The sequence below is a fragment of the Vidua macroura genome, chromosome 6 (genome assembly GCF_024509145.1).
Source record: "Vidua macroura isolate BioBank_ID:100142 chromosome 6, ASM2450914v1, whole genome shotgun sequence".
Taxonomy (NCBI): Eukaryota; Metazoa; Chordata; class Aves; order Passeriformes; family Viduidae; genus Vidua; species Vidua macroura.
The window spans coordinates 18459340-18531428 of NC_071576.1; the positions used below are offsets into that span (position 1 = coordinate 18459340).

General features: G+C 34.7%; 1 long non-coding RNA gene across 4 annotated transcripts; it reads left to right on the top strand.

Moving 5' to 3' along the window:
• The first annotated feature begins 5325 nt into the window (after window positions 1-5325).
• Window positions 5326-45255, top strand: LOC128809090 (uncharacterized). 4 transcript variants are annotated; one of them, XR_008437601.1, is made up of 8 exons: window positions 5326-5401; window positions 9787-9857; window positions 10039-10140; window positions 11153-11216; window positions 16681-16753; window positions 23019-23182; window positions 41537-41619; window positions 44814-45255. It is a non-coding gene; the product is annotated as an uncharacterized LOC128809090 (long non-coding RNA). The 4 variants fall into 4 exon arrangements; XR_008437604.1 differs by having other exon boundaries at window positions 16684-16753; XR_008437602.1 differs by lacking the exon at window positions 5326-5401 and adding an exon at window positions 9599-9667.
• Window positions 45256-72089: the final 26834 nt, after the last annotated feature.

Genomic DNA, 72089 nt, shown 5'->3' on the forward strand with positions numbered 1-72089 from the left:
GTGTATGCTTTCATCTTTATTATATTGATTTTCCAAGTCCACATAAAAACATTTTTGAAATTTTTCATCCTCTTGTTGTGAAATGAACATAATATTATAAAACAATGTCAGCAGCACTTAAAAAAATTCTGAACTGACTTGAATATAACCACTGCAATACCTCCATGCCCATATATAATTGTATGATATTATGAAGAAGACTGCTCAGGGAAATGTGGAGTATTAACATCAATTTGTTTTTAATAACTAAATTCTGTAAAAAAGATGTTAAAAATGTCATTTTCTGAAAAAAAAAAGACATAAGAAAAAATAAAAAGAAAAAATGATAAAAAATTTGATATTGTAAAAATGTCAGTAGAAAAAAATTATATCCAAATCCACTGGAGTATAAATAACTGAAAAAACCTAGTTTCATTGGCTTATTGTGAAAGAGAAGTACTCAGATAAGTACCTTTTTTCACAGTGGCATTCTGTCCCTCATATAGAACTTAAAACAAGATATTCTCTTAAGGGCCTTCCTGAAGGCCAAACTGGGCTACTACAGTGCAGAGCAATATACAGACACCTAATAAGGATGTTATGTGGACATAACAGAGTGCAAAATCTGGAAATAATAGCTCAAGCCCCAAAAGCATAATAGATATACTATTTCAATTTTTGGACCTCACTTACTTGAGAGATGCAGTGATCCAAGGACACCTCTATATGATTTAGGCATATTGTGAATATTATTCTGAACTGAGTCTGGAGAACAGGTTTAAGTTATTTTTCAGCATCTCAGCTTCCCCATCTGTTCAAATTGTGATAGTGATATTTATATATGACTCAAAAATTGTTGAGAGCCCTAGATCACTGAAGTGTAAAACACATTAAAAACTGTAGATAAGATTGCCATATAATTTTATTGTAATTCCAAGAAAAATGGATTTACTATTATAAAGTCTTAGACTAGTGAGGCAAACAAAGGTAGGCATATGAAAGTTGCTTTGATATTATTAGACAATTAAAAAAAAATTGAAAGCATCCATGCTTTGATAGTCAAGATCACTTCTACCTTAAAAATGTTTGCATCAGTTAAAAAGTTCAAGGCAATATTCAACTCCATTTGGATGTTTCCATCTCTTTAGATTTACTATCTCTATTTTCACAGTAGTTTGGACATTTGTAAAAATCACATTGTATTCAGCATCTTTGCGTGGAAAACTCATGGGAAGAGTGTTTTAGTGTTTTGAAAGAGAATACTTCAGGACAGCTTTTTTCAGCTGTCACCTATAACTTTTAAGTGATGTCTTTGGGGACTTGTTAATATTCACTGTGAAAATAGTCAAAGCAGATTGGAAAACCATACAGGAGTGAAGGGAACAAAGCCCATGAAGAAGTGCCACCTGTGAGTGAATAAGCATATGGTTTCAGACTGGGATCTGACTGAGATGGATCAACCAGCAGAAGAGGTGACAATCCAGAACTGCTCAGAATTGCAGAATTGTGCAGACACAGAGACATTGGGTATTGGCATCAATCAAGAACACAAACCATTATAAATGCTGGAGTTAAGCATTCTAACATTGCACAAATGCGTTAAGAGTAGAAGAATCAGGTAGGTCATTGCACTCAGTGCCCCACAATCAGTAAAAGTTTTTAGTTCAGGTAAGCCTAAAGAACTTTTGAGTCTTCTGAAGATCAGACACCTCTCTTGAGACCCTTGCTGTTGTATGACTAGGTTTTTGTATCTCTCAGCTACTAATTTTCAGTGAAGGGTTGCTTTTATTCCGATTAGTTCCCCAGCCTAGACAGGAGTCACCTACGGCTACTGTACTGATAAAAGGCATGGATGTAGCTAGAGACACCCTATCATAAAACTTATATTCCTGCAAGTTGATCCTTTAAGAGAGGTGATGGAACCTCTGACACTCGAGATATTTAAAACTGCACGGAGCAACATATAAAGGTGAATATTCAAAAGAACAGAATTATTCTAATAGTTAAATTGAGCAGGTGATCTATTACATCTCTTTAACCCTCACTGCCATTTGATAGATTTCTTAAAGAAAAAATTCTGTCCCTTCAGGTTCCAACTGGAAGAAACATTGTATTGGAAAAGGTCTCTTGTATTACTGAATCTAGTTCCCTGCTCCTACAGGCAACAAAGTGAAACCCATCAATTGCTCTCTAGCATAGGATAAATGTTAAGACATCTGGGAAGATTTGTCACATTTTCATCTTGCCTGAGACTAGTGATATTTATGAAAGAAATATTATGGAATAAGTTTGTCAAACCAATCTAACAAGTCTTAGATCTTGGAAACCTTCATAAAAAGCTTCATATACTATCAGTGTTCATTAGTGCCTACTTGTACTATGCTATATGGAGGAAGCAAAAATATGGCTGGAAAAAGACAGATCTGGATTAAAAATACAGAGCTGAAAAATACAGAAATGGATTCTGCTGAGATTTCACCATCCAAATTTCATCCATGGTGATAACAATCATTGGGTAACTATAGGCAAATTGCTTAAGTTCATGGAAGAACACATGCTTTCTTTCACACATGAAATATACCGAGCAGCACTTTGAAATGGCATCCAGGTTACTGAATTTTCTGCACTTGCTGAGATTGACCTTGCTAAGTAGATATTGGCACCTAACTCTCAGGGAGCATATTAGCAGCATATCACTAAATACTCAAACCTGAATGGTTATGCTGATTGTTTTAAATGTAGACATCATTATAACTTATTCTTTTCTACTTTAATGGAACCAAAACTCTCACTCTCTTTGAAGTCAAGAGAATGATGAGACAGAATTTAAACCCATGCTGCCTTCTCTTTGCTCACAGCCTATTAGAGGCCCCAGTGGGTCTCAAACAAAAATCAAATGCTTGCCACTTAATCTTGAATTTTGATCTCTCTACAGGCATACAAGGAGGTTATTATATGTAAGAAATCTGCATATTTCTTGTATCTTGTAAGTTAAAGTGTATTTCCTACTTATTAAAAAATGTTCTGACATTATTACTTTGATTAAATCTGAATATTTTCCACAAGCAAACCAATTTTAATTCATAAGACTGTAAGTAAAACTAGAAAACTTTATTGATTCCATGATTTTTCTTGCTTACTAAGGCATCTCTAGAAGTCAGTCTTTAGCAGTAAAATGAATGCTACCATTGACATTAACTTAATATTTCAGTGGTATCTACAGATAAAAAGCTATAAAACAATATTCCATGTATGTTGATTGTTTTCTTGTTTTTATGTTCTTAGCAACATGTGTTCAAACCAAAAAGTTGCCATCACAGTTTTGTTACCATCACACATTATTCATGCTCAATAGGCTAACTAAAAAAAAGTTTCTTTGCTTTTATTCTGGCAGCCACAGTACATGGACATACCTGCCTATATGTTCTAATCTGCTCCGTATCTCAAAATGCATATGACTTTTTTTTTTTTACAAAATAAAGCTCTATTTATTCTAATTTATTTGAAATCAAAATAATGAATAAATGTCAGTTGTGAAACTTTTCACTTTGACTGTGACCTAAGTCACAGACCAAGTCTATAAATATTTTAGTCCAAGTCTGATATGGTGACACTTAAAAAAAAAAAAAGGAAAATAGCTTGGCTTTATTGAGCTGGAAGTGTCTAAAAAAATATAGCCATTTCAATCATGTACTTTTATATTTTCTGATAAGAATAGCTTATTGAGAAAATCTAGCTTGAGACACCTTTACTGTTTCACTTGGTGGATTTATAGGATGAATAAATATGTTTTGGGTTTTTTTTTATAATGTCTCTTTATTTTAGTATGGCTTCTTTTTTTCTTATTTTTCTTTCACACTGTACTTATTATTTCTGTTTCCACTAGAGCCAAAAGCAACAGATATTCATGCATTAGTTATTACACTTATTAAAAAATAATGTCTCCTAAGCACATACATTTTGACAGATTTTCTTGTACACTCAACTCTTCATTATGGGATCATTTATGTCCTATGAATTTTGAATCTGCCCTTGGTGATTCTATCAGCAGATTTGAGTTTGTCATACTACTCCATAGGATAGAATTATTATGAATCAAATAAAAAAAATGAGGTGTTAAAATATATTGGGTTCTGAAACCTATTGAAAATACTATATGGATTTAACACATAGTTGGTGTTAAATGATGTAAAAAAAATACCTCAGCAATAATCTGGTTACTTTTTAGTATCTCATTATTGTCACACAGGAGACTGGGCTAAACAGTGAAGAAATGTAATGCCTAATAGATTTCAGAAAGATTTTCAATCCATTTTTTCTTGCTACAATTAGTGATGGTATTATTCTAACAAATACCACAAATTTCTTAAAATAATATGAAAAACATGGATAGTGAAAAGATGTATAAGGAGACAAGATGCAAATATTTTTCTATCCTTTTACCAGACTATAGTTCAGAAGTGAGATCATCATCTCTGAATCCTTTTTTTTTTTCTCTTAAAACTGCATCCAAACAGAGCACACAATCACTGAGAAATGCAGCCATAAAACAGGTTTTAAAGACAAATTTTAAATCTTACTTTGGGTAAGATGATGCAGGTGAGACTCGCTCTATGTCTTTTTCATGGGATTCGTATCTTTTCAGAGATTAAAAGAAAAACATTCTGGCCTGTTTACTGGTTCTTCAAAACTTCATAAAAAGTATTCAGAAGAAGGATTTACCTTACATTTTAATGAGACAAGGCTGAAGCAATATGAATTTTTGGAAAGCAAACCTATTTCTGTTGGTAACCTACAAGATGTGTCTTTTAGCCTGTTTAATTTGTGTGGAAAGTAGTGTCTAGGGAGAGAAGGGAATTATCTTGCCCTGCTAGTACCTTGGGTTTTTAAGTTCCCATAATTGTCTTTGTATTTATGCAGTTTTCATTCTGCTGTTCTTTATATGAAAAAAAAAAAAAAAAAGAAAATATAGAGAGATTGTCAAAGTTTTTATCATCTTTTCATGAGTTTTTCCATCATTGTGAATCAGCTTTCCTAAAAAGTGAATATAATGACATTTTTATGAAATTGCTTTAAAATTATGATTGATATTTTATGACCAGCATAAATCAAAACAACATTCTGTGAGGACGACTTGTTCTTTTCTTTACTTTATTGCTTAATTTGGATAGAAAGCACAATTTTATAAAGAAATTCAAAGTTGTATTACATGTGCATACTGAAATATGAAGAAAATGTAGAGTGAAAAATTAAGCATAAAGAGAGCAGATAAGAATAAAACTAGTGAATTTAAATAAAGCCATTTCAAGTCTTGGTGATTGCTGGTGTGTTCTTGCCATATCAGGACATCTGAAGAGCAATTGGTAGAATCAGAATAATCAAATAATTCCCCTGATATTTACGGTCAATTCAAAGACACCATGTAAGTAACTTCTTAGTTGCCCCACTTAATTTATTTGTGTTTCATCTTTATTGCTTGGATTTTTAGGCAATTTTGACAATTTTATTGAATTAAATACCTAAACTCTTATATTTATCTTGAATTAGTCTTATACAAGAGCACCTACCTGAGTCTGAGGAAGGGAGTAAATACCCTTTCAAGGTGCTTCAAGAACCTCAGTGATGGAATTTAGAAGCCTGAGTAATTTCTGGAATCTAACACTTGCATATGGATGGCCTGCTGTCAGCAATGATACCAGACATAGTGCAGGAGAATATTATACAAGACTACACACCACCACAAAAAACTTCTTAATCTATCTTGCCCATGCTCCAAGGTTGTGTTCATTCAAGGCTGCAAAACAAAACCTCTGAATTATGTCAGAATGATTTGCAGCTGACAGAGGCATGATCATTGCTGGCTGAAGGCACCAAATGAATTTTCTCTTCTATGAAAGTACATATTACACTGAGAAACTAAAACTCAGTACACTAGATCTCTGCATATTTGATGCCCTTTCTTTAGCTCTCAAGTGAATAGTTTATAAACATATAACAGAAACAAATTTTTAGGTTCAAAACTTACATTCAGCATTTGGTTTGAAAAAAATCCCCAAACAGCTAAAAGGTTGAACTGAGTGGTTTTGGTGTGCAGAGTTTTTAATTATTCAGCAAAACACCTGGAACGTAAATTCTGAATTGTCATTTCTAGTGGGGTTTCAAGAAATTTTCTGGATGGGCTATGAAGTCAGAAATGCAAAGACAGAGATCTAAAGATGCAGTTCTGTATACAAGCATAAGAAAAAAAAATCCTATTACATATTCCTTTTCCTGTGCCATTACATTAAACTTCTTATAGCCTGATATAATCATAGGTAGTTAATCACAGTTCAACACACAGAGGGGTGTATAAAAACATCATCTGGGTTTGTACACTCAGGTCTTAAGTATGAGTATAAAATAAAAAGAACATTCCATAGTTCTATTATGATCTATGATGGTAGCTCAGCTATTGTTGCTAATTGCAATAAATATTTTTTATGAGGCTTCCACAAATATTTAGAGAGAAGGATGAGTCCTCATGAGGAAAGAGTCAAACCCCTGACATAATTTTGGTTTGCAACTTTATGGTGCTTTCCCAGCTACTGGGTTTAATGTTTGTCTTCATTACTGTAACTGAAAACAAGAGCTGATTTTATTTCTACCTGCTTATACCCTGACAGAAATGTTAATAAAATGCTGGACTGCAGAAATGGCCTAGTTGTAGACATTCCAAATGGATGACCAGAGGAAGTCAGTAGAGACTGAGAATCCAGCTTTCTTAAACAGAAGTCATAGGGGTGAAATTTTGACCCCTATGAACATAAAAGTTCAATGAACTTCAATGAAACCAGGATTCTTGGGAAATCTCAAAAGTAGGTACCCAAGATGAAAAGTGCCCAAACTAAGAGGTCCCTTTGGAAAACTGGCATTTGAATGACATAGTCGAATTCACACAAGGAGTCATTGTCAGAACTGAGATGAACTCATGATTTCCTGGCTCTCTCTGATTGAAATTACTTCTTAGAACTGGCTAGCATAGCAATAAAAGCAAATTTTGCAATGCAATCATTTCTGATACTGTGCTCAACTTTATAAAATATGTTCCTTGGGGATGAAATTAATGGGCAACACATAAAGACTGGTTATTCACACCTTATGCAGCTGCACTTACAAGAAGATTGGGAAGGATGAAATCCAGGCTCAATACAAGGCCATGATGTGCTGTAGCCAAAATTCAGGGGGTTGTGGCTTTCATTTAACCTTATAGGCTGGAATATCTGCCAAATTTCTGTGTGTTCTTCATAAGGATTCTAAGTGACTTGATCTTGATCTGACATGTGCAGCTCTTTTCCAAACCTATTCCTAAATGCTTTGCCACAACTCATTTGATGCAAAACCAGGCCTTCTTCCCTGGCTTTCGTACATATGGAATACATTCCTTCTTCTCATAAATACTTTAACAACAGTGTCTGTGTAGGATTTACTTATTGCACTTCTGTGAGCTTAAGGATTCAGGGAAATTATGGGAAAGTCCACAGAAAATAGTTTAAAAAGATTCCTCTGGCATTATCTATATAGTACAGATACTAAAGAGCTTTCAAACAGTTGTATCCTATCACTGACAGACCAACCATTAGCATACCTAAGCATTATCAGATAAATGTGACCTGTGGAGAAAAATCAAGTACGAAGGAAGAGTAGTATACAGGTGTAGCTACAGACGTTGCCATCTTTCTTATGAAAGATACAAAAAAAATTCTATTAGTCAGGAGTCTTCTGTGGTCTAACTACCAATTTTATTGCATCAAAATTTCTTCTAAAAGTCAAAAGGATTTTGACTGCAGAAAGACTGGAAATTAACTAGAGAGCCTGGCAGTACACCAGAAAAATTGGATTGTGTGCTCACTAAGGTGCAATAGCACTGGTAAAAACCTGTTTTAAATTTAAATTTTGCTATGCTAATCTGAAATTAAGTACTTTCTTACTCACAAGTCACATTTTGTGTATTTCTAAGTAGTCTTCTCTGATCAAATCTGTGGCAGATTTCCTGTGGGGTGAGATAGCATTTACAACATATCTAAATGATATTTTACTGTTAGCTTGATGTCATATAAACAGGGATACCCCGTTTCTAAGACCAGGCAAAATATTTGTTAGCTTGTCTCCAACAGTACTACAACACTTCAGTACTATAGTAACTGCAGTAATTGCATGACTTGCAGTACAAGAGTATTTTGGATTGGAGAGCAGAATGTTATCAGTCAACACACCAGGGTAGACATGCCCAATGGTATTAATTAGGGTGGGAGATCCTATTCTTCTTAATGCTGTAGATGAAGATAAGGAAATATTTTTAACAGAGGAAGCTGAGAATCCCAAGCTTGTCAGAAGTAAGAACTATACATGATATGATTAATAAGAAATGATTATTAAGAAAATAGGTTTAATGTATTGATCTTGAAGATAATTGCACCATACTTTCTTATTATCCTATTGCAGACTCCTTATGTGAATTCCTAATAATATCTAAAGGTAATAGAAACATATCTTGAGTGTCGTTTTATTCCAAAGAAAGACATCTTGATGATGACAGATGTAGAAATATAGTTCTAGAAAAATATTTGCTTCAACTCACAAATGGGGATGGCTTTTTTAAAAATCCCTCTTGAACTACCCCACCGACTGAGTTTATCAGTAGGCTCTTATGGTAATAGAAAAAAGACAAACTATTTAGGACTTCCTATTTTATCTATATGACAAAATAATCATTGTTCAGTTAAGCATGTACCCTCATTGCTTCATTAGAAAGATTAATTTGTGGTTTCTGTGTATTTTCATTACTTATTTGTAGCAAACATAAACAACTCTCCTCAAAAGTTGTTAAAGGTAGCCTTTTAAAAATTACCAAAATAGAATAGACCACCAGACCAAAAAATGAAATGCCTGAAAACCTAGAAGACACCTGCTTTGAAGAGATGGTTTAGAGCTTTTCTAATTGTCAAATCCTGTAAAAAATAGGTGAAATAATTTTCCTTCTTTTTTGACAATTCTTTTGTAATACATAGCCATTTAAGTTTTATTCAGCAGGTATATTCAGCTTTGGACCACCACGGCCTATGTCATGGCATTAGTTTTGGAATGTATATTTCCTATACAGGTGAAAAGGAATCAAAATAATTTACTATAATTTTTATACAATTTTAGTGTATCTAGAAACTTCTGTAGGTATGAATTCTTTTGGTAACTGTTCTTTTTTATCAATACTTAATTTAATGAAAAATTAAATCATTCATCTTAACATGTCAGATTTTGTTGCAGATCTGAGCTCTTGCTAGAATAGAATAAAATTGACATGCTCCTTTGAATAATTTTCTTGTTTGAAATGGTGACTCTCTTCTCTATTTTGAAGATATGAAAAGGATCAGTTCTTTTGATTACTTCTGAACATAATTATGTTTTCTTCCTGGCAACATGCATATAGTGAACAAAAATAAGAAAGCTTAAAACTAATTTCTTGTTTTCACAGGAGAAGGACAACTCTTTCAAGAGGTTGCTATACTATGTGACCTTTTTGCATCCTACAAGTTTTCAATTATATTTTGACTCTGAGCAGATCTTAAAGAGAATGATTGATTAAAAAAGGTCTTGTAAGCAGAGAAATAAGGCTGAGGTCTCACATGGTCTCATATCCAAAGGTTTTATTCATGTAAGTACATAAAGAAAATAGATTTGAAAATGTTTGTGATTGAAAAACAGAGAACAATTTATCTAATGGTGTTGTACTTTTATATATTCATTGATTATATTGATTTTTTTTGTCATCAGCTGTGAAACAAACCATGTTCATGAATCAGCTTCCTCAGCAATAATACATGCAAAATAAGACTTGCATTAAAGTAAGTATTCCCAACAAAGAGAATTCTTGTACCGTACTCTATTTCTATTAGCCCCAGTTTGGAGATGACTATGTATTGTATTTCTCCTGACAGTGAAAATTGTCTAATGATAATAATTCAAGATATTAAAAAGAAGTGGAATATTAATGTTTTTTTCTTTTCTTCCCTGCCTTCCTAGTAGACAGAAAAGAAGATATCTCAAGCTGTTGAGATCCAATCTTTTTTTTGCTGACTGTAAAGACTTCTACCTTCTGAAGAGTCAATTGGACTTGACAGAGTACAAGTATGAAACAGATTTAGATTTGAGATTATAAATTCTCTTCATAAGGACTCCTAATGTACAAATTTCACAAGTGGACCCACATCACAGCAGAGACTGTTACAGCACTGATGGTATTCTGAACAGCTGCAAGCACAATGGGTTATTATTTTTGTTTGTAACATACCAGTACAACTTGATGGCTTTGATGCCTTTAGACCTCAAATATCTGCAATTCTAACTTGCTGATTCCCATAATAATCAAATACAGTAAGAATGGCCATCCTTTTCTTCATATTCATTTTTGTGGGTGTCTATTTAGCTATTTTTCCAGGCATTTCCTAGGTTATTTTTCCAAAATAGTTTCTGGTTTCTGCAGAACTTCTGTGTTGCTTGGACAACTGTCATGTCATGCCCAAGCAGACTATAATATGAATTCAGAAGATTGTTTATAGGAATCTCTTTAAGGTTTAAAATCTCCTATGGTTGCTCTTAATGTAAGAATGTAGGCTGTTCTTAAGAAATGTCTTTTAGATAATTATTGCTAGTCAAAACTACCACACTTAAATAAGTCTATTTCTATTATACATTTGAATTTACTGGGGTTACCAAATACATGTTTATACTCTGTGCTGCAAAAAAAACCCCTTAACATTCCAAAACATGAGACTTCTTTATCCATATGGCTTCAAAATTAATATTTGAATTTACGAATCAGACACATTTTACACAACACTATTATGCTTTTTACATCCTTTTGCTAAAGAGGTTTTCTTTGCAATTTTATTTTTCTTTATATAAACATAAATTAGAGGTGACAGGGAATCTATAAAAAGAATATGCCATTTATCATGATAGTCTATATTTTATCAAAATAAATGTCTTATGAAAGTTCATGCATTATTATCAGATATTATGAATACACTAAATTTGGTATATTTTCAATTAAATAGAAATATTTTGGTATTTAAAATATATACTCTAAGATCTTTAGTGACTTTTTCAGATAAAATTGAATATTTTTCATTTCAATCAGTCTCAAGAGGATAAGCAATTATTCGGTGCCTTTTGTGTTTCTGCTCTTCAAATGCTTACACAAGGTAATTATATATCCATGGTTATTATTGTTCCAAGGTTATCATATACCAACTGTTTTGTTTAGGTTGCACAAGCCCAACTTCAGTTCTTTTTCAGAAGTGTTCTTTTGTCAGAAGCCTGCTTTCTCATCATCTTACTCATTCTTCATGCTCTAATCTTAGTTGTTTCTAATCTTTTTCTTACTCTTTAAGATAGTTGAAATTGAACATAGAATGAAAGATACAATTTAACAGAAATATATAGAAATTTACTATAAACCTTCAGAATATGTAATCAGGAGGGGACTGTTGTAGATGTCGGCGAACCTAATGGGAAGAATGATGATGTCTGATTCCATTTCAGAAGGCTGAATGATTGTTTTATTATAATTATGTTATAATACATTGATATGCTATATAAAAAAGGTTACTAAATACTACATGCTACTTTCTCTAACTATCATATCTAACTAACTCACAACTCGTGACCCTGTTCTCCAGAGCCTAGACACAGGTGGATCCGATTGGCTCTCAGGCCCAAACAATCCACCATGATCTAACCAAGAGCTCACTCTAGGTAAACAATTCTCCAAATACATTCCACAAGAGAAAAACATGGAGCAGAAATAGAAATTGTTTTCTCTTTCATTTCTCTCTGTGCACTTCAATAAAAAATCCTGAGAGAGAGAGAAATGTGCTTGCCACAGGGGACAAAAATACCTCTTGACATTCGGGATTCCAGTGCGTTACAGACAATCATGTAAAAACCTAGCTTTCTGATTTACTGCATATATGTCCTTTACTGGATTTAATAAAAGAATCTCCCTTGGTCACTAATTCCATGCAGCCTAAGACAGACCATTTACTGTCCTTGATCCATTGCTAAAAGGTCTGGCAGAAGATTAAAATGTTTCATACAAATGTCAAGGTGCTCATGAAAATATGACACCTTGCCCAGTAAGTAGTAGGGTAAAATAGGGTAATTGTTGTTAGCCTTCTCTGAGTACAGGTCTTAATTTTGTTCTTAATTATGCCCAGAAACAATCCTTCCACTTTTCAACGAAATGTAAACTATATAATAATAGCTGGAAAAGTGACTCTTCAGAGTTTCGCTGGGCTATGACATGAGTGCAAATAGGTGTAGCTTCGTTTAATAGCGTTAACTTCGGTAAACTGAGAGTCTGACCCATATGTAGTTATTTCAAACAGATAAGCAAAAAATAGTTTGAGTATTGGATGTCTTTTGGAAATTGCTAAAAGGTAGCATTTAGGATTACATTCAATTTCTGAACTTAATTCATAAAGTACATTAACTAAAAAACGATTATTTGGACAGAATGAGTAGGGAAGGATGATATTTATTCTTTTATTAAAGGTCAGCTGTGGGCAAGTAGGTTTCTTACTCCTGAAAATAGTATTCAGGTGAGGATTAGGTAGTTCTTGGAAGAGAAGTGTCAAGAATCAAATTCCAAAGTGGATCACAGGAACATATTTCTCAGACCACAGACACAAATGACAAATCAAGTGTTTGTTCTCATCTACAGAAATGTGATCCTGGAAGGCATCAGGTATATGTCCAAAAATGAAGTTGTAACTAGAGAAGGTTGACATTAACTTTGTGCTGGTCTGTCCAACTTACATTAATTTTTGTGAATATTTGTGACTGGTCAGACACATGGCTTTGTAGGGAGCAAGTTCTCTATATGTAGATAGCAGCCCTTCCATATCAGATGTATATTTCATTTAGGAAATACAAGCATGTCTTGCTCACTGTGAAATGTAGAACACATCAGAAAGTGAAAAATGTACTGCTGAGAAAATGGGGACATAGATGAAGAGGCAATAGCATTAATAGATTTGGCAGAGGAAATATAAAATATGATGTTTATTACACAGCAATATTAATTCTATTGTCTCAGTTTAATTTTAATGTGGTCACCTCTGACATGACAAGTAGAGAAGAATAACTAGTCAAAACAGCATTTGTAGTTTCAGTGCCACAGTACATATTTCCTATGTATTATTTCCTACCTCTTGTTTTTCACAGTCAATTTGTATTTAGAACATCCCTGCACTCTGCCCCAGGGACAGATGCACTTCAGAAATTCCTTCCTTCAGGCATAACTACCTACCTAGTTCAAAACCCTGTCTGCAGCCTTGGACATTATATATGAAGAGCAAAATGAAAATTTCCACTTATTAAATGATTCTCAAGGATTTTAGAGCATTTAAAGTGCACATTAGAAATGTCTGTACTTTGGGAGTCCAAGGCTGATACATTCTTATTTTCATTTCCTTGGAGGTACTTGTGTTCTGCAAAGTTTACTAGCCTAGTATGTCCCTTGCCTGTATCTCCCTGTTTGGGAACTCCTTCCTAGAGAGGAATCATGAACTATTTTACCAGAAGCTGCTCCCTGAACTTTTCTGTTAATGATTACTTTGCACAGCACCGTATGGTATGTAAATACCATGAGGGTGGTATTTTTGAGAGTTGTATTTTTGAAATACACCTCACCTTTAAAATTTTATTCACCTTTTGCAAAAGCTGGATCACATCTGACAGAAACTGACAGACTACTTTCTGCTATTAATTCTGTTGTATTAAGAGACAAGGGTCCTGGTAAGAAACAATGTGCAAACAAGAAATAGAAAGTCTTGTTTTAAATGACAGGCACATATATTTTCTCAAAAACAACCACCAAAAAATCATGTTACTTAACACACAACTTCACTCAAAATTCACTCAAGGATTTGTCTCAACTTTTTTGCAAATGTTTCCTGCAGCTCTCCTAGTGAATATTGCCATTGCTGAATGCTATAGGACTGGGTTCCTTTGGTGATTTATATACTATGCCAAAAATACATTTTATTGCTTTGCTTCTTCATTTCATTGGCAGGTTATTTTTGCATTAAAAGAAAAATCATCAGGACTGTTTAGTAAAAATCCTGAGATGAACTTTAGTAATATCCCACTCTGGCTGGAGAAACAGCCTAGTTTGAGACAATTTGGGTCACTGTACAGAAGCAATTTTGTCACTGCAATAACACTGATGCCAAGGTCCTCATACCATCTTCCTCTTTCACCTCTCTCACACACATTTAAAATTTGATCTTTATCACTTTCCATTAGTTCGGACTACTGTTTTATGGAGAAAATAGACAAACATTCTTTAATTCTTTTTCTAAATTTGAAGCTCAGATTGTACGATGACATATTGAACTCTGCCATTTATTCATTATAAGAGAAAAAAACTGTATTTATTTTTGGATTTCTTGTTTTTCAATTAATCACATATTCTCTTTTAATCTGTTATGGGAAAAGGGAAAAATTAAAACATCAATTTCTTTAAATACTGGCTTTCCTTGTCCTTGTCTTATTTATCTGCCCACTAAATCTGACTTGTGGTTTTCTGAGCTTTTTTTCCCCCAGTGATTAGTTTTCCCATCAGTCTCTCTTTGACTGCATTATCATTAAAATGATGCAGCTCTCAATATTCAGTCACAGTCATTTCCCCCCAAAGCTCAAAAGTGAGTGAGCAACATTCTTCTTCAAGTTTTTGTGTTTTCATTAGACCACATCCCTTTTCCCTTCAAATCTGTCAAGACTTCAGGTAATGGACTCATGACCTGTACCTAAAATAATATTCACACCTATATTGCAGTCCTGAAAACAAATGTGGTCTGTCAGAGAGGCAATTGGATCATCAGTTCTTTCATTCTCAGGTAGAAAATATCTTGTATTATCTGGCAACTGACAGTGAAATGGGCTCTTAGTATAAAGTGTGCTTTATGTCTTATCAAGACTGCTAATTCAGTTTTAGGAAAAAAAGGATAAAAGTGTCTTTAATTAGGAAGGAACTACTCCAATATATTTTATAACCTTTGCAACAACAGAGAAAACATTCAAGAATAGGTTACACTTGGAGGACAGTCCCATGAAAATAAATACTTGTTTGTTCAGATACATTAATAAGATTCAAAGAGACATTGATTTATTAAATGATGTGTCATTAGTAGTGGAGGCAAAGGCTAAATAAGCTTGCATGGAACGACTTACTCTAAAAGATGACACTGTAGCTTTCTTATTATTACAAGGATATGTAAATCAATTTAAACTGATTTACTGAAAGTTTGACCATTTTAAGATATGGCATTTTATACGTTATGTCTAACTTTAATGTGTGCATAATTAGTATAAGTTGGCATTGTACCATTTGTTCTAACAGAGCTCTGTTGACTTACTACACCTTAAGATCTTGCTCATTAGTAGCAGTTATCCTCAATTTGCTATGATAATATTAATATATGCCAGTTAGGAAACTTTTCTAAAGACAAATATTTAGAGAGTCATTGATACCTTGCTTCTCATAATGCCTATGGAAATGTAGGTTGTCTAGATGTAATGTGTCTTGAAAATGAGAGCAATTGTCCAGCGGGTGGGGAAATTCCAGTGGGTAATAATACCTTTTATTTGTCCAAAAAATTTTTAAAAAATCAGAATATTTTGTTAAGAAAACATTAATTTAGAAAATGTCAGAAAATATATTATCTCTTAAATATATTAATTTTACTTCATATTATTTGCTTTCATAAACTTGCATTTGCATTATTTTTATTTGTGCTTTGGTATGATCTACATAGAGGGTAAATCAGGTCCCTCTTCAGGTAGAAGGAGGTGTTATTTTTCAGAAGTACCATTTTCCATAAGGAAAATAAGCCTATTCTGTTAAGGAATGTTGTAGCAAGATAAAGTAGAAGAGGAACAAAACCCAAGGAGGAAACCCAACTGATGGTTTCTTAGGTTTATTCATACATACTCATATGAAAATACATTGCCACATACATACATACATACAACTGCTACATGGATCAGTTTTATTATTCTTAAAAGAGGCCATATTATTTTATGGATGGAGCAATTACTAATACTGAATTGATAATACTGGAATATAAATACTGTAGTAACTATTTTAACTAATTATAAGAGAGACAAATAAAAAATTATCTAGAATTAGAGTTACAACTTATGTAACAAGAAATATAAAAAGGCTGTATGTAAAACAGAGTTTTGGTTAAAAAACCCATTCTGCAAAGTAGTTTGATGTTCTGACATCAATTTTTTAGTCCCTTTTGAAAGGCAAAGGCTTTATAATATTTCCTCCCCTGTTTATACATTAATGTAATATTCTTTCTTCATGCTGGTAAGCTACATCTGGAGAGAACACATATATGTAAGTTACAAAAAGAATGGGTTTGAAAAGCACAACCATTTTTTTTTTTAGATATTAGCTGCACACTTAACTGATCTATTATGAAAACGTGACTCATTTAGTGCTCCAAAAGATTAAAGCAATACTTAATAAAAGCCAGTACATTCACGTATATTTAAGACACTTATTGTAACAGTTGATTTTACTTAAAATAGATCTTTAAGTCAGTGGGAACATAAAAAATTTTAAAGGGTAAAAATGTGTTATTTCTTTGCCAGCAGCTCTACATCAGAGAACAGCACAGCAGCTCACCATAGTGCGTGCAGAAGGAATATCAAATGAAAGAAGGAGGTGAGGAGGTATCAGCAGTTGGTTACACAGTACAGTGAAACCTCCAACAATATTACTCAAAGCATTTACATTTCAGTCAGGGGTATGCTGCTGTATTTGAACAGAGTTCATTTTTATCTGGAATGTTATTTAGGGAAATGATAACAATAAAAGGGAGCCTGATACATTATGTTTTTTATGATTTCTACATCCCTCTTCCTCCCTGCCAAACCTGACAGATCATCTGACATCAGAGCATCAGAGTACTGAGGTTTGTTTTCTCACACAAAGCACATTGGGGCTCTTCACAATTAGTGATACTGTACCAGGTCCCACATCAGAGGTAATCAGCAGAGATCCATCACAGCTGTCATATCTGGCCTTGGACTATGCTTTTCAGTATATTTTGGATGTTTTTAATGTATGCTTTATGCCTCAAAATAAATACACTTTGAATTTTATTAAGCTAATGGATGTAACTAATTAACCCAAAATATTAAAACATAACAAAGGCACAAATAAGTATTCAGAACAAATTAGTTCACCTTGTGAGTGAATGTAGTAATAGTTTATTTCCACTTATACTGCATTTATTGTATACTTTTAACATGCTATCTAAATGTATTTCTAAATGTATTTTGGCCTGAATCTTGCTTCAAAAAAGTGGCTAAAGATAGCATGAAAAATGTCTTTATTGTATCTTAGTTTTCCTTGGCTTTGTTAGGCACAGAATGAAAGCAGGAAGTATTTGGCCCTGTGTATCTAACTTGTCATTTGGAAATTTCAAGTTTTGGTTTCTTCCTTGCATGCTGAGGTTTAATTTAAACCATGTCACCCACTCTAGGCAATGATGTCATATCCCTCTGTGATAGCTCTCTGAAGTTGCCAGTGAGTTAATGCCATTCTCTCTTCTCATAAATGTTGAACAAGTGCAATAAAGAAAATCTAGCACTTGTTCATGGAGAAAACTTTGTAATTTGTAGGACAAATGCCAGAGTCAATGTTTAATTCTCCATTAACATGGAATGAAAAATAATTAAAAAGTTTTCCAGAATTTAATTTTAGCTCAATTTACTTAAATAATCATTATGGTTGTTCTGGCTTCAGGCTTTCACTTACATTTCAAGGAAACTGCATGTCTTGCTTTACAATAGCAGGTATTGTGGTTCCTCACACTGCCTTTCAAGGCTGTCATAGATTAAGTGAAAGAAAAGACTTTCCATGTTATTTTATCCTTTTCCCTTTCTAGGACAGGATTATCCTTTATAATGGAAACTGCAGAACAATATTCAGTATAACTTAAAATGGCTGATCAAATGGTTTCTATCACCACTTACTATTAACAGATGTAATGTCGTATGCAAACACTGATTTTCAAAAGTCATAGAAATTGTATTCTGAATTTTAATTTGAAGGACCCACTAATACTGAAAACCAAACAAAGAGATCATTCTGTGTCTACATGATACCTCATTCCTGTATTACAGGAATCATTCTGATATATAATCTGATACAGATGACATAATGAGACAGAAGAAGGGATGGAGACAGACTGTGAAGGTAGAGTAGGGACTTTGAAGGTCATCTTGTCCAAATGCATGTGCAAGCAGGGTCCCTGAGAGCAGGCTGCCCAGGAATGTGTCCAGAGAGCTAGTGTTCAATCATCCTCACAGGGAAAAAGTGTTTCCTGATGTTCTTACAGAAAAAAGACATTCAATGAGAGCACGTCTAACATATAACTATTCAGTTCAGTGGCCTCTGGGAGCCGAGAAATCTTCCTATGACAATTATAATTTAGTATTAATACACACACTCACACACATATATATATATATGTACATAAATAAAATCTCACAGAATCATGCTGAGACCATATCCTGAAGTTTGAAGGCACCAGGACTGTCTGATCAGTTCTGGAAAGCATTATAAGGTGGGGGAAGCCAAACCTGGCACTTTGTCATTCCTTATTGTTTACTGGGAACAGCATCTGCAACAGTCCCTGAACTCTCCCCCATATTTTGATTTAACAGAAACTATTTTCTTTCTTCCAAGACAAAGCCCAGGAGCTAGATAATCTGCAGAGAAGTACTCAAGATCAAAGCCTTTCAGTGTATACAAACACCCAGAGTATCTGGGGAGCACTGGCTTTGAAATTCAAGTTTTATCGACTCTGTTGTTCATGAAATGACTTACTTCAATGTCCTTTTTTATCCGAGTAATATAATACTTATTGCTTTTTGTGATGGTTAAATTAACGTTCACAAATGTTATCAGATGAAGGGGAATAAACAAGGAGAAAATATTTTTACTCTTAGATAGTAACTTGCAGAAATAAAATATCAAGCTGTCAACTATGCTTTAATATACATCTTTATTTCCCATATTAATTTGTTTACATCCAAATGCAGAATATCTATAACTTAAGTAAGTTCCCTTTTCTCTGCTGGAAATCTGTTTTACTTCATCACATAAATGGAAATGTTTTCATATCCTCCCCCAAATATTTTATTCTGCATGCATGGCAGGATATTGATTCTGTAAAATATATCTCCCAGAACACTGTAACAGGCTCTGCCTGGAAATATGTGTGCGCCCAGTATGCCATGAAAAATAATAAAGACCTCAGAAGCAAAGATTTCCCTAATTGTTTTATCGGGGACAGTGGAAATGCTATTAGAGAGACATAAAACTTATTAACAAACAATATTTGTGGAAATGTAAAAACATTTACTTTCTGTATTGGTAGCAATTCTTCATCATATTTTTAATTGTATTTCTGACAAAACAATCAGAGAAAAAAAACTGCTTGTATCAGATAATTTATATTCTAATAAATAAGAGTTTGTATAAATCATTAATTAAATCAGCAAATGTCGTCAACTGTAATAAAGAAGGTACATGTACATCCCACCTACTTAAAAAGAATAACTGTCAAATGAAGCCTTTCTTGTCCTATGTACTATTAACAAATAAAATTGTGCTAATCTTTGTAAAGAATTTATTGGCTTCATTTGGATAAAATAAGAGGAAAAACAAAGAAAAGAGGAGCAGAGTATCTTTTAGCTTTATAGTCTAAACAGCAGGATACCTTTGAGAACAAAGAGATTTAGTTGTCAGTGAAGACATTTCTAGTAAAATGAGGCATATGTCCAAACTGCACAGCAGCTTTCTTTGCCACTTTGTTTATTTCTTGTTTCTGTCTCATTTGTGTTCCTTATTTGTTTGCTTTTACTGCTTAAGTGGGAATGAATACCAGTCTGCACGATTTACACATAAGGGATGGGATATGCTCTACCAACACACCTTGAAAATCAAGGAAATAACAACACATCTCATTGTATAATCTAGAAATCAGAACTGAAAGGAAACCTTTAGTGCTCTTCTCTGCCTTCCTTCTGTGCAATCCAAAATCCCTCTTAACAGACTTTGCTGTGGTGTGGTTTTTGCTTTAAGTTTGTGTTTGCCCACTATTCTCCTCCCTAATATCCTCCCCTCCCGAGTTAGCCATCTCCCCAAGCCCTTCCCTAATTTCCTCCCTCCCAAGTTGTCAATCCTCCCTATCCCTACCCCTTTTTCCAGAGTGTTCCTTGTCTATCTTGTAGTATTCGATACCTCATTTGTTGCTTTGCATTATCCCCCTCCCCTGCTCTCCCTGACAGGTTTATAGAATGTTAGTCCTGCCCTAGATTCCTCCCCTGCCATGCTCTCATTGGTTGGTTGCCCTATACCACTCCCCCTATAAAAACCTCTGCAGACCCCCCCTGCCAGGCTTTGTCTTGGGGTCCCAGGTCGTGGACCTAATAAATCCACCCAGTTTTACCCCGTGTCCCGTGTCGTCGTTATCTGTTCCTGCGCCGCACCAAGCGATAACCGGGAATAGCAGAGCTCACGGGGGGAAGGTCGTGTCCCTGCTGTCGCTGCCCAGCACGATATGACAGCACACTGTGACAAGACTCCAAAATCTCACTCAACCAGATGACATAGGAGATTGAAATGCATTAAACCAGGTAATGCTTTGTTTTCACAGGCCTCTGGATGAGTAGAGGACTTAAAAAGGAAAAGGTACTCTCAGTCATGTATTTAACATTTCAATGTTAAATGAAGAACCGTTGCCTCTTTTACTGAGCACATCTGGCTTCAAAGTACAGATTTAATTTTTTAATGGATAAATCTGTAACATTAATATTCTAATGTACACCAACTCCTTTAGTTTCACATAAGAATTGAATAGCATGCTGTCCCAGTCATGTTTGGATGAGCTGTGTGACATGAACTGGGTTGGGCAGTAGAGGAACAGAACAAGTGGATCTCCATGAAGTTGAGCAGTGAAAAGTGCAGACAGAACAAATGCATGCATCTGTACAGGAGAAGAGCAATCTTGCAGGCAGTTCCCTAGGAGCCTCTGTGGATAAGATGAATGGGTCTGTCCAGTCTATTCTTGCAGTGAGCAAGGTTAACCACACTGCCAGGGCTACATTTGCGTGGTGGGTTGGCTCTGACTGGACATCAGGTACCCACCAAAGCTCTACCTCTTCCTGCTTCAACTGGACAGGGGATAGAAACTATAAGAAAAGCCTTATGAGTCTTGACAAGGATGGGGAGTGATCACTCATCAATTACCATAACAGGAAAAATTCCCTTGATTAAGTGAAATTAATTTAATCTTCCAATTCAATCAGAATCATATAATGAGAAATAAAATGAAACCTTAAAATCACCTTCCCCCCACTTCTCCCTTCTTGGCTTCACTTTTTTCCTGAGTTCTCCACCTTCTCCCCTCCAGCAGTGCAGGGGAACAGGGAATAGAGGTGTCGGTCTATTCATCACAAGTATTCTCTGTCATTTCTTCCTCCTCAGGGTGAGAACTCCCCCCACTCTTCCCCTGTTCCAGAGAGGGTACCTTCAGCACTGTTTAGCTATTTAAAACAGGAATTTTAGAAAGCATGGAACCAGACTTGGTTTTGGTGCAGAGAAAGAGGATAGAGTGCAGTGGTCCCAAGTGGCAGCACAACAAAGCACAATTGGGCATAAGGAAAACATTCCTCCCCTTGTCATTTATTAGCATTGGAACAGCTTTCCTAGAGCTGGAGGAATGGCAAGCCCTGAAAACTTTCAGTGTTAAGCTGTGAAAGGCTTTCTAGTGTCTGGTCTAATTCTGAAGCTGGCTGAGTTCTGAGAAATTTGAAGCAGGTGACTTCCAGAAGTCTCTTCTAATCTAAGTTTTTCTTTGATCCTGTGTTCAAGAGTTTAAAACTTTTATTTTGTAGGACACTTTTGAGGGCTTTTTTTTTTGTCCCTTCTTCAGCAATCTTCAACATGATCCAAAATTACCTTGTCTTTCCTTTAAAAAATGAGCTCACAAAAACTTGGGATAAGGATAGAGCTTCTTTCAAAACTGGCTGTCAGAGTGTCTCATTTTTAGCTGATATCTGATATTAGCAACTCTGTCCTGCATTTCCAAAATCACCCCAAATAATTCCAACATTGAAAATTTAGCAATGATCTCCTGCTTGATTAGAGAGGATAAACAGGAAATACTGAATAACCCTGCCCTTAAGAAGACATTATATAGCTTGATTAGATATTTTCATGGATGCTTTCCATCAGTATTACCACTTCAGTATCTCACAATCCTGTTGGATCACAGGATCACACTCACTGATCACAGGAGCTGCTTTGCCCAGAAAGGCCAAAAACAAGAATAATTCTCTGCATTTGCTATATTCATATGACTTGCTGCACTTCCCCTAATTCCTGTCTCACATCTTTTTCCCTAACTGTTTTTATGTATCTTTTGCCCGTACATAATCCAGGGTAGAATTCCACAGTTCTCCTAGCCATTGGTTACCACAATTGCATACTAATTACTGACTAAGCACAGGTATCTTCTGTCTTTTAGAGAATTTGAGATTGCAAAATATAAATGAGGCATTTCTTAAGCAAAAATAACATTTATTTGAAATTGGTAGGAGGAAGCAAAGAAATAAATTGCAAAAGTCTATGAGAATGTCTATCACAGTAATGTGAGTAGTCTGAATTTTTGGATATCAGTCTTCCTCAGGTTGTGTTCAATTATTTTAGAGCTATAACAAGCTCTTCTTTGGCCTATCTTCATTAACTGAACAACAGTTTCTTTTGGGCTATTCCTTCCCTTCTTATGTGTTACATCATAATCATAGAGCTTCCATTTAATATAACCCAATATATACTAACACAGAAAGTGTCTGAGTTACAAAACTTGTAGTGTACATAAGCTGCTATTAGCAGCTTCCCATTTCTCTCACAGACTGTCCAGAAGTGGCTGTCTCCTGGGACCCAGAGGAAACCATGATAAAAGAGCAAGTTTTCAGAATCAGCATGCCCAGAGCTGCTCCAGTTTGTACACCACCTTCAGCCTGGGGCTGTTTTAAGCTTTATTGGCTAATGTCTGCAGGGCAAACAAATACTGAGGTGAGTTCAGAATTTTTTCCAAACTTTTTAATTTTAACTGAGTTAACCATGAGTTAATAAACTGAAGGGATGTACACAGCTGTAGGTTTCAAATATTGGGGAGGTGAAATAGTCCCTGTCAAAATGAAAGGACAACTACATCAGGATTTAAGAGAACTAATAATTCCCATTTTTCTCCCCTGTGAGGTGGCTGCTATTGAACTAAACCTATGATATTTGCATAAACATCACTTTAAGTGATTTGACAATAAATAAAAGGGAATAATTTCAGAACCTAAAGAGGTCTGAGAATACTTCAAGAATGTTACTGGAAAATGTGTATTCCTCATAAAACCTTTTGCCTCATTGTGTTCATTTAATAAGACTTATGAAGGTGGAATGGTTAACAATGAGATAATCCAAATGACTTATATGTCAAATTAATGGTCAAGAAAGCCAACATGGAACTATTCCAAGACAGATATTTGGGCTGCTACCACTGCAAATAGCAATTTTTTTTTAAAAAAATACTTGTCCTTAAGGTAACTTACTGTCTTCATTCTTACTTTGAGTAATTTTTTTCCCCCACAATTTACAGTTTTTATCACACTCAAACACATTTATTTTATACAGGTCTGTTTATTGTATGAATTAGGTGGTATGTCTCCATATTGTATGCAACATACATATATTACATGTTATTTTATATGAGACTGTTGTATTATTCAATGGTATTGCACATGAGGTATTTCTGTGTTATTTAATTTTCAAATATATTGTATTAAATACATAGTATATTGACATAAGCTGCAATAAGCAAAGGCTTAAATAATGTTTTTTTCTGATAATTTTTTGTTATGTCTTTCAGTAGTCTTGATAAATCTGTTTTATTTGTCTCATTATGACAGTCTATAGTTCAAAGTGTATATTTTTTCTTTTTAATTTTAAATTTGAACTTTACGTTCGGTTGATTAGTTGTGCAGAAAGGTCTCAAGACGTCTGAAGAGGTCTAAGCTATGCTGTCTGCATGAGGATCAACTGTTTGGAAAATCCTGACATATTTAGTTCATCATTTTTTTGTTCAGATCTTAGTCAATAATGGCTTTCATCCCCAAAAGAGAGGAAACCACTTTTTCCTCTTCATTTTAGTTGATAAGTATCTTTGGATGTATGCAACTGGGTCTCAGTTTGCCACTTCCTCTTGCTCTAGTTTTGTCTTTCATAAAATACTGTATGAAACAAGAAGACAGTTGCATGAAAATTGGTCTAAATAGAACAGTTATGGTATGAATAAATGAGTGCACTCTAAGGGCCTTAGTACTTTTCATGCATTTATTTAAACAGCTGGCATTGGTTTCCACTGATCACTTATCCCAGGAGCTTCCTTTTGAAATGTAGCAAATAAAAAATTCTTCCATGAACCAGTGTGATCTTATCTCCTAGCTCATTCTGTTTCTATTGTTCTAGTCTTTTCTGGTTTATTCTGTTCTGTTTAATTTCATGAATACCTCAAAGACTATGAATTCTCTCAAACTGTTCAGATTTTCTCATATTTCTTGTAAAATTTTTCCTTTAAATTCTAGAAGCATATACTTCTATCATTCTCTGGTATCAAGAATGTGAAAAGTTTTTTTCTCAATCTTGAATGCAAAAAAATCTTATTTTGTGGTGAAAAAAGTAACAGTAAGTGTTCTCATTCATAATTCAATAGCTGTTGAGCAGATGAGATCTTTGTGATTGTCATCCAATCAGCTACTGATGCTTAAAAAAAAGCAGTTAAAAAAACCTGGTTAATGTTCTTCACTGGTGATTAATACCCACCTCCCCTTCACCACCCCTCTCAAAAAAAAAAACAAACTAACTAACTAACTAACTAAAAACAAGAAAATACAAAATATTAGAAAGAAATAGGAAAGCTAAACCTTTTAATGAGGGTTAAAATACCCTGTTTGCTCACAGATAATGCAGGATCTCTGTGAAAGAGGATGCATAAGAAGATATGTGATGATGAGAAGTAGAGCATGATGAACAGAAAGAGAGGCTGGGAAAAGGTTGTGTTGTACTACTCCCTATTTGTGCACTTCTGAACTTATTTTTACATGAATTTTACAAGGTGAAGCAAGGTGTCTTCTATTAGATGCTAAATGTTTATTTATTGAGCTTAGAAGCTTAATTATTGGATCAGAGAAGGGTGCAATGAAGCTGCTATTTCAAAAAGCCTCCACTTGTTTTATAGGCTGGTCAACCAGTCTAAAAAAAGTAGCTGTTAACTTTTCTATAGATTTTTCTTTCATTTTCCATTCTAGATTTTCATTGATGCAGTAAGCTTTAGAAACTACAAGCATCTGATATATTTTATTTAAAAAGCAACTGCTTACTCTATCAGGGATGCTATGAGAAATGAGTAGACTCATAGAATGCTTGGACCTTAATTTTCATTTATCTTTAGCCCCCTTGATTTGCTCTGGCTATGCAAAATGGCTTTAAAGTTGTTCTTTCCATGTCTTAAAGTTCCCAAACCATACCAGTGTTGAGGAAAGGGCCTTGGTGTAAATGAGAATCAGGCTTCCAAAAGAGTGTTTGCCCAGCAGGTTGTCACTAAGGTTATTTAGCTGCAGTTGCTTCTGCAATAGAGTCACATTTAGAAACTTCACTGTTAAATGAAATTCCAGCTCCCATGTTCCTTTACCTCTTAGCACTATCACAAACAAAAGTATAATGGTGCAACACAGAGCTTGTGGATGTGCAAGAAATACAATGTACTCAAGTAACCTATATTTTTTCCAGAATGTGGTCCACTTTCTAGTTAACAAGCCATCAAATGTGTCATCTAAACAAAATAGTGTTCTAATGCTTTTAAATAACTCACTAATTGCAAGATTTGATTTCTATTATAATGTTCTGGAAATGTCTAATTTATGCTCAGTACCACACTTGAGAACAACTCCAGTTAGAGATAGATTTCAATGACTTCTATATGAAAGTAGAAAAATATACTTTAGGCTTTTTGTGAAATAAAAAATATAAAAGGAAAAAAAAATCACTAAGTCCAAAACCTTGTGTAATTTTACTGTAATATTTATTGTCTTATACATACAAAAAAAAAAAAAAAATTAAAAACTCCAAGCAGCTCCTTCCTATTCTTCCAGTACAGGTCACATATTCCTCTGTGTATCGTTGAATCAAATATCTGTTGACAAGCTTAAAATAGATTTGTTTGTAAAGGAAGTGCACAGTCCTCAGCAGAAGGATACATAAGGAGTGTCTAACTCTTTTCACAGAAGATATAGTCCTGAATCTGGTAGATTTGTATTTTGAAAACTAACCAACTCCTTGTGGGTAACTTTAATAGCCAGGCAACAGCATTTATTCTAGCAACAATTTTAGTATTCTATCCAGAAAAACAGTAAATTCTCTGTGTGTTGAAAGAACAGAAATGTAGGTGAAAATCAGATTAATACATGTTGCAACAAAGTCATGTTTATATTTTTGTATTATCATTCAAACATTTATTATTAGAATATATTGATATCAGTATATATTACCTTTGCAGTGTACACTTCTTAATTTGTTCTGTTTCCTCAGTGCTTTTTGCCTTATATTTTCTTCTCTCTCATTTCCTTTCCGTGATATACTATTTACTGATTATATTCTTTCATCATTGAGGACAAGTTCATATTTTACAGTAAAACTGTTGACATCTAAATTTCAAGCTCTTCCGCTCTCTTTTGGTAGGGGGAAGGAACAAACACAGCTAATTGCTTACAAAAAAAAAAAAAAAAAATCCCCCTTTTTTGATTTTTGACAGTTCTATCAGTTCACAAACATCTGTGGAATAATTTTCCCTTGAAGAATTTTCATTGAGTTTTTCAAGCTACACCCAGCAGCAAATAGCAAAATGCCTATCTGGCATTTTGTCATGCCAAGCTGTTGGGCATGACAAAATTTCGTGTGAGCTCCCAGGCTGTCCTGCATACAGTCTGATCTTACAGATGTCTGATCCTAGTACAAGCTTCCCAGATTAACCTACATGTCTCAAGTGACATCATAGCTCTGGAACTGTCATCTTCATTTCAAACATTTGTGGCAGATATTTTGCTTCCTTAAAGTAAAAATTATTTAAGTATCTGCTTTATAGAAATCAGAACAATGACCTAGGTGGATCTAATATTTCAGTTTTCCTAAATTACTTTTGCCAATCTATTAGCATAAAAAATTAAATATACTCTTAGGCATTTGAACCTTTGATGAGGTCTAGTTGCCCTTCTTGTTAGTTTTCTACAGGTCCTAATATCTTTTCATTATTAGTTCCAATAGACATTCAGTTAAATTTCTGAAGTCAATTTTCTCAGATATTTATGCCTGTTTTCCTAGCCCTAAGTAATTGATTTTTACAAATATTATGAATTCACTATTTTTTTTACTGTCCCATAACCTGTGGGTATATGCTTGCATGTTTATAAGATTTGTTTCTACAAAATATATTTTATTTTCTTATCTTTCTGTTTTCATGTTCTTAAAAAGCTGAAGCTATTCTGGGTGATTAAAACATCCTGTCCACCATTCACACAAAAACCCCCAAAAATTGAAACAAATCCCAACACACTGTTGATTTAAACCTTTAATTAGAATAGCAGAAATATCATCAAATGAACTAAAATGAAAATGGATGAGTGGCATCCTTGAGTATTTAGTAGAAAATGGAACATTCTGCTGCAGCTCTGGTTTATTCCCAACCCAGACCTGTAACATCCATAGTTAAAATCAAGTGGTTGTTTTATAACTTATCATAAGAGGTGTGGTTTCCAAACAAAGGGGAAACATAGCTAAATAAAAGCAAAAATAAAATATTGTGCAAAATACCATACATGTATTGAAACATAAGAATATTATTTTTAAATTTTGTGTATCACTCCTGTTTCTTTTTGCTGCATCCATACACTGGGAATCTGGTCACTGAGATTTATCCATCTGCTATCAGTTGCTCATTGGCACTTTGAATCATACCCACGCAATGGATCACCAAATGTTACAGTAGAATTTTATCAAAAAATTTCCATAGGACAAAAACTTTTCAAAAGCTTTTACAAAACAGTAATCGTCTGTTTAAGTTTAATAAGATGGCCTGTTTAAATAAGGAATAAATTTACTCTCTCTAGCTGTTGAAAATAGTGTAACGAGAAAATAAAATTTTGTATTCTGTTGATATTTAAAATGCATATGTTGGATTTTTCATTTTCTTTCCCAATTTGAGATATAAAATTGATTATATAATGATTTTATTTTATGGCAGTGTTTTAGAGAAATGTGAGAACAGAAAGTAAAGGGAATATCTTATGTAAAACTGAATTAATTTAAAAAAAGTGGAAAAAATTTAAAAATTAATTTCAATAGGAAAAGTTTATCAAGAAGTGTTATCTTGATTTTATTAACTTCTGGTGCAAATCTTATTAATCACCTGAACTCTGTTAGTTTCATTTCAGTACTTGAAATGTGAAGTGCCTTATATATTTTGCAAGCTGCAGTAACTCTGACTTAAGTACCAAATTGGGCTAATTGAGGCTGTTGGCCTTGTTTAAGTGATTATCTATTCAAAGTCCATACCATGTAACACACTTGTAGAATCCATTTTGAATATTTGCATCCACTGGAGCAACTGCAATCTAAGCAGAATGAATACACATCCATTTTTCAGTGCAGGAAAAAATGCTGACATTCTTTTAAAGGCCACGTATGTGAAGTTGCCTCCCTATGGAAATAGGAGTCACACCACAAGTTCTCCTGGGGAGTGCATTCTGGCTGATACTTATAAATTTGTTCTTAACCATGTATGCAAGATTTGTTACTGCAAAAAAAAAAGAGAGTAAAAATTGTCAAATGCAAGAGTTTAGTCACATTTAATTGTAGGACAAGCTTATGTAATTTCACCATATTCTGATCAGGCTTCGCAAATTTTGTTTTCAGACACTGTTATTTAGTATTCAGAAGGCTGCTCAACGGCACTGCTTTTTTGTGCATGGAGCTGCACCTTGCTGATATTTCATCCGGGATTATGATAGCTTCCTCCAAAAAAATAGAAAATCTAAAGAAATGTAAATCTGTGGAATTTGTAAGTGATTTTTCCACAGTCTGTTCCAGTAGAAGAAACTTCTTTTGCTTTGACAATCAATATAAAAATTAGCAGTTATTATAGTATATTTACTTAGACTATGCAGACTGCATATTACCCTGAAAACACAAAATTACTTGGAGACATCAGAGAATTACAGCACAGTGTTTGTAAATCCTCTTCAGTGACAAGTACCTCATCTTGTTCAGGCATTATATGTACATTGGACCCTCTTAAGAAGAATGACAGCTAGAACCAATTTTGCTGGAGGGAGTTGGTTGAAATTTATCTGTTGTCATGACTGGCTCTTTGTTTTACTCACAGTTTATCTGTATGTAAAGCACACAAAAGATCAAGAATAGTATATGGCTTCTTACCCTGGTAAAGCTAAAATTGCAATGCAGAAGTGCAAATGAGGCTCATAAAAGCTGTCTTGGAACTAAAAACAATGCATCCAAACAAAAAAGTTGTTATAATCCAGAAAAATAATTCAAAGTCCTCATGAAATTCCATACCTGAAATAAAAGGGTACTGCAAAAGTAGTCTCAGCCTTCAGTTTCCCAGTGTTAACTTTGAAAATAATAATCATGAATAATCAAACACACAAGTAAAAGTCACTTCAATATAAGTATTCCAGTATAAGACTCGGTTCTTCTCTCCTCAAGAACCTGTTATAGATTCTAAGACAGTTAAACTTAGGAAATATACATTTATGAACAGCAAAGGAAGTGAGAGATCACTTAGTAATGATGTAAATAATACTGCACCAACATATTTCATTAGCTGAAGAATTTCAAATTTTCAGCTATTTGTGCTAACTATATAGATTACATGCAGAGTTTAATTGAAGATTAGGACATAGATAAAAGAAATTTTAGATAACATGGGTGTATTTGGCTACATCAGTTCTGTAACAGGATCAATAACGTTACGTAGTGAGGCAGCAGGGTTCCCTGAGGTACACTGCTGTGCTCAAATACTAGAACTATTTAGGACACATACATAGCTTAACTATCAGCAAGAAAGCACCTCAGACAATTTCTGCTTTTACTGTGTGTTTTGTAATATGACGTAAGATACTCTGTAGGGTTTAGAATGACAATTTACTCCAGTAGATTTCAAATTAGTACACAAAAAAGAAGGTAGAATCTTCTTGGTTTCTTTTTTTCAGATGTGAAAATGGAGAAATGAAAGGTCAAATAGCTTGCTGAATGTGAAGAGTTAAGATTTCACCTCAGCTTTTCAAGTATATATTAATCAATGAAGAATACGTGCAACTTCAGACACAGGGAGACCCAACCTCCATTTCTTTTCTAGATACACAGGTGAATATTTTATAAAGTTTTATGACAAATGTTAGCTTAAACTTTCTAGTCACTTTCAGACTTTTGCTCTCATCTGAATCATATTTGAAAGGAAAAAGAAAATAGAGAAATTGATTGATCTGGTGTTTGACATCAAGCTGAAAATATCAAGTAGGATAAAAATTTATGAGAAACGTGGAATATGAAGGCTGAGTAATTTTGACTCAGGGTCTGCAGTTGCTGCCTTATCAGAATAATTTTCTTCTTACCATGTCATCAAACAGGATCATACATTCTGCTTTGCTTCAGCGAGGACTTCTGAAATATGATGCTTATCTTAAATGCTTGTAGAAAGTTTGTTGAAATTGCTTAAATGCTTGAAAAATTCTGTACATAAAATCTGCAGGTATACTTTTAATGGTTGATTCTGATCAGCTTAGCCAAATGAATCCATGAGTGGAAAGGCTGCAATGGACAGTGAATGCGCTAATAACCAGTTTGGTGCTACAAGTAACTGCAGTATGAAATATGCTGTTCCCTTAAAGCTTAAATGAGGAAGAAAGTAAAAAGGCTAAAACCAATATGAACATGTTTTACTTTTCTTTTGGTCCCATGTATTCTTTTCTAGTATCATTGAAAGTCATCCCAAAGGAATAATAAAATATAAAAAGCTTTTCATAAAATAGGATTTTTGGAGTTTGCAAGATCAAATCCTTGCTGTTTAGCTATGATAGCAGAAACACGTGTTCTCTCTGAAAGGGTCAAGTATTTACTTGATAATTCTTTTTCAGGTATTTATTTCATAGTTGGTTGTTTTCTATCCTCTTCTCTCTCTCTTCCTAGCAACGCCATAATAAAGCTTACTATACAATTACACATTAAGTTTATTTAGAAATTTTTCAGATTAGAGAAGTATTCAGAGCAATAAGGACAGTTTTCTAAACAAGTCATCAATTAATTTGCAGTAACAGAGCACAGTCCTACGTCATCTGCTGTTGTAATTGTGTTCCAGCAGGAGATGTATCCAGGAGTTCAGCTGCTCTCATCCCTGAGAACTAACTATTGATCAGACACACTTCCTCTGCAGACCATGTAATACCATATAAAGGTCAGCATGGACTTCACAAATTGCTTTTATTGAACAGTATAGTGAAGTGGCATTTAAGGCAAAAAAAACACCTTTATGTTATTTTGGCAGGCAGTTGATTGTGACTGTGTAGTTCATAGTCCTGAAATCTGAAATTGTAACACTCTGGCTTGCCTGAGTAAGATTATTTACTTTGGGAGTTGAGTATCTCCCAAATGAATCAGGCTGAGCAATTTGTTTGCACAGAACAATAAAAGACTGAAAGACAGATGAAATGCACCTGCAACATATTTTTGAACACCCACACTGGTGAAGGGAATCACTCTTTAAAAGGAAAACATACATTTGAGTGTGCCAGATACTTTAATTAATTTTTTTTTGATTGATAATAACTAGTATATCCTACTTCAAAACTAGAGATTTAATTAAAACAGTATTTATAAATGAGTGTACTATTAAAAACAAAACCCAAAAGAAGCTGACATAAAAATCTCCAACCATATTGGATAAATTAAATATTTTGATCCTTCTGAAGGTAAGCTGCATTTCATTCCATTTCTTCTTTTGGATGGAAAAGATATTCCATTAATTTGAAATGGTTCCCATACAGTACTCAGATTGTACAGAAAATATAACATTCTATTTAAAAACCCCCAACAGCATTGATCAAATTTGAAAAGGAAGTAATGTGCAGTTTATAAGAGAGCTAATGTTCAGTCCCATGTTCCACCACTGCTATTGACTCTGGTCCACTAGTCTTAAACAGCTCTTAATAAGCCTGTGAATCTTGCTGTATGTGTGAAGTCAGTGCCATGTTCTTCAAGCCCAGCTTCATTATTTTAATAACTGGTAGAGAATAAATCAGCAAGGAGATTCCTGATAGACAATTTACTGCCTGAAGACCACCAGCATGTATGCATTCATGCACACTGGAGACAGGAATCAAGTGGAAAGGACCCTGAAAAATTGATTTAAAAACACTAAAAAGTGAGTCCTATTCAGAAGAGATGTGGAAGGTTTTTCCTACTCACAGGTGTAATCAGCTGAAGAAATATTAGACTAAACAGGTCTGCAAGAATTTTCAGAAGTTAGGAGATATTCTGTTAAGGAGAAATGCCAATGGTCAAAAATCAAGAAAACACAATATAGTGGAAAAGTTTAAGAGTTTGGTTCATATGAAAGGCAACAAAGAGAGCTATTTTGTAATACCCTTCAGAAAAGTATAAGCCTGGTGTAAAGAAGAAACAAACATGTTTTCTATCTCACTAAAGCATGGGACAGAAATCTTTAGTTGTAGCAGTTACTATTCTTGTTGTTATTATTATTAATATTATTCCAGATTAAATATTTATATAAAGTTTTCAAATGTGAAAGTTATTAAGCACCAGCCTCTGGAGGCTATAGAACATCCAGCCTTGAAAACTGTTGATAGTACAGTCCCAGGAATAGCCAGTGGAACCATCAACAGGTTCAGTTCACTTTTTCTCGTGGCTCATTTCTGTCATACTGTTTCAAGATTTTGTTTGAGCAGTGTCTAGTCCCAGTCTCCATTACTTCAGAAACCAATTTGAGACAGCAATCACCATTTTCTTCACAAGAGACCGTAACTCAGAGTTCATGCATGACAATGGCCATTGCTATAACTAAAACAGCAGAGTTTATCAGGTTTTGTCTCTAAAATCAAGTTGTATTACCATCTGAGAAATAAAAAGCATTTTTCTAAAAAATGTAAAAGGCATATTTAGGTTCCTTATGGGGGTTTATTCCCTTTCTCATATGGCACTGGTCGCTCAAGAAATAGGATAATGTATTAAATAGTGTCAGAGTATTCTGTTCTTCTGCCACACTGTCTGTGCTGCTAAATGATGCACAGAGAGACTTCCCCAGGTCACAAGATGAAAATCTATATCCTTCAGAGAGGAAATGACTGGGTTTTTTTAAGTTGTGAAATACAACACTAAATTCTTGAAGAACATGGAATCCCCTGTATCACATTCATCGTTTAGGCATCCTTGAGACCATGGAAAACCCAAAGTACTGCGTAAGTAGGGCCTTTCCAGACAGAAAATAAAGATGGAATATATCTGTGGCCAGTGATGGCTACTGTGGCTTATCCCAATGAAAAGGATAGTGAAGATGTGTAGAAACACCCACAAAGAAGGGAAATGAAGCAAAACAGACATTTGAAGGCAATAACTGAGGGAGCTGCAGAGAGATGAAATGGCTGAGTGGTTGCTTGGGGAATAAACCAACAGCCCCAAATCACTGTGCTGGAAATCAGCTGACAAATCTGGCTAAAGAATTCTGTCATTCAAAAACAAAAGCAAAAAGTGGAGTGTGACTTTCAAGCTCTGCTTTGCTGTCTAGCATATACAGAAATTAAATGTGGAGATTCATAAAGATGTACATTGCATTTTAACAGCTAATTGATGCTATCTGCATCCAATTCAGGCCTTCACCTCAAATATAAATTGATCTGGTTCTTATTCTGCTGTTTTTAAGCCTGTTCCACCTATACATGGTAAACGTGAATGAGTTTATTTTCATATTTACCCTCAGTTATAACTCTCCAAAGGTGAGCACCATTTGTATTTCAGAAAAACATCATAACTCAAACATCATAACCAACATAATTAACATGGTAATTAAACATCACAGATGGAAATCTGTATGTTCTGACCTGTCTTCAGATAGACTAGAACAGTTTTCTTTCATCACTGTTGAAGAGATTTTAGTTTGTGTCAATAGTTTTTCTAAATTAGATGAAAATCAGGCCTAGGTTTAACACTTTTAATATTTTTTTTCTGTTTTCTCCCATTGGGAGAGATACAAAAAAGCAAAAAAAAAAAACATGTTGAAAAATAAGAAACCTCTAAAGTCCAGAGTTCTCCCTCCTCTGATGATCACCAAGCTGCCAAACATTAGCAAAATTGTTCTTTTTATGAATACTTGTAATTTAAAACTTCCTAAAGCAGCAAAAGTTTGGAAAAACAAATCAAAAAAAATGTATATCAAAGCTTCTAATTTATAACACCTGAAATTAAAAAAAAAATCATTCAATAAAACCAGTTATTTTTCAGCCAAGGTTCTCCTCTAATAAACAGTTAAAGGAAAAAAATAGATATATAATTAATTAGATTTTAAATCACTCAGTTAGTGAAAAATAAATCTAATGTCCTTGATTCTGGGTTTGGTATTGATTTCTCTATTTTTAGTCACAGAAAATCAAATAGTCTGTTTCACTATGGTATGATTGCAAAGTTTAAACTTCTGAGTAAATGTGAAGAAAATCTGTTTGTAACACATCATTGCCTAAAATTCCAAAAGAATAATTTCTGTTACCCAGAGTCTGGAAGAAATACTACTTTTGGTAAGACTGAAAGAGCTACTTGAGTGGAGAGTTTGTTAAGTAACACAAATCATTAATATTTTCATATACTTTATGCCTACTCTTTCCACATAAAAACCTACAATTCAGAGTAAATAGCAAGGACTAATTTTCTAATAGTGATGAATACATACTTGTAGAAAAAATTGGCAGCCTCATTGTTTAAAGAATTTCAGTGCTAAAATAAGTCGTAGCAACACCTCAATGCTGTCCTTAAAGACCTTATTTTTATTCTCCTTTACGTAAAGCTACTTTCTGTGCTTGCTGTGCCTGAATCCTCTTTCTAGCTAGAATACAGCAGAAAAAGAAAAATCTCTCAAGAAAAGTTTTGATATTCCAAAATTTGCTTTTGTTTTTCATTCAGACAAAGGCCATGTTTATCATCCACTTGTAAAAAAAGAAAGAAGTGTGTGAGGTGGCAGTTCATGTAGCTTAATAACTGTAGGGTGGTAATCTAAAATAATGAAATATACTGTTGGATTCAAGTTGGAGGATGTGTTCCATCCTCAAATTAAGATGTGAGATTCAATGTAAATGCATACACATGGATGTGTAATGCCGTTTAAAGTATCTGCTGCTGACCTCCAGCTGCTGTTCCAGAGTGACATAGGACTCCCATTAATCCCATTATTCTAACGCTTCTGCCAATTGTGTGCAAATTTTTTGGATTTGGATACTTTGGGGCATGGCAAACACTATTTTGCATGTATGTAATAGCAATTAATCAAATCCATTGAGAGGGATTGTCATGGTTTTACCCCAGATTGCAAACAAACCCTACACAGCCACTCAGTCACTCAGTGGGATCGGAAGAGAATTGGAAGAGTAAAAGCCAGAAAACTCATGGGCTGAAAGAGAGACAGTTTGAGAAGTAAACTAAAAGCCACACAAACAACAAAAGCAAAAAGAACTATTTCACTGTTTCCCACAAACAGGCAGGTGCTCAGCCACCCCCAGGAAACCAAGGCTCCATTGCACATAATGGTGACTTGGAAAGAAAAACATCACTACAAACATGGGTCCCCTTCCTCCTTCTTTCCCCCACCTTATACACGATGTCATATGGTCTGGCATGTCCCTTTGGTCATTTGGGGTCACCTGTGCTGGCTGTGTCCCCCCAACCCCTTGTGCACCCCTAATCTCCTCACTGGTGAGGTGACTCTGTTAAACACTGCACAATGATAACAAAGACATCCCTGTGCTATCAACACTGCTTTCAGCACAAATCCAAAACAGCCACATACTAGATAGTATGAAGAAAATAAACTTTATCCCAGAAAAAAAAAAAAACAAAAAAAAACCAAACAAAAAAACAAACAAACAAACAAACAAACAAAAAAACCCAAAAAAGCAAAAAAAACCCAAACAAACAAAAAAAAAACCACAAAACCAAAACAAAACAAAAAAACATCCCAAAACCCAAGCTGCACAGGGATCATTTTGAAGCCAGATCCTGAAATTTCAGCATTTGCATGCGAATCAGACATACAAGCTGGCACAGTGGTCCATGGTGTGGAAGTCAGTGCAGCCAAGGATGTTCAGAATACTTGTAAGCTCACTCTCAAGTAGGTTGTGCTGAACTGCGACTCTGGTCTTTACAGAGCACTGGTTACCTTCAAGGAGCTTTCTAAATTCACATTTTAATAGGAAGAGATCATGACAATATAGTCAATGGAGCAGAGAAAAGAATCCATCGTATTTTTAAAGCAGATGGCTATGTATTTGAGGCTCCACTGCCTGTATTGACTTCCATTTACTAAAATGGATATCCACAGTCCTGTGTTAAAGTAGATGGCTAGCCCTTACATGAAATGTCAGTGGGAGGGATCCAACATCTGCTTTTAAGTCTTAGCTCAGGAAATAATTTTTATTCATATCAGTCTCTATAGAAACACCTGAATGCAAGTTTCTTCATATTGCAGACCTAGTGGAACATGTGTGAAATTTTCTATTCACATATAATAACTTCTTATAAGGGAAGTTTGAAACAAATAATTCTCAGTCAAGAATTTTGTATAGACAAAGTATGACTTTGTAATTAGAGTAATTTTGGGTGAAAATCTTTTACTTAGGCCTATTAATATTATTCATCTCTTCTGGAGTCAAAGTAGGCCTCTTACAGAAGGTGTCTAATTCATTTTCTTTCTAATTATTTCAACAAAAATATATTACCTATGAAATTCAGAGTTTCAAGGAATTTCTTTGCAGATATCAATCCTAAAATCACTGAAGTTTTCAAGCATTTTAGCTATCAAAACTCTAAAGCAAGGGTTTATATTTTAGGAAATAATGATGACTATTTCATTTCAACTTAGGAAGGAATAATCTGGAGGATAAACCATTTCTCTACATGATCATGCACTAGTTAAAATTTATGAAGGCTTTGTTATCTACCTCTATATTCAAAACTATTTGACTCTTAATTGTACTAGAGCTGACTTTTTTTTTTTTTGTCAAAACATCATGCAAAATTAGCACTTTTCCTATCTGTAGGAATCTATATCCTATCTTATGAAATGTCAAGTAATTACTTAAAGAAATGTTATACACCAGGGTGAGGTGTAGTGCCTCATTGACAAGAGGCCTTGTCAATGCATTTATTAGATAATTCTAAATAGTCTGAGACTGTAAAAAAAAGTTGAGTTGGAATTATATGTACACAAAATAAATTACCTAATACAACAGATCTGTACTTACTTTACAGAACTTCATATTGATTGAATTGTTTCTCGATTGATTTATTCCTTTCTGAGAGCTAAATTTGGAGAGTAATATAATGGCTCCATCCTAGCAAAAGCAAACTCACTTATAATCATTCACACTCCTCATCTTTCTTCCATCAATGTGTCATTGAAGGAAGATCCTTCTATAGATGAAAGTTGCTTGACACTTGTCAAGTTACTTGACACTTGACAGTTGTCCAGTCAAAGGTACCTTCAGTCAAGATAATGTCAACAAGAAGGAATGAATGGATGTTTTAGAGATATTTTGTCCCTCAGATTTTAAAAACTTTTATAATTTTAAAATGAATTTAAAATTAGGATTTTAAAATGTCCTTTCTTTTAGAGAAAATCTCAGGTTCTTCTTAAAAAACCTGGATGATTTTTTGAAGGGACTAGTGACTTTTCAAAGTCTCAAAACATTTGCATAATATTCTTCCAGGTATAATAAAAGGTTTCACTGAAGTTCTCTGAACTCTTTCCCTGACCTTCTCTTCTGTGACACAGTTTTAACTAAAAGTATTTTGGTTGCCTAGGGCCAAGGTGCCTATAGGCAGTGTGAACAAATGGATGGTAATAAGCACTTCATAGTTCCTTCAACAGGAAAAAAGTGTGTGATAGTGATAAGGTTGCAGTGATAAATCTGCTTAACAATGAATATTAACATTTTCTAGAACTAAAAGAAAAATTTCATTAATGCATGTCGTCTGTTATGGAGGAAAGTTTTACTGCTCTAGAACATGCTACAGGAGTTGTGTAGATATTAAAGAAAGATGGAATTGGCAGGAAGTCTGTAAAAATATGTGAAGTAAAAAAGAGAGAATCTTCATGTACTCATAAAAAGCACACATCCTTCTTATACAGGCCCCAAAGAATGTTCACTAATTATAAGAAATTGATCATACTACAATGATTACAAGAGTAATTCAAAACTAAGTGAGCAACACTGTGCTTCAGAATCTGTCAGGTCTTTACAAAGTCAAAACTCAATGACATTATCAGTTAAGCTAGTTAGTTAACTTTAAGCTTAAAACATGGATAACTTCTGCATTTATTTATAGCTTTGGGTTCTTGCTCTTGTGACAGAATCACATAATCATTTTGGCTGGAAAGGACCTCTAAAATCATCTAGTCCACCCTCCAACCTTTGACTGATCACAGTCCTGCTGTATTACATGACAAGAATTAAAGAAATAGAATGTACAACAACTGCAATAATTCTGAAAAATAATGGTTCCTGCAGTTTTGACCTATCTTGATGGACTGAAGGAAGGGTGAGGAAAACTTCAGTCTTAATAAATCTCCCACAGCTAAAGATCTAAAACTCACACTGTTTCAAATTAGTGAGGACAACAATATTTATTTGCTGTTGAATTCTAGGCAGCATGACATTTCAGCAGGAAACATTTTATAAGAATTCAACTTATGACCGCAGAAGTTGCAAACAAATACTTGAGCCACATGCAAATAAAAGGTTTGCATATTGAACAAAAAGACAAGTGAAATTGTTTGACATTTCCATCTTTGATCTTTCCAAAACCAGAAAACTACATGTAAATTACAAGGAAAGGAAGCCTAGGAAGCACAGGAAATAAAGACAGCACACTCATTGGTGTCCCTGCATGCTTTGGGACAACTGAACAATATTACAGTCCATCAGATCCAGTGTTTCCAAGCAGGTTGTCTCTGTAAAATAACAACTATGAAGATACAGATCCACCTGACATTTTGTTTGTTAGTTTGCTTGTTTTCTTCTTCAAAGGAGAGTTGGATGGCTGGATAGCAGAAGGAAATGGAGAGTAAAGCTCATCAGCAGAGGAAGCAGCTACAGATAACATACTCAGCCACAACAAAGGATCCAAACCATCACAGCTTTTGCCACTATGTTTGTTTTTCTCCAAGACCCAGACTGATCCTATTCTGACAGTGCTTTACAAATCCAATGTATTTTCAGTCTGCTTTCCCCTCATTTCCTGCTGTTTAGTTGCACATGGAAGCTAATCTGTGCTTTCAAAAGTGCTTATATGATTGACTCAAGTAATTCTCAGCCTATCTCAGTACTATCAATTGTTTCAGTTGTTTTTGAAATTGCTTTGAAAAGCGTGGTTTTCAAGTCTACGCAAGAGACTATAACTTTTTTTGTCCATTATGAGTGGGTTCTGTAGCTAAATGAGATGACTTAGCTGTCAGTCTCATATTTATGTAGACTTCATCTCTAAGAAAGTGAATGAGAGGAATAAATCTTATAATGATTTACATCACCTCAGTCTTGTAATGGATTTGAAAAGTTTACTGAGAATTTGATGGGAAAAAAAAAGAAACACCTAGGGTCATCAATGAATTTCCAGAGTTGTAGGAGAGGCACTTGTGTATAGGTGAACAGCAGCAGTGTCTACCTTTTTTAGACTACAAAGGAGCAGGGAGCATGCAGACACATTCACATGTGGAACTACATAATTTAGGTAGTTTGGGATTAGAATAGGAATCTTGAATGAAAAAGGTGAAATAGTACCACCAAAGAAAATATTATTGCCCTTAAATCTATATGATCCAGTAATTTAGGGTCAGTGACAATCCAGGAAGATATTTGCAGTCACTTATATTAACTGGTGTTGTTGAGCAAGTTAAAATGGTGTAAACATGCTTATATGAACAAGAATTAATCAGAAGATTTCCAAAGCAACAATTTTTGAAGAAAAATAATCACAGGAATATGCTAAAAGCTGAACACTTTTGGCAACATTTATAATAATATAAAAAAAGAAACATTTCAACATTTTTTGATTACAGCACTTACCTTTTCATGAAAATATTCCTTTGATATAATAAAAGGTGAAAAAGTGACAAAATAAACCTTTTCAGTAGCCTGAAAATAATGGAAGGCCTAACCCTAAACATTCATGATTTCATATTGTGAAACATTTCTGCAGAAAGCTATGTTATGTTCTTTTGGAAGGAAAAAAAAAAAGAAAACAAATCTTCATATGACACAAAATGTAAAACCAGCTCAGACCTGTGTTGGAAATGATCATCCTTTGGATGACACATGCACCAAATTTAGTGTACTGGCCATCTTCCAAAAAGGGTAATTACATTCTGCTTACCTGTTATTCTCCTGCTGTTTTTCTTGTAAGATGTATTTTTTATTACATTCTGTTCCAAAATCTTGTTAATGATGCTGTCTTCACAATGATAATTTTTTCTTTGTTATTAACCATTAAATATACACTTTCTGTGGAATACATGTCAAACAAATGTAACTGATAAGTTATGACCCCTAAAAATTATTAATTCTATAGCACCATATCTGTCTCTTTTTGAGCCTTCAGCAATATTAAATGAACTTTGCAAAAATCTCCACAGCTGCTGTCATGTGAGATAACTCTTGCATTTAAATTATCATTTATCAGAGCAAAAATGAAATCTAGAGAATATTTTTAACTGATGCAAATAGTATAAATTATTATTAAAAATTGAATTGTATATTTCCCTACCACAACAGATTTAATTCCTGTGTAAGCTTTCTTCACTAAGATCTCAAGTATTTGAAATATCAATGGTATTATGTAATTATATAAACAAATAGAAATTCACTGCCTCTACTGATTAGTTCTGCCACCTATTCCTATCAGTATCTATTAGCAAAATTCAAATATATCGGAGTACACTTTTACATATATTACCTCTTTTCAAAGTTTGGAATTCTACTAATAGAATAGTTCCCTATAATACTAATTCAAAATACTCTCTTACTGTTAAAATTCTAGGTCCAGCCAGATTCCATGTACATGTACCTTCATCACTAGAAATTCTCTTTGACTGGTTTCCATCTTCCAGGCAAGGATTTCAGGTATGTCCAAGTATCTTTTCTGGTATGCTTAAATACTTGTTCTGGAAGACTCAGGACTTTTATGCCATTCTGATACTTTACAGCAATTGGGATTTCAGCTGTTCATAATATCCCACTTTTCAAATTCTAATAAATAAAGGAGTAATACTTTATTGCTATGCTTCAGAGTTTAAGCATATTCGTATATTATTCCTTGTTAACCACAAATTAAAAAAAAAAAAAAAATCCTGGATATTGGGAATTACCAAATAAATATGTGGAAATAAATACACAGGCTGTTCTCTGGATAATGAGCAGCAGTTCTTCCATAGAATGTAATAGTAAGTGGTGGTTCAATTTTAAGAAATAACAACTTGAACAATGCTCTTGCCCTTGCCTTACTTTCCCCTTCCCTTCCCTCTCCTTCTCTCCCTTGTATCAGCAGCTATGGCTGTCAGAGCTTAACAAATGAGCTACCTATGATAAAGACAGAGATTCAACCACTGTTTTTAACAAATGTGAAGTCAAAAATGTTTACATGATTCCTAAATTTTGGCATATGCCCTCAGGAAAGGTGTATATTTTTCCAGTAGGCATTTTGAAACAGGTATTTAATTTTCATTTTATTGTCTGTTTAGAGCAATGTGTTCTCCAAAGCTTTGGCATGCCTGGCTTTCATATGATAATCAGAACTGCCATATGTTTAAGAGCTTTATTTCTCACTTAACTGCTTTAACTTGCTGAAATAATCAGCATGACTCAAAGCCAAATTCAATAGCTTGATGAAAAGAGCACTCACGAAGCAACTGTCCATCACTTTTTTATACTGTGACAAAATGGTTTTCATTTTTTTGCAATAATTTTGAGCAGTTGTTGTGTGTTCACAGCATTCTGTTTCAAACTTCATTTTGAGGCTAGAGCTGAGTTAATTCAATGAAATAGCTATTGTAGTTCTATATAAATTACTCACTAATTCATGGGCATGATAAATAAACCTGAAGTTGCTCTGGACCAAAATACCTATTTAGCACTTCAAAATACATATACAAACAAATTAGAAATAGAATAATACCTGTCCCAAATCACAGTGTTATGGAATTTATATTTGTGACATAAATGAAAACCTGGTGTAGAAATGTTTTGCTGAAGAAAAAACCTAACCAGAAGGTGCTCACCAGAACAAATGAAGCTTTCTTATGTTTCTGCCTGAGTATTGGTTCAAATGTAAGCAGTGAGAATAAAAGATGGATTATCTCTTGAACATGATTTACATACACTAAGGCAGACATTTGGTGCCTTCATTAGGAAAACTTATATTTTAGATTTTGCATGCATGACACAGAAGTTACTGAATCAGTACAATAACTGCAGTGAGCCCTAAATGAGCTTCACTTGCTGATACATCTTAACAAAATAAAAACTTATGATTTTATCTAAGAAGTAACTTCATTTCTTATCCTGTTCCCACACAAATTGTGGAGAAGGCAATAAAAAGAGAATAATAAGAAGGCAAGGCAATAAAAATAACTAGTAAATATATTTGTATTAATCCTATAATTGTACATAAATGTTTTAATTAAAATTGTCAATGTTGTAAAGTCTGAATATTGCTAATCAGCTGTACTCATAAACTCTATTTAGTGTTTTATACCCATCTATCTGGAAGTAAAACTACATTGTTATTAGCTTCACAAAAGACTATGCTATGTCATATCTTTCTTTTTATCACATTTTATCAATATCTTCATTTGCACATTCATATTTCCTCTTGTAGAATTAAAAATGGCAATATTCTCAGCTATCTTATCACAAAATTATACATATATTATAGACTCAGTATTAAGACCAATATAGAAATACCAGGAAAATGTCAAGAGAGAAAACAATAACTAAGAACTGTGTAAGTTTTCTGGTGAAAATAAACTAAAATATATATTTTATAAAATCTATAACTTATCTACAAAAAGTACTTTTTAAAATATTTTTTCTCCAGGAATTTGATACATTAATATCTGAATTGTGTTTTATACCAATTTCAGTGATTAGGTTTGACTTTCTTTTTATCGATATATGTTAGCAAGGAGGTAAGTTTACTTCCTTGTATGTTAGTATCCTTGTAGCTTGTGCTTTGCTTATTTTGGTGCACTTTCAAAATTGAATATTGGAGCATACAAGAAGAGCATAGGAGCTAATTAATACAAGAGCAGATCACAGTCAATTTACTGAGTAAGACTGATCAAACCATAATTACTTTTAAATGTTAGGTGCTATCAAGAGTTACAGTCACCTAGAACTTCGGGAAGGGAGGTATGGGTAAAATGTGACAGGTCCTAATATTAACATCAAAGGTTGCCATGTCTTAGAAGGAGCATGAGTGTTACTTAAGCAAATTATAATACCTTTGCAGGAAAGGCAATATAATTATCTCACAATTTCCTAGCTCAGTTTTTTCACACCTTCCCCTAAAGCTGCCAGTGTTGAACTCTTTGGCAAATCTTGAACTGTTTGAGCAACTTTGCAGCCCTGTGATGTGGTGTTTCCATTGCTAGCAACAGGTCATAGTGCTAGTAGCTTTGTTTAACTTGGTTTAGCTGCAATAATAATTTCTCTAATTGACCAGTTGTCTGCATCTAATTGTTTTAATTCTGCTTATCTTCATATCATACAACTAGAATTTTACACGACAGTAACAAGCAGATTTCCAGGTAGAACAAGATATTCCCTCCTTATGGCAGTAAATCATAACCATCTGACTGCGGAAATATTCCCTCACTCATGTAGACCCCACTGTTTTTGCAGGGATCATGTGTCGTGTACTTATTTATACCTCTATCTGTAAGGATCTAACTTCCAGTAAAACCAGAGTTTGGCACTTGAACACCTTTCTGAATCTGAACCTAGAAGAACAAAGACACTGTTTAAGTGCGACTTCCTTGCTATGGAGTACACAGGTGCCTCCAAAACTCAGGTACTTCCCAGGAGTGTTCAGTGACTCAGAAGGAGGGTAATGATAGATAGTACACTCAGCAGGATGTTGCTTAATGCCACGTGAGGAACTTGCTCTTTCCAGTTGATTGCAATGTGTAGCTGCCCGCTCCGACTTGGTACTAAAAACTAACCTGTAATCATTTCTCACTTACATTCAATCAACAAAATTGCAGTTAATTTCAATAATTTTCTAAACATTTCTTAATTACTTTTTTTTTTTAATCTAGATAACTTTGATTCATTGGATGAATGTTGTGCTTATGGCCTCAGTTATACTGACCAATGTGGGGAAAGCAAAGTGAAAGACAACCAGGAATTCAAGACATGACTCCAAAGAAAGATAATCTAGTAACAAGCTCTCCCTTTTGCCTAAATGCAGAATCATTTTTTGAAAAACACATGATATGTTTATAAGTATATTAGCTTAAAGGATTTCAAGTAAGACAGAAAAAGATTCATTTGAGAATATTTGTGGTTTTGGAGTGAGTTAGATTCTTGGAAGCATTTTAGCCAAGTAGATTCAAGCTCAGTTCTGTTGATGCTGAAGTACCACTCAGAAAGTTCAGAGAATTTCCCAGGAAAACTTAATGCATGAATCCACTCCAGATCAAAGTGCCTGTGTCTTTACTGACAGCAGTTCTAAGAGCCTTTTGGAGTTCTAGTTCCATAATCCACCTGCAGCTTTACGTACATCAACGCTTCAAAAACATCAAGTTGATTTCCTGTAAATAAAACAAAGTCAGTCAACAGAAGAAGATATGTGAAAAATCAGAATTAATTTGATACATGGTACATTTCTTACACACATTTCTCCTCATTTATTTCTTAATTTCCCTTCTTCCACAGATAAAAATTAATCCAATGTAGAATTATTCCACTGTTATAAAAGATAAAGTCCAATCCCTTTTCCTTACAAATCACGATCAAAGAAGTAAAGATTATTGTAAAACTAGGTTTAGTTTTTTCAGCTGTGTGTGAAATTGGACTTTGAAAAAAAAAGTATAATAAAGAAAGCAGTAGAGATATGGCTGAAATAGAAGAGATTATAAATCCTGAGTACATTAAGTCCTGTGGAGCTCAGGCTGTATTAAAATTCCTGGACTAAGTTGTGCTGAGATACCTCCCTGGAACATTGGGAACACCACAACTAGAAAAGTGAGTGCAGGAACAAGGGAAGTGGTGGAGATCTGGTGAGCAACTCCCCATTACCTGGCCCACAGCTGAAGTTTGTTTTCTACATACAGGGAGATCACTGACAACCATTTTCTCACTTTTTAAAAAGACCAAAAAATCCTTTACAGTAATTTATCTTATTAAGGGAGAGTTCATTTCTATATCTCTATTTTTTTAGTTATATTGCTTTTTCCATTTTATCCATTGCTTTATCCATTTTATTTGTAGACTCACTTTATCTACACCTCAGCTTATCAAAATTGCTGTGTCTGGGTTACCTAGACACTAACACAGTGACTCACAGTGATATCATCCTGAGGTGCTTGATTTTTTTTCTTTAGCTAACAACTTGCTTACCAGAAAGAACAAAGAAATGAGCATTGCCTTTAGCTCATCCCCAGGTTCCTGGATATGCTAAAAGTCATGTTCTAAACCTGACTTCCTTTCAGTCTGATATCTTGTGTCTAATATCAATCTAATATCTCATGTCTAATATTAAGAAAAGTCCTATCAGAGTTTTGGACTGGATACATTTTTTGGGACACTGGTGCTTAGAGTAGTGACTTTCACCAAAGTCTATGATAGTTTTTGATGTTCTCGTATATCTAACTTTAGTGGCATAAAATTACAGTGCAACTTTTAAGGAGCAAGGCACAAGTGGAATCATGTGTGCTTTACAGGGTACAAAAGCATCTTGATCAGCTATTTTTTTAAAATATGGTTGATTGTTTAATTTCATTCCAACATCTTTCTCACATCAAATCATAAAGAATTGCTGTACTACTGAATATATTTAATATAATAGTAGAGATACAGTCATCGAAATCTGTTGGCTAGAACCTCACTGCCAGGTCCAGTAGCAGGTTTTGTCCCATTCTTTTTATGCAAAAGATTGAGTTTTAGACAGTAATTTGAATGGTATTACCTTGGTATTTGCCAGAAGAATACAGCAGTAACACAATCTGGATTGTCAGTATAGTTAAGTCTAAATATAACCATGAAAATATTGCTTCTGTGTATGTAATACAAGAATTTCCTGTTGATGTGTTTAAATACATCTTTGTCAAGCAAATGTGCAAATATCACAGGAGCTGCTGAGAAGACATTTTAGCTATTTCATATTAAATAGCATTAACGTAACTTCTGCCTTGGAGACAGACGTATCTCTGCACCCAGTTAGTTGGTCTTAATTACACATTACATTGACAGATTTGTTTTTTCTTGAGAATGCAGATTTGATATTTTTCCTCCTTCTGCTACACCCCAAAATCATAATCTGAATTCTTAGATGCAATGAATGGCTGATGCTCATTGTCTGCCACCCAGCACATTGCATAGATGCACATTTTACTGCAAAGGCCATTATTTCATTGCAGGAACTGAGATATTTTTAGACATGAGTTCTTTGTTTCACAAGGTTCTTGTGTCTGTGGACAGTTTTTGCACCTTATTCCATCTCAATTTTCTAATTCTGCTTATTACTTTTTTTTTTTTTTTTTTTTTATGGCCTTTAACTTTCACCTGGTCTTTGCAGAGTCCAAAGTGCAGTTTCTCTAATACAGTTTGGAGCAGGACTGCCTGGTAAGTCATTGACTGATAAAAAAAGAGAAAAATAAAAAAAAAAAAAAAGAGTTCGGAAATGTCTGAAAGGGTGCAGCCACTCCACAAACATGTATTTTGAGGTCCTGATTACCCTTCTATCAGATGAGTAGCTGTTGGCATCAGTGTTTGGCACCAGTCAACAGTGAATGGGAACTGTCAGCATCAGTTTATCATCTGACTGTAAGATTTTCATATTCGCTCTGTGAGTTCTCACAGCACTGGCTCCATTCCTCTGCTTTCCACAGGGCCAGCTGACTTGTTCCTGTCCCTAGCACAACTGCCTGACCCTTACACCTCACAGCAGCACAGCCAACTGACTCCAACTCTCCTCTCAACCAGCTAATCCCCTCTCTTATAACACCCATCTTTACTGGACACAGCTGTGACCTATTAATGGCAAGGCTGTTCCTACTCTGGTAAGTAGTACAGGAGCAGCTTCTCAGGGGCGAGAATGCCTTCAGCACTATCTCTACTCTCTTAAGATCCATCCTCCCACAGGTAGCAAAAAAATAAATAAAAAACCTAAAGAAGTAGAAAGAAAGAAAATGTAAAGGTCTGAGTCTCATGAAATATGAGAAAATGGTGTTAATCAAGGACATGATCCCACTGGTAGTTTAACAATTATCAAGAGGTAGATAAATTGCTGTGTGGCATTCTCAGCTTTGTAAATTTGAACACTTTTTAACTTACCAGGCCACAAAGGTGTCCCAGATGCCTTGATGGAAAATGTAGTGCACAGAAGAAAATTTAAAGGGCAAGTCTCTAAAATACAGCCCTAAATTAATCTCTAGTGTTTTCATTACAAATACATGAAGTTTTTAGTTTATTATAAAATAAAAAGAAAAAATAAACATAAAAAATTAAAATATTACTCTGTAAGCTTTGCATAAAAATATTTGGTTTGTCCCATGCACAATTTTAATCCACAGAGATAAATCCACAGAGATAAAGTTTAAGGCTGAATAAGTTAGAAAGTGCTGTTTTAAATAGATAACATTATAGGTTTGAATGCTGCGAAGTAATTAAAGAATATAATACCCCATTATAAAAGATCAATATGCACCTGAGATCAGGGAAGGATCTATTTCTGAAATGATATAGCACACACTGATTTCTATCACATTTTCAGTATTGATTTGATGTGAACCTTTTTGATTTGACTTCTCAGCTTGTTTGCCAAGGTTTTAAGACTGCCTGTGCCTCCAGAGTGAAATTAAAGTCAAGGCTGTTTGCATGTCTACATAAAGCACTGTTAGCAGGTCTCAATCAGAGACTCTTCAGTAAACAAGCTGTGTATTCCTTTGAAATGATCAGTTCCAGCTCTGTTTTGACAATTTCTTAGAAACTGATTTTCATGAGAAATTCTTTGATGAGAATGGTGAGTGCAAGGAGCACAAAGCTATAGCCTATCGCTTTCTTTTATATGCCTGTTCTTTTATGCATGAAGAAGCTCTTTACAGTATTCTGATCAGAAAAATGCTAGTGAGGAAATTTTTGCAGTGATCTTAATTGGCTTTAACTTGATGCAGTTGATATCAGAAATTGCTTGAATAAAAATTAATAAAATAAGGGAATGATATTGCAGCATTGCTTAGTAACAAGACAGCCAACAGAATGGGATAATCTCATTTTTCTCAGTTTATTAAAACTGGAAACTCCAGAAAGACAACTATAGACTTTTATTTACACATGGGTCTGACATATCTTTCTCATTTCATCCCATAAAATATGAGAAGAACAAGTCCTTTGGACAGTGGTTTTTGGCACTTACAGTCATTGGCAGGGTTAGAGGTTGGACCCAAAAACCTCCAATTCTCAAAACTACTTCCAAGCTTTCACACCACATTTCAAGCTCACAGATTTGGATGGACAGGAGTTAAATCTTATTCTAACTCCAGGGAAATTGTAAAACTTTATTTTGAGATCTGACTAGGAAGGATTGATCATACTAAATATGCATAAAACATATTGGGACTTATAAGACAGAAATTGTGTCACTTATTTGGCTAAGTTTCTGTATGCAAATTTGTTATATAGAAGAGGAATAGAAGAGAACATATTTCTGTCTTCTCCCCATGTACCTGGCATTTCAAAGGTTATATGGCAATTTGAAAGACCTGGGTTTAAGTATGACTTTTGTATTTGTGATCTTCTGATCATCATTACCATGAGGTAAAGCTGTTTTGAAATGTCATCCACCATTCTTCTAAAGGGCTCTGGATCCACTGGGTCAAACTCACTGGCTTGAGCTCTGATTGTAGTTGTAGATTTGAAATAATAAACTGTAAAATACATTCACACCCCTCTCAGAGGAAATGAGGTGTGGGGGAGGCAAGATGGGGGTAAGCTCTCACGGGCGTGGTGAATCTTCTGCCTCTGACACGAAACAAAAGCTTTATAACAAGTGGCTGGAAGTGAGAGTGCTCCTCCCCAACAAGTGTCTTCAGCCTGCTGATTAGGACACTCATGTGGGAGGGTGAGATGTGGGGTTTGGTGCCCCAGACTTCCATGTCCTACAGGAGGTCTCTGATGCTCCAGTATGAAATGACAGGGTCACAGTAACATACCCTCCTCCAGCTACCTCCTATAAAAAGCAGTGACTCATTTTCCATTTAGATGTTATACACCAAGAAGGCCTGGTGAACAGAAGTACATTGCAGTAGCACAGAGCTCATAGTTTAGCACAACTACTGCTCTTCTGAATTTTTCTGTAGGCTGCTTTAGGTAGCTTCCCACTGAATAAATTGTTAGATAATTTTGAACCGCCTAATGAACCTATTATGAACCGCCTAAATTTCTTTACACTGAGTAGAAGCCCAAAGTATTTTGGTTAGTGAGGGTAGATTCTGTTTGCAGGATCAGAGTCCTCAGGATCATCTTCTTCTACCTGAGGCTGTAACTCTTACATATTTTTAAAATTTCTGTATTTATTTTTCCACAAAGGAGAATTGGGAGTTCTTGATTTTGGGGTAAGACCCAAAACTTTAAAGGGAAAACATTTTGTGCTTTTCTACAAAGAATCACTCACTTCTTTGATGATATAGAACCAGTAGTGGTATTTTACACATTACCTGAGACTGTCTTGTTGTATTTCCATAAATTCTGCTTTTTGATCAGTATGAAATTGGAAAAGAACTCTTCCATCTAGAATCCAAAAAAAAAAAAAAAAAAAAAAAAATAAAAGCTGTTTCAAAGAGGGTAATGCTTGTTTGCTTTGTAAGTCTCTGTAGCTTAAATTTGCATTTGCCTTGACTTTCAGGTAGATCTGATTTTAGCTTGGTTGTATTGATTTGCTTATTCTAATGGTAAGATAAAACTTTCCATGAAGGGTAGCTTCTTAGATTAGGTAAATCAATATAATTCAATTGATTTCAGTGTTATGATGACCTCCACAAACTGAGAATCTGGCCCAAAGCTAAACATTTTATTACCTGGAACGTTTTTATTTTTAATTGACAAATACTTATTTATACTTTGTCTAGATTTCTAATTATGCAAAATAGCTGACAACCAGTGATGATCAGTATATATTACAGACAGCAAAACAAAAGATTTATAATTTATCCCCATGCCTCCCTGAATCTTAAATCCACAAGATTAAATGCTTAAATGTTGCAGTCTCTACAGTAGTTTAACATTCAAGTAGCATTTACTCTGTTAAATCATTTAAGTGGCTTGAGGAGTATAATGAAAACACAGAAGACCCTCAAGCTTCCTAAGAAGAAGCTGGAGGATGATTTTCAAAAGCTAAAATTTACAAGATTTTAGACATTTTGAGAGGGCAGTGTAAAGATCCTTTACCTTAGCTATTTCACAATTAAAAAGAAAATAAGTATTATCACCCTGTTTTAGCAGTTTGGATTTGTTTACTAACAAAAATTTCAGCAAATTGTGAGGTTATTTTTTTTTTTTTCTGGGTAGTAAATTAAATAAGATACACAGCATAAAATTTAACACACAGAGACATATTATTAAAATAAAAAATTCCCTTCCTGCTTATGTAGGTCCATAACCAAGGGCTGAAGTGACCATCACACTATTTTAGAAAGATAATTTAGGAGGTTTTTCTTGACATCTGCTCAGTTTGAGAGACAGTGCCTTGGAGTAGGTCTCTCTGCTGGAATCCCAGCTGTACTGCAACTATGAATTTTCCTTGGAAAAATGTGAATCTCTGCCTTAACTACACTTTTAAAGCAAATTTATTCAAATTATGTCCCTTCAGTAGACCTGAAGGTGCAAATTCATGAGCATAATGAAGGAATAAAAATGTTGCAGTGATTTCTCATAGAAACCAAATAGGAGTCGCTGCCATGCTTACCAGCAAACACGTGTATATGAGGTTAGATAGAACCTACCTGTAAACTTCTGCTGTAAGCCAGTGCAAAGACTACTCAGACCCAAACAATGCTAATTAGCAGTGGGTTTTTTTCTCCTTTAAGAAATACTCTCATTCTTGGTATCTTTTGCTTCCAGGCTGAAAATATCCTGTTTTCATATTTATTTGCAATCTAAAATATTCATAGGCAGATGTCTGGACAACACAGTATTTCTTTTTTTATCATGTTTTCATTTACCTAATGTATGGTTATAAAATGACCATCACCTATGTACCACAAAAATGAAATAAATTTAATAATTTCTTAGATGTTGACAAAATCATCTATCAAGAAATAGTAAGAAACCAAAATTTGTCTAAAAGAGTTTTTCAACTGTGCATTTAGTTCAGTGTTGCCAACATCTAATGATAAGATGGCAGATTTTAAAGTTAGGATTAAATATTCTGCTGTAAAAATACAGACAAAAATGTCATCTGATTTTCCACAAAATGATTTTGGAATCTCCCTGTTTATATCTATTTCATTAATTCTTTTTTAGATAAATCAGCAGAAAATAAATTATTTCTAAATATTTATTTGTCAAAACACTGCTGATGCTATTTCAATGCCAAAGTTTACCATATATATAAAAAATAGATTATGTATAACTTAATTAATTTAGTTATATTTATTTATATATAAAATAGATATTTTATATATATATACAATTCATTAAATTGAAAGTATTACTAAGTCCTTCCAAAAACAAATATGTCTATAGTTTTTTTTGATAGGGGTCTTCCAAATTTCCTACATGTTCTAACTAGACCAACTTGGTTTCTCACTAATATTCTTTTCTCAGGTGAAGTTCCCTCATTTTGTAAATCTTATTAATGTTGTAGGGAGAAACTAAGCAGGCTACTCACCTGTAACTACTTTAAAAATACTTAAGTGAACATTTGCCATTTCAGGGTCTGTTTGCATTCTGGGAGAATGCTCAGATCTGCTTTTTTCATACTTGCTGATTTACCCAGGCTGCCAATTACTACCTGCTTGGCATCCAGAATCACATCTCATATCTCACCATTTGTGCGGATGTTGTATGTCATCACTTCACTCTAATAAACATCTGAGGCCTCAGCTTCTCTCAATTCTTAGCAACTGTGTAAACAAAAACGCAAAGGATAATCTTGGAAGGAAGAAAAAAATAGAGGGAAAATAAACTCTTTCACCTGTGAAACCTCAGTCAGTGCTGGTAGAAAGAAATGGGTTTAGCTTGGCTCCTATTCATTTCTTAACTTACATCCCAAAATTGTCATGCATAATTTGATCCAAATGGATTGCCTCAGTTTCAGGAGGGGAAACAGCTCAAGTAACAGAAAATAGTGAATCACCTGTAAGTTATTGAGAACTCAGACTGCCACTTGGATCAAGGTTAGGGTAATTAGCTGGTCAGCCTGAACTGCAATTTGCCCGAGGAGAAACAAATTAATTTGGTTTCCACATTTTCTGCATGACCCTTGTTGCATTCTTCCTGGATCCAATGACCTCTTTATGCATGACTGAAAAATATCTTTCCCACTGCAAAAATACTAATATTTCTTTCAAAGACAGTAGTGGGTATCTGCAGTCATGAATGTTTCTAATTTCTTGCCAATCTGCCTCAGTTTTCACACTTTTTATCATTGACATTGCAGACTAAGCCAGCTGTAACTAGATTATGCATGTCTTTTATTTTTCAGTTCCCCATAATTTTCTCAATAAATACAGAAAACTGAGTTATTTGATGCAGCACATTGCCCGAGCTTCTGAACTATAAGCACATTTATTTGTGGTCCTTGTCTCTTTCTCAACTTTTTTTCATATTGTATTTTTAAATCTTAGATATTTCTTGTAGCTATATACATGTGTAAAAATGTCCCATTTAGGAACAGAGTTGCCTCTGTTAAAGACAACAGAATCTTTCAGCTGACCTCATTATTTCACCTTAGGCCATGTCTAGAATGATCACACCAAAGGATTAAGTTCAGTCTAAACAGTCAGTTCTACTTGGCGCACTAGACTATCAGGAAAATTCAAATTAAGATTATTTCCGTATGTGATACTTTAGCCAGAATCTTCTTTGCATATACACATGTGCATGTGGGTATACACAGCCTTTAAAGTGTGAGGAAGCAGTAAAAAAGAAGATTAAGATTGTACCTGCTCTGGTCTGGAGCTTGGCACAGATCCTTTCCAGACATTCTTCCCAAGCCAAATTATTCTGAAATTTTCAGGTAGTAATGGATTCTGCTGACAGTTTCTGGCAACAATTTCGCTGCTAACTTATGAATATCCATATTGGATAGGTCTTCATGTCATGCATTAGATATGGTAAAAAGATTTCTCAAGTATTTAAGGGTATTATTCCTATGAATAGAATAAAGATATTCTGCTACGTGTTGTATGAACTCATATGCAAAGGCAGCCTTAACTAATTCTAAGGGAATGTTTGTGAAACTGGAGACTTTGGCTCACATGGCATTTCTGCCAAAGGAGTGCAACTGTGGTATCAAAGAATGAATAGGTAATTTACAGCATCATGTGGGACTGACTGTCACAGCCCAGAGATGGACCATGGAGAACAAAACCTATTGAATAAAGCTGTCAAAATCATGTTGTCTATCTAAACTAGATTAGCACAGAACTTGGGTGATACAGCTTTTTGCCTACATTTAAATGGGCAAAATAGAGTTGACATTTATCAAAGAAAAAAAAGATAGGTCATGCTGAGTAGGACTGGTAGTCTATTAGACAAATTAAAATAGTTTGAAAAGCCCAGCATCCAGCAGATGTTGTTTTCCCCTGTGAAGAACCACGCTGCATCATTACTGCCACCTTGACTCTCAGCCCTTATACAATTGCACAGGGTCCAGGAAAATATCCGTAATGCACTTGAAGGATTTACTTCTGTTTTAAAAAAAAGTAAATCCACAAAACACATTTGTGCATGTGGGACAAATGGTCAATTTGGGAGGAAAAGTTATTTAGACCTTCTGTAGAGAAAGATATCTGTTTCCCTATTAATCAGACAGTACCCTCAAGTCAAGTCTAACCTTTCCAGATCATGCCCTGTGGTTACCACTGAACTGGCTGTTTATTTGCACAGTTCACTTCATTAAGATATGATACTGTGTGCTACCTTGAACTTTTACAAAGCAAGGAGCTTGTATATCAACAAAACTCTGTCATTTTCAGCCCAGTATAAATGTATCTTGTTTCTGTTTGCCTTCTTTTAGTAAACAATCTGTCCTTTTTCATTTCACATTTTTCTGCCAAAAAATATATCACAGTTACTCAAATTAATGCTTAGGCAGAACTGCAGGATGAATTCTTTTTTTTCCCCTTGGGGGAAAGCCTGTGAACACACAAATACATATATGCACACACTATCAGCTGCAGCCTGAGGCTTAGCAGCAGCCAGTTTAGATTGCTTCAGGACAGATTTTTTTGCAGAATATTGCTATGCTATTTTTTTATTGGTGACTTGTGACAAAACAATATTTCACTTACTCAATTTTTAAATCATTCACTAAAGGCCTGAAAAACTCATCTGGTTTAAATACTTTAATGTTGCCATTGAATTTGGAGAGAGCAATTCTGAATTTGAAAGAAATTCAAGGGAAGCTAGTATGCTTACATTGTGATTATCAAAGCAAATTTAATACACATTTAGATTCCATGCCAGTCTATTCAGAAACATTTCAGCTTATTGGCAAATTTGCATTAGGCTACGTCTAGACGTCATCTACAAGCCGTTCAATTTAAGATTCAGCACTTAGCTTTAGGATAGGATGCATTAGAACAGTGTGATCTTAGTGATATGTATATGCCACACAAAGCACACCAGGCACTTTAGAGGTCAGTATAAATATGCAATTTTATTCCAAAGGAATTTGGTGTCACAGACAACCCATCTGGTACAAAGATATCTTTCTTAAACCTTCTGGTTTTGATGAAGAGTTTGGGCTTTTGCCCTCAGCTTACCACAGTGCTGTAAGACAGAGCAATGTTTCCATGCCCAAATGGGAGGGCCACACCAAAACAGCAACTGAATTATCAGTCCCAGGCTGCCTTGCCTCACAAGATCATGACTGATACCATTATCAGTCTAATCAGCCTGCTCTAGGGGATTCTACTCAAGCAGGAGAGTCAGATCAGATGACCTCCAGAGGTGCTTTCCAACCTCAAGTAGTGCTCATGTTCTGCATGGCATGTACTTGTCATGCAGATTTAGTCAATATTTTAATTAAGGAAATGGATAAACTAATATTAGGTGAGTACCAGGAAATTGTACATGACATCAAAATCAAAAGACATGCTAGTCAAGTGATAGCCAGGATTAGACTCCAGCATGAGCTTGAGAAATTGGAGAAGTAAGCTGCTATCCATGAGATAAACTTAAACGGATAATGCACTACACTTATTAAAAAAAAAAAAAAAAAAAAGGTAAAAAAAAGTAAAACCCAGTTTACAATTGGCAAATAACTGGCAAATAATTGACTTGAGAGCAGCCCTACAGGAATGTGATTGACATATAGTGGGCATTGAGCTAGCTGTGAAAGAAAATGGTATTTCTAATTATTAGCATGAGTCTCACTGAAACACAGAAAGCAGCTGAGCTTTTCTATTTAACATTGGTGCAGCTTAAGCCGAGTGCTACCTGCTGTAAACTGCTGTTTATAAGCTGGATAAACATAAAATGGAGAGAAGCTGGAAGAATTGTACTGGTTTAATATATAAAGGTGAAGGTTAAACGAGGGATATTAGAGTTGTCATGTCTATGTCTTATGTAAGAAACTAAGTATAAGAACCAAGGCGAATTTAGATTAACAATGTATATAGCTGCAAAACGGTACCACAATCTGGAACAAGCATCCGATGGAATTTTAAGAATCTTTGTGATTAAGCAGTTTGGAGGCCTTTTTCTTTGATGTTCAGTTTTTCCTCAGAGCTTAGATTATTGTTTCTTAGCAGTAGAATGAAGGACTAGATGTAGTAGGTCCTTGATAAGAGTATGTTCTAAATTACATTTACAAGGTTACTTTCTTTCCTGCAGTAAAATAAATAAAATAAAATAAAATAAAATAAAATAAAATAAAATAAAATAAAATAAAATTAAATTAAATTAAATTAAATTAAATTAAATTAAATTAAAAAAACTTCATTATTTTCTTGTCAGTTTACACTTTTAAAAATTTAGCTTTATTTATTGTTTTTTAAGAAAGTAAAAAATTAGTTTGAGAGAAAATATTTTCACTTCTAACAGGGCTCTCTTTCATTTAAGGATTTGCAAAGAATATGTTTGGGGTTTTTTTCTTTAGTAACTGAAGACAGAGAAAACTGCATTTACATTACAAATAACTGAAAATTCATGGATGACTTACAATTACACTTAAAGGAGTATCAATTCTATGACCTTAATTCTGAATAATGAACAAATATATGTTTGAATCCATCCATATGGATGGAAAAAAAATAGTGAAAGTTATTTTCAAAAGGTGAGTGTAAGAAACTTAAACACATCTGTATTTTTATGACACACATTTGTACATTTAAATATCTGCTAGAGAGTTCTGTTGATTAAAGGTTTGTAAACTGTATGTAAATGCATGTTTCTATAGCAGATTTCTCCCTTTGTACTTTTAATCAAAATGTGCTCCAGTATAGGATCATTTTAAAAATCTACTTTAAAAAAGGCTGAAATGTGTCAAATAAAAAATTAATAAAGTGAGTGAGTTGTAGGGATAAAATAAAGTGAGTTATAAGGATAATGACTGCAATGGGTCAGAGTAGGTTCCTGTGACACTGATGGATACGAAAGCATTGCTGGAGATGTCAATACAGAGGTAAACAAAATCTGACAAGGAGACAGATTCTGCTGCTAACAAGAGATAAAAATGGCCTTCAATTTTTTATCTGCTTGCTGCAGTTAACATCACCAGTACAACACCACTGATTCTCTCAGATTAATTAATCTAGTGGGAAGGCTCTCATAAAATACATTTGTTCAAAGCAACATCTGTTGTAGGTTACTTACTCTGTCCTCTGTTTAGTTTCTTGTAAATATCTTTTATTTCATTTTTTTGTGAGCATTTGCCTTAGTTTACTTAGACAATAAAGATGTCATGTTCTTATATTTGTTGAGTGAAGGCCTTTTCCAGAGGACAGTTCTCTTATTATCTGCACTGTGTACTCTATTGTTTTATAAAAATGTACCCAGTAGCAATATGTTTTCTCAACATAAGAATTTTTTTCTGCTTTTGATATGGATAAGTAATATTTGTGAGTTGTTTATTTGATTCTTGCTTTTCCCTCACTAATTGATTAATACATTTGTTCACTAATGGAATGTGTTCATTATTTGACTACATTGCAGATGGTTGAATAATATTAAGAAAGATCTGCAATATTTTCTGCTTTTAGCTTTTAATCATTGCTAACTCTCTTATCTCACCTAATTTGACATCCGATTTTACCCATCACCTGATCCACATTCATTTCTCTTCAATGTGAATCACATAACCATTAAAAAAAGAAAAAAAAAAAAGGACATTAACAGTTTTCCAGATTACAGCAGGTTTTCATATTACAGCTCCCAGGGCTTTCTTCAGTATGTTTCAATCGTCTGTTAGGAACCACAAAACTCATCTAAAAGTATGCCCACTGCCATTCCTGCCTCGGGTTCACCAGACCACAATGCACACAATACCCTTGGCACAGCTCCAGCAATGCTGGATCAGGTGATCCTCAGAGAGTTTGGTAGTTTTTAGCTGTGTACACATATGATGGGCCAGGAGAGAGCCACAGTGTCTCCTGACTTTATTGTATGGAATCTTTTGAAGTATGTTTGTATATTTTAGAGTATTCCAGCTGTAGCCAGAGCTTACTGGTGTTCATAACTTGTGATATCCAAACAGAACAAATATCTGGGTAGGTAGCTAAAAGCCCTTTATCATAAAAGATTATATTTAAGAAAGAAACAGGTTTAATGGACTGTGTCCAGAAAAATCCAACATGAGCTCCTGTGTTGGCTTCTACTGTTTTTGTTCTAAACTGTGCAAAAGACCCTGGTGATTTCTGTCAGCTGTTTTGTCAGTGTTCAATTCTTGCCTAGAGACTTTGGTTCAATAGGTAGGATGTGCATGTTTTCTTTCTGACTTCAGAACTCTTCTCACATTCCATTTCTCTCTTGTATTGTGTGCTCCCCTTGTGTAATGTAGGAATAAAGCTTATGTCATTTTTTGTAATAAATTATTTGTATTTATAATTTTAGATCATATACTGACTGTTCTGTAAAGTGCCATTGCTATTACATGTTTGCCTTAAACCAGCACAATGGGACTTCAACTTCAGTTGGGTTCTAGGCACTACAAAAGAGATTGATAATAAATATTAATAATGAAACAAAAATGTATTTGTTAGAAGATGGGAAAGTTGCAGATTTGGAGCATATTGTCATCATCATGTCAGAATGTGTTATATATAAGGTACTACTGTTTGATTTGAATGGAATAGGTAAAACTCTTCTATTGTAAAATTATGCTTATAAAAGTGAAGCAGTATAAAATAATAATTTAACCCCAGCCAGCAAGAAACTCTTTTAAGTTCATGTTTTATTTCACTTCTGAAATTCAGTCTGAGTATTTCTAACAGTATGCCCTGACCTAGCTGTCTTTCAAGAAAGAAAGGAATATTTTAGTTGAACTTTAATTCCTTTATTTTGAAACAATAATGAAGCAGATTTAAACTGATGTCCCCCAAGCTGGGAAATTATTGCACGATGATCCCCTTGTTCTAGCTGATTATTTGTACAGAATAATCTGTAACCAGACAGCACACTATATTTACTGTAGAAATTTCAGTCCCGAACTTCACTACAAGAGTGATGCAAGAGAAAGACACAAGTCAATGCATACTCATGTTATACTAAGGTGATATCTTGACCTAGAGATGCAAGAGATGGTATGAACTGGTGTTTCTATCCTATAGGTTCTCTGTCTGAAAAGTATGACTAGTGGTGCATTATAAAGTAGAATTTGTGCCATAGACTTTTACATTTCAATAAATGTACATAAATAAAACAGTACATTGATACATTTTCAATAGGCTCACAGACGTCCTTTGAAGGAAATAGGTCAGATTACAAAATAAACTCTATAGCCTCTTATTTATTAAGAACTGTGTCAGAAGATGGCCTTTCTCTCTCTTTTCTCTTTTGTGTTCAAATCATTCATACTCCCACTTTTTTTTTTGAGTCCTCTAATGAAATTATGGCATTAAAATTTACAGCTCAGTGAAATCTTGACCCTATGGGCCACCCTCAGTACTCTCCAGTGAAAAAGGAATTCCTGAAGTCCAAGCATAGGGATAAAACAGTAACATAATAGTATCTATTTTTTGTCCTCTAAAATATTATACCTATTCCACTTTAAATGGGGTATACTATTTTCTCCCAAAATTTCCCTGAACCAGGACACTATTTTATTCTATATCCTGTAGTGTTTCTATGTTCATGTCTTGATTTGGTTTCATGATAAGAATATTTGAGCATTCTACTGATCACAAGAGCTTGAAAAAGGGGAGGGATACACCTTCCTTTCAAAATTTCTGTCTCCAGTTTACTAGTGAGAAGGACATGACAGTTCAATTTATTGTTTTCTCTCTAATATTTAAACTGGTCTTCTCCCATTTTTCCCCTTAGTAATGCATTGCCTTTCATAGATGGAGTATAGATTTTGAAGGACTTAGGAGTCAGTCCAACTGCCTTTGCTAAGGGGTCAAGAAAGATTTCTTCACTCTCAGGTAAAAACAGCATGATGGATTTGCTCAGCTTCCTCAAAGTCAAGACAAAAAAGGGTATACACTTCTTGGAGAGGATTCAGGAATTTCTGTTAGTCATCTGTAAGAATATTGTGCCCAGTGTGGATAAAGATCAAATAACCAATTTTACTAAGTAAGGAAATCCTGGAATTTCATCAGTGGACCTTGAAAGAAGAATAGAGATGAATCAGTCTTCACAAACTAATATCTTCATTTGAGTTCCTTTCACCCAGTGCACAGCTGTGTAGGATGCTAGGATAAAGAAGACTAATGAGAATAGCTTTTGGAGCAGCTTGAAGAAAACACTATCTCTATAATGTATTATACGATGTAAGTCTTGTAACTTGACCATTTTAAGGACTGCAAAATTAAGTCAATACACTGAATCCTGCTTCTTAAATTGCTCCTGGTATTTCAATTACCTCTATATTCAATTACTTATTGAATTTTATTTTGATCAATCAGCTTTGGCTTGGGACTGTCTGTCACCACTGTATTAGTTCTAAGCATTTTTAGTCTATCCTGGTGGGATGCATGTTTGTTTTTATGAAGGCTCCTCAGTTTCAAAAGAATTCAATGTAATTGTTGTAGAGTTTCAGAGGAACTGCAAGAAAAAATTTCAGACTTGGATTCTAAAATCTTTTGAATTAGCAAGGTGAAATGGAAATCAAGAACAGTAGCTCAGCCAGTAGAGGAAACTCCTACACAGTAAAAAGGCAGGAATATAAGGTAGTACCTTAGAAATGTAAATATGCATGAATGTGTTCATTGCAAAAATCCAGCCATAGTTTTTGGCTTATTTGTACATAGCAATTGAACTTTGTATTTTTATTCATCAGCAATTTATTGCAGTGAAGGTATAACTATGCTAAATACAAGACCTGTGGTAGTCTGTTATTTTACAGTTTGTTCTTCTGTAGTATGTTTTGATATTCCTTGTTATAAGTTTGTAGTGGTTCATTCTATGTACCCCATTTTGCTTCCCTAATGGTTCAGTCCTGAATTGTTTACCACAGTTTTCCCTGCCAAAATGTATGTCAATCCGCATGTCAATCCACCTGTATACCTCCCTTGTTCCCTTGTCTTACCCTTGTCTGTCAAAGGTAGCACACTCCTTTGCTTCTGGAGTGTTCTCTGTCTTTCATCCCTTCCTCAAAGCAGAATTGGGTTGTAAGGTTTGCTCCCTCCCCATGTTGGCTTCTACTGGGGAGCCCTTACCCTGCACCCCTCCCCTAATGCCCTCCTATTGCTCAAAGGTTGTGTCCTCCCCGTGTTCCCTCTACCCTATAAAAGTAGTCTGTTCAGGTTCAGATTTGTCACTTGCTCTGCCCTGACTTCGACATTAAGTATTTGGAGATTCAGACAAGTGCCCTTCCCTAATTCCTCTGCCTCGGTTTCCTCGTGCCCTGGGTCTCTGCTGTGCTGCCCACGCCACAGCAATCACCGCCACCCGCAACAGTCTCGACAGAGACTCGGAGTGGCCACGTGCGTGTCTGCCCTGTGGCCACAAGCGCGACAGCGAGCCAGCGAACCGCCATCCCCTGGCCGCCTAGAGCCAGGCACAAAGACTGGAACAGTTAAAAAATAATTTTGCAAAACTTAGCAAGTGTTTAGGGGGAAGAATAGGGAACATCTATTCTGATTACTCTTTTTATTAAAACCTGCAATTTGTCTTTGAGAGTGGCAAAACAACTTTGTCATTTCCTGAAACATTTCAGTTAGAGAATTTTTTTTCCACAGAATGCAATTGTTTCCCTTAGAAATTTTCCATGCTGTGACTGTGTGATGTAATTCAAGTGTTTTGCTCCCTATGCACAAAACAAATATTGTTGACTAAAGCAACTATCCTATATTGTCTTCATGGGCTAGATTTACAGCAGTGTTTTGCATGTTCCTCACAGAAAGAGACATCTAGGTATCTGTAAGTGGGTTTAGGCATTAGGTATGTCAAAAAATGCTTTCAGCAAACAATAAAGATTTGTCCCCATGTTGTGTTTTGTCTAGATCCATGGTTTGATCACAGCTATCAACTCTATTTATAACTCTAATACTCCATTTTCTGAGCCTTTGCTAATCAACTGAGTGATGACTGTTTTTCATCATCTAACCAACCCAGCTAGGACTCATTTATTGAGAGTTAGCAAGAACACTTAATTTTCATTGAATAAAGTATCAGTTTCTGTTTCTATTTTATATGGATGTCAGCCTTTTATGAAAGGCAGCTAGTAATGGATGGGCCCTTATAATCAGGCACATTGCCATCTGTATTCCTGCAACCCACTCCTGTCTGGCAAACCAAATGAAGTGTTTACTTTTTATTTCTCACAGCACTTCATAAGATTTTTGCTGTTATTGCATCATTGCTGACCTTCTACAGAAGATTATTTTCATTCTTTCCATGGCCTTCACCAATTATTTTTGTTAAGTTTTAACTCTCGTATTTCCTTTCTCCCTAGTTTTGGTAGGTTCTGTGCATTTTTTGACTGGTAGTCAAGACCTCTATGCTGATGATTATGAATGCATGTCAAAGGTTTTTTTGAGTCCTTTCTGGTGTCCTTCTTCCATCTATGGCAGCAGAACAAGAGCAGTACTCAGTAGACTGGATTATGTTTTCTCAATGCTGTAAATTCAGGGTCATCTCTGAGGACATATATTCATCTAGTGTTCAGTGAACATATACTTTTTCTTAGCACTTTCTCTTTTCCTAAAGAAAGGCAGTATGTTCCCATACCAACGGGTTGTGATGGACATTTTGACATGTAAATAGGTGATCTTTTTTTAATCCCACTCATGTTGCTCAATCACTAAGGCTGCTAATTATCTTTTTCAATGTTTCCATGGATTTCAAAAAGCTCTTTTCATCAAAGGAAGCTGAAAACCCAGTATTTAGGTCTGTCCTTTCTTACAATGAATTTTGTGATTTTAGAAGCTATTCTGTATGGAACCGCCCTGTTTCTGTTTTCTCACCTGGAACATTTTGTTACATATTTCCCAACTTTATTTGTTAACACCTCAGACTTTTTGGTCCCATAGGGGTAGAGGTACCATAAACGACTTTGGGTCTGCTGCTTGTAATATCAACAGAAACATCCCAAGCTAGGCAGAATTGTGACCCCATTTGCTTAGTGTTGCATCCACATTTATCATCTCTTCCAAACACGTAGTGCCCATTAGCCTACCAGAAGTTGCTCTGTAATTTCCAGACTTGACCTAGGATTACCACATGGACATGTCAGATCTGATATCTGCTACTGTAGACATCTATGTTGACACATCATTCTATTGTCAGTGAAAGTATGTTTAAACCAATAAATAAATAAATTTGAATAAATTGTAGCAGAGATCATCATACTTTGCATTGAGGAAAAGCATTTAAAAATGGCTAAATGCAGTGTTTGTGCATTATTCATGAAGATCCACTCTTTTCACTTATATGTAAGGAACTGAAAAGCAAATATCACTGAAGGCAGTCTGGCAAAGTCAGTTCTATCCTTCATGTGACAGGGTTCTTTGTGGTCCTCACAGTGTATCTTTGGAAGCTGGTTAAAGGGGAACAAAAGGAAAATCGTATCAAAAGTAGCACAGTGGGAAAGAGCCGGGAAATAATGGAAATCACACCACATTCCCCCAGCAGCCCCCCTCTAGTGTATCAGATCAAAGTCTTTCTATTTTAGAACCAAAGCTTCTTTATATTAAATACCAAGAAAGTATGTTTAGATAACATTAAGAGACTGACTTAAACCATAAAAGTCAGGAAATTCAGAATTAAGGCTGACACTCAGTTCTTAAATCACAGAGCGGAAAAAGGCAGGGGTGGGGATGGGAAGGTGAACTCAGGCACCGTAAGGTGAGGAGGGAAAATGAGACCTATCTTGGCATCTTTCTACCTGTGTCACTGGAAAACTAAAGATTGAGTTTTTAGGGGTTTATTAATGGCCACTAAGTCGCTGCTTTCCCTTTTATTTTTCCCTGACAGATTGGCCAAGTAAATATATAAAATATATTTAATCAGATCAGCTATGCTTTCTGTAGCTTTCCTAACCAACCAGGAAAAGAAAAGGTGTTGTAATTAGTCAGCTTTGTTTTCTTTTTATTCAGAGATTCTTGCTGCTCTTAACCCCACTGGTATTAAGTTACAACTACCCTATTCTGAAAGGTAGCTTTATGCCTTTTTCCTTTTTTTATTTTTAAATTTAAATTAAGCCCCAGTTATCCTTATAGGTTTTCCTACGCAACTTCACCAGGATATGTTTCTTTTCTTATTATTTTTTCAACAAATTGTTTTTTAAAAACTGAATATTTGCACCCAGCATGTAACTAAGTGACTAAAGAAATCTTTCTATGTAGTCACAAACAGGCTGTATAAACACAGTATGCATAGGGGATTATTCACAACAAACCAAAAGAGAATAGTATAAATGCCACAGTGTTTATTCTGTAGGAGCAAAAATTATTATTTTACATCAAGAATAAACTCATTATTTTAATTTTAAATATACATTAATGTGTGCTTGATAAGAAACACTTCATCTATGTGTAAAACTAAAAGTGACAACTATGAAAAGTCTGTTGTTACAACTTATTTTCTTTGTGGTTTAATTTCTATTCAAGATTTTCGGATATTTGCTCCTGGTGTGCTGTTATATGCTGGGTGTCAGAAACCACAATTCTTTTATTTTTTAAGATTAGAAACAACACAGATTGTAATAACTTTAAATATTAAAAATATGAAGTACTTTTTCAATATACATATATTTATTATAAACCATTAAAAATAAAAATAGTATCTTCCTCCTATTTGGTAAAATTAAATGAAAAATGCTGAAATATAAAATTTAAAAAATAATCTGAAGGCTACATATCTTATTTTTCCATTTAGTCTTCATAATCATAAAGAAACATTAAATAAAATATGATGGGACACATCACTCATTGCATTTTGTTTTGGTTTGCTGGAATAGGAACTGAGTGTTTCTAGGTAGTCTCACAGAGAAACTTGGCTCCTACAAGTGTTGTCTTATTCAGAAAGTACTAAACAATCCCAGAATTGTTCATCTATATTTTGAAATAAAATGCTCTTGGCTGTATTTGATCTTCACGTTGTTCACACTGAATTAGCACTGGGATTGTTTTGGGAAGAAGTTGGTGCATTTGGACACTAATCAGAAAAACTATAATCATGAGCAAGTAGGAAAAGCATAAACATATCTGTACAGGAAACCCAATTTAAGAGAAAATATATCTAAGCAGGGTAACAATACAGAACACATGAGCAGAGCATGACTGTGTGGAAAGGATGATATTTGCATAGTACATCAATATCTGAGGGAGATCTATAAACATTTTCACCTTTTCAATTCAGAGAAAGAAATTGATACTGACAATATTTTGCAAACTGTATTACTTTAATGCTTTTCTGCTGATTTTCTCATCAGATTTGTAATGCCATAATATGAATTAAAAAGAAAACTAGGTTGCATTTCCAAGAAAAAAATGTTTAAAGCATGAAAAAACCATAAAATTATTCTTATTTTCATTCAAACATGTAAAAGTGAAATGTGTCTTAAATTTCTAAAACTCCACTTGATTCTTCTTTCGATTTTTTCTGCTCAATTAAAGAAGTATAACTTCCCTTTTGTGTGGAATACAGATTTAAATTTCAGTCTGTAGCAGGGAAACAAAAATAGATGAGAAACTTCTGGCTAGTTGTGCATGGAAAAAGAGTGAAATTTTACTTCACAAAAAAAAAACTGTAGCCAATATACCATTGGTTTTTATAAATTTTTTTGTTCAGTTTCCATTGCATCCAATAAAAACATCTTGTGTATAAAAATTTTATTATACAATGCAATTTATGGGTCTTATAGTCTTTACAGGTTTCAGTTCCTATAAAGTTCTAAGTACAAAAATATTTGAAAGACATCATTATTTTTACTGGAGACCATTAATAAACAGGCTTATATATTTCTATGATATTGCACAAATAGTGCAAATACCAGCTTTTAATCTATTGAATATTAGGAAATCTTTCATGCAGTTACATAAAAATTAACCATATTTATAAAATTGTTTTTTAAATTTCTATCCACATGTTTTTTTCCATTGAAGCCTATTAAAGTATTTGGTGAAATTAATTAAACTACATGATATACATGTTATATACTTCACATGAAGTATCTTATGTTCTTTGCAAAGATATATACTTAAGTGTAAAGAAATAATGAGTGCACTGATATGATATAAGGAAGTGTCATAAAGGCTTATATGAAGACAGATCTATAAACTGGTTAGGATGCCAAAATCAGACACTATCTGTAAGACCAATCTATTTTAGCAGTCTGGCTGCTGACCTGTTTTTTTTGGGGGGGGGGGCATTTTTTTGGTGTTTTTGTTGTTTGGATTTATATATAAATATTTTTTTAAATTCCATTTTAAAATGGGCTAGGTCTGATACAGCTCTTCATTGTGCCAGACAGACAAAACATGAGTGATATTTTGGAGCCAGGGCAGAATTCAACTTCTGTTTCTTTTGGACAGAAGTCATGGCATGTAGACAGAAGCAGATGTGCACAAGCAAATAGGGATATACAAAACTAAACATATTAGCACTGGAATGATACTGGCTTCTCCAAATGATATACGATTGCCATTGTTTAATGATATCATAGTAAACTTGGACGCTGCAGAGGAGGTAAATACACAAATCACAAAATTAAAGATATTTTTAGCATAATCTGAAAAATCTATTGATATTGGTTTATTGTGATTAAAAGTTAAATCTAGTCTTATGTAAAGGAAGAAAAAAAAAGCCATTAAAGTGGCCATAAGGTTATCTTTGTTATATTTTGCTTAAAAGTGTATAGTTTTTGCTTAAATTCTGGTGCCTGTTCAGATGCTGCTGTTACCATTTTGGAATCTGCACTTTAGAGTTTTCCAGAGTAATTTTTTTGTCCTTCTTTAAATAGGTCAAAGATATCCATCCTACATATGAGAAATCTTGATACTTAATTACAGTTTTAGATAATTAATAATGAAAAAATGTAAAGTTCTTAAGATAAAGATTATTGTGGAAATGCTGAAAAACTTTTATCTGCGGCTGAAAGGAAGGATTCTGAAATCAGAATTAGGTTAACTGTGCTTTATCCTTTCTTGTTATGTTTGGCTTCCTCAAGTTAAGACAATAAAGTGAAGCTACCAACATATAATGCAATTGATCTTCACTGCATTAATGTAATTAGCTCTTAATTCTCTCACTAGATCATCTGGATTTGCTTAAATTTTTAAAGTGATTCAAATAGATGCCTTTATTATTACTATATACAGTTTAATGCATGCTCCATAGAATCTCAGCAGTGAACATCTACAAGTTCCCCTCTCTGTCTCTTTTCTCCGTGCCTGTATTCAATGTCCATGTTCCTAACAACCAAGCACACAGTCTCAACAGACTCCCAAAGCAGGTCTGCAATCACTGTATATAGTATATACACAGCAAATAGAGCAATCACTGCTCTACTATAGCTTGCATACATCCTGGGCTCAGCATTCAGCTGATTATGTGAAGCATACTTTTTTCCTGGTCTCTTTTTTTTGTCTTGGTATATAAAATTGACAATAGCTTTCTGATAAATACTCTTTCTTATGTCTTCGTTATGGATTTGATCCCATATGCCTTAGCAACACCCTTCTTCATGCAAGCTTCTATTAGAAATGAAGAATCAAGAGACCTATTGAGCACATTACTGAACAAATCAGTTTTGACTGAAAAAAACCTGTCCAATATCATACATAGTGTATGTAGTATAGTTCTGCATCACAGGAGTCAATATTTGGAGAACCTCCTTTTTTTTAGCTGGATTTTGTTGTCTGCTTATAGACCCTGCAAATTAAAAATATATCCATTGTATCAAACTAGCTGTGTTTTCCCTAGACTTAAGAGTTTTGAGTACTTGCAATTGTAGCTCTTATATGTAGATATTGTTTATTAATAGAGTAAGAAAAGACATTGCTGTTATTTGCACTGGTATGGGACTAAGATATATTAGTGCATTCATTCATTGAAAAACAGGAAGAGGATAAAAAAAAAATCAAGAAAAAAAAATAGAATGTTTCAGAGAAAAATTGTCTCAAATATTTAATCAGAACAAAAGGGCTACAATAATACAATAATCATACATTTTTATTAAACCTCTTCCTCCTGTGAATATCAGGACAGGGCAGCTAAAATATGTAAAGTGACAAGCCAGCCTAGTTATGAATCTAGAGTTGAAAGTAGGAGGCTCTTGGGTGTTGCAGTATGCAGCTACGCAAACGGAGCAAAAAGGCTTTGTGAATTTGAGATGGGAGTTTCTGTTTCCTAAACCTAAAGCTGGAGTTTCTATTCTGTATTTTTACATGTATTCATCCTTCCCCCTGGAGTTATTCCCATTGGATTTTACCTATAATGTATTCACACTGGGCATTGTTCTATTGGTTTCACCTTATCTCTTATTTTCCCCTATAAAACCTGTGTCTGGACCCCTGATCATGGTCACTTGTACGTGCGGCGATCGGGCAAATACAACCTACTTTGGACTGCACAACAAGTGTCCAATCTCTTGAGTCTCTTTATCCCGGTCTTGCTCGCGCTCTCTAAACAGCTCTGTCTGTGTCAAACGAACCCACAAAGGTGTTTGTTGCTTCTCTCCGGCTGCTCCCGGAAGCGCCTGGCCAGACCCTGGGAAAGCGGACCGGGCGAAAACAAGGAAGTCGGAGAGAGAAAAGAACAAAGCAACACTTGGGGACCAAAAGATGTCCTCAATATGTGCAGCAGAGCTTTCTTGAAGTCACGTACTCCACGATGTTGCTCTTCCAATGTCCTACCTGAGGAATTGCCATGCAACCATGCAACTTCCCAAAGCCATATTTCAGAGAAGTTCACAGTACTTTTAATGAGAAAAAAGTTCACAGTACTTTTCATGAGAAAAAAATTCTTTTTGACAGGGGTATTTTTTTAACATTAAAAAAAAAAAATAGATTATGTTTTTTCCTGCAAAAAAAATCTACCTGTAGCTAGAGTGAAAAAATCTGTCTTCCATTAATATCAAAGCATCGCATTTTAGCCGCCTTTTATTTCTGCGGTGTGATTTTCAGATATAAATGATGCTCAGAATTTCCCAAAAACTTAAGAATTATCATGGATTTATCTTGTGCCTTCCCATATATATCCAGCAGGGACCAAGACCACATCCTTCAGCAGAACACGACAAATGATAGCTGTTAGTTATGATTACATCTAGTTATAGTCTACAACGCTCATTAAGGTTAAGTCTGATAACTGAATACCATTAATCTCTGTACAAGAATCCAATCTAATAACAATAATGACTTCTGTTGTTTCCTGGGAAGATGTAACAAAGCAAACTCTGATTTTGAGTGAAAAATGTTTCTTTTAGAGGCTTTGAATTTTACTCTTTTTAATTTTAGTGGGACCCGTTGTTCTTGTATCACAAGCTATTGGCTTCAGCAGCACCTGAAACAGCTCTGTAAACTCTATGCCTACTTCTTTTTCTTATAGTACACATAGTAAACTTGGGATTTACTTGAAATTGTAGCAAGAGAACTACAGAAGTTTGCATGTCTTTTCTCAGAAAAAGTCTCTTCCATTGTGAAAGCACTAATAATTATTCTCAAAAAGTCTATTTTGCCACATATCACCTCATGTCACAAAGAAACATCATCTTTATTTTGAACAGCTTGGTATAAAACACCCAGGAAAATAAACCCATATGATACTACATGCGGCGTTGCGTTGTTTTCCCCTGGTCCTGGGCAGCTCCGGAGCACCTGGCACAGGTGCGGCTTCTTGGTGGGCTTTGGGGGCTGCCGCTATTCCTGGGCGCTTTCCACACACCGGGGTGGGCTGACTGCGTTCTGCTGTCGGCGCGAGGGGTGAGACAAAGAGGCAAAGGAATTGTCCGCTCCATCCGCATGGTCGGCTGGAGAGCTTTTATTTGCTGTGGGGAGCTGCAGTGGAGAGGCACGACTCGCTCCCGGCGCCGCGTGGACGAAAATGGCCCCAAACAAAGGAACGCATAGGATTTTATAGGGGCCAGGCCAAGGGAGGCAGAAGCCCCCCTCGCCCAATGTGGGCAGGTATGGGGGAGTGATGTGGATCGGGCTAACCAATGGGGACGGAACGGAGGCGGACACAGGGGCTCTGGGGCGAATGGGGTAGCGGGAGCGGGGTAACAGACACAGAACTCTCCGGAGTGGACAGGGGATGATTACAGGACTGGCATGGTGAGCTCCAATGGTAAGTAACAGGGAGTGGACTACTGCGGGGGCAGGGTGGGGTGGAACACGGGGGTACACGAGGGTGCACAGAACCAGCTAACACACATAACAGAACCCCTAATCTGAACCCAAACCCGGGATGCAACAACTACAAAGCTAGAAAACAATAATTCAGAGAATGAAACCTAAATCACCTGGAGTAATTCAACTTTTATACTTTTAGATATGATGCTGAACTAGACCAAAATGCTATCAGTTCCCATAGAAATCACGTTCTCATGTGTGAATTCTTAATAGCAAATGTTGTCAGGCAAGTTCAGAACCACTTCAAAGAGATCTGGTTTACTAGTGAGCCCTCTGGTAGTTACAGTAACAAATAAAGAGGTCATATACTGAACACTAGAATATCTGCAGCAAATGAATTTATTAAAAGAGATATATTTTATAAAATGTGTTATTAAGAGGTGAAATAAAGAAAAATGTAAAATAGAAGTGTAATGGAAAGATTGTAAAACTACATTGGGAGCATAAAAAACAGAGTCAATATTATACAAATGTTGTAAGGGGTGACTTTCATTCATTTCAGAGCATTTCCAATTAAAATTTTACTGGAAAGAAAATCCTTGGCATTAATTAGTTCCTCTAAAAGAAAGATAATCTCCAATAATTAAAGGGTTAGAATTAATCCTTTTTAAAGGCAGAACATCCACCTTGTTCACATCAAATTACTCTTCTGAACATTTTTTGAAAGGAAAGAAATTGTTCAATAGGTATGTATTCTGTTGAAAATCATCAAATGAAAGAATTTACAAATTCAACTTTCTTTGCGATGACTTGAAATATGCTATATCAGATTATTATTATCTACCATAACATACGGTGTAAACAGCCTGTATTTATACTCATGGATACTGTAAAATTGCTGTGCTGTTGTTGTGTTGGCACTTAGAAATATCAGTTTTCAAGCATTTCTATGTCAGTATATAGAATGTCATATAGGAGATGCAATTTCTGTTTAGATCAATACCACGGGAGGTTAATAAACTTTTTCAGTAAGTCTTTGCTCTTCAGTTTTCAGACACCACCCTTGCAAATACTGTGAACTTGCTTCAGTGTGAAATACAGGAAATGAAACTGAAATTGTGGAAAACTCTTGAGTTGCACAATTAAAAATTATTTTATCTGGTATCATTTCAGCATTGCATTTATGTCTTCCAGTTCCCTGTCAGAAGCTACCATATACAGCAACTCCCAAGTCAGATGCTAAGTTTAGAGATA